Source organism: Aegilops tauschii, chromosome 6 (genome assembly GCF_002575655.3).
Source record: "Aegilops tauschii subsp. strangulata cultivar AL8/78 chromosome 6, Aet v6.0, whole genome shotgun sequence".
NCBI classification, from domain to species: domain Eukaryota; kingdom Viridiplantae; phylum Streptophyta; class Magnoliopsida; order Poales; family Poaceae; genus Aegilops; species Aegilops tauschii.
Window position 1 is genome coordinate 80,887,163 of NC_053040.3, and position 72,089 is coordinate 80,959,251.

General features: G+C 45.5%; 2 protein-coding genes and 1 long non-coding RNA gene across 11 annotated transcripts; 1 reads left to right on the forward strand and 2 right to left on the reverse strand.

Moving 5' to 3' along the window:
* Positions 1-22,267: 22,267 nt before the first annotated feature.
* On the reverse strand, positions 22,268-26,311 carry LOC109750122 (protein FAR1-RELATED SEQUENCE 5). Its single transcript, XM_020309079.1, has 5 exons — positions 26,284-26,311; positions 24,623-25,242; positions 24,308-24,523; positions 23,531-24,171; positions 22,268-22,997 (listed from the first exon to the last, which is right to left on the reverse strand). Exons 1-5 carry the CDS (start codon positions 26,309-26,311, stop codon positions 22,268-22,270), a joined length of 2,235 nt encoding a protein of 744 aa, XP_020164668.1.
* A 4,341-nt stretch (positions 26,312-30,652) lies between these two features.
* On the reverse strand, positions 30,653-36,278 carry LOC109750118 (putative leucine-rich repeat receptor-like protein kinase At2g19210). 3 transcript variants are annotated; one of them, XM_073501061.1, is made up of 9 exons: positions 35,874-36,251; positions 35,509-35,796; positions 34,130-34,480; positions 33,733-34,031; positions 33,398-33,573; positions 32,597-33,158; positions 31,691-32,274; positions 31,035-31,169; positions 30,653-30,964 (listed from the first exon to the last, which is right to left on the reverse strand). In XM_073501061.1, coding segments are annotated over exons 4-9 (1,470 nt in total). In that variant the 5' UTR covers positions 33,735-34,031; positions 34,130-34,480; positions 35,509-35,796; positions 35,874-36,251; the 3' UTR covers positions 30,653-30,953. The 3 variants fall into 3 exon arrangements, with proteins under 3 accessions (XP_073357162.1, XP_040247905.1, XP_040247904.1); XM_040391971.3 differs by having other exon boundaries at positions 34,130-35,796; positions 36,021-36,278; XM_040391970.3 differs by lacking the exons at positions 33,733-34,031; positions 34,130-34,480 and having other exon boundaries at positions 36,021-36,278.
* An 875-nt stretch (positions 36,279-37,153) lies between these two features.
* On the forward strand, positions 37,154-43,308 carry LOC109750128 (uncharacterized). 7 transcript variants are annotated; one of them, XR_012187230.1, is made up of 10 exons: positions 37,154-37,716; positions 38,020-38,104; positions 38,265-38,326; positions 38,405-38,564; positions 39,669-39,753; positions 39,914-39,975; positions 40,144-41,695; positions 42,305-42,367; positions 42,457-42,524; positions 42,931-43,308. It is a non-coding gene; the product is annotated as an uncharacterized lncRNA (long non-coding RNA). The 7 variants fall into 7 exon arrangements; XR_012187231.1 differs by lacking the exon at positions 38,405-38,564 and having other exon boundaries at positions 37,156-37,716; XR_012187229.1 differs by lacking the exons at positions 37,154-37,716; positions 38,020-38,104; positions 38,265-38,326; positions 38,405-38,564 and adding an exon at positions 38,693-39,367.
* The last annotated feature ends 28,781 nt before the right edge of the window (positions 43,309-72,089 follow it).

Here is a 72,089-nt window from a genome sequence, read left to right on the forward strand (position 1 = left end):
CATCCGGAATGACCAGCTTGCTCGGGTAGTTGGTTGAGGGTTGGACGTCCCTTAATGGCTCTGATAGCGACGCGGTTGCGAGGCAGTTCACTCCTTTTGTTGCAGAACGGACACATCGGCCAACTGGTTGCCGTGGTCGGTACGACTACAATAGCTCGTAGGAGCTTCCGGACACACAAGATGAACTAGATGGAGATGCTGCGCTCGACAAGGACGATGATGATGACATGGAGAACGTGCATCATGACACCGACGATGATGAACATGTTGAAGTTCGTGCAGGTGGTAAGAAGGGCAAGGGTGCACCAGATGTCCCCTCACCGGAGAAAGTCAAAGAACATACAGCTGCGAGAGGCAAGGGGGTGTCACCCTCAAAGAGGGGGAGGGATCCAGAGGATGTTGGGCAGGGCTCTCCTGTCAAGAGACCTAGGACCAATCCCTTAGCTGCTAGGAGGAGGTTTGACTTCTATTTTAGTGTTTTGTTTTGTCTCTCCTTTCGAACAGACTGACCCCCTTTTTTCAATTTGTTTTTGCTAAGCGTGGCAACGATTTTCGTGTCTGACACTTGGCAACTTTTTTTGCCTGTTTCTTATATGTGCAGTGAGGCGACAGCTGGTGGACGAGCAGTTACGAAGAAACAAGCACCAACACCCACCCGTGTTTCTGCTCGATTGAACAAGGGTGCCCCTATTGCTGGTGACACGCCTTCCACTAGGTCATCTCCTCGTACGTCGACGTCCAACACTGGTGATCCTGTCGTGTTGCCAGATTTGAGGAAGACAGTCAAGAAGTAGGTTATCCCTGTTCTTTTTCATCGCCATATTGCTATATTTTTGCTTTTCAATGCAGTTGTTCAGCTTGCCACATGGGCTTCTGGCATGAGTCCCACATTTGCAACTGTTGTTTCTCCCATGCTCTATTTCTTTTTACTACATGGCAACTCCTGCTTGTTTTGCATGGCAACTGCTAACTAGTCAAGATGGCAACTCTTATTCCACCTACATGGCAACTACCAGCTTTTCCATTTTGTTTGTGCACTCATCCACACCTAGTTTTGAAATGGCAGTCCTGGCACATCACACATTTCTTACATTTTTTAAGATGTGTACCATGGCAACTCCTGCTTGTTCTACATGGCAACTGCTAACTAGGCCACATGGCAACTCTTATTCCACCTACATTTGCAATTATCAGCTGTTCATCTAACAATGTTCGTGTGTGTGTTTTTTTCAGGGTGAAGAAGACTACCACATGCGTGACCAAGCAGAACCCAGAGACCCACTCGAACGCATACACTCAAAGCTGTCGACAGGTGGCAACTCAGAAATTCATGAGGCGCCAGTGGACAAACCTGTTGCTTCAGCGTCCACTGTTCCCACTAGCTCTGATGCAAGCGGCCGAGCATCTCCGCCAGTTGCAGATGTGCAGGCTACGACAGCAGGCATCCGTACATCTGGGAGTGACGAGTCGGTATCTGCCAGGACTGCTGAAATATTGCCCACTCTGCTGGCAATGAAGGATGCTGCTGTGAGCCATGCCACCCGATCAACAAGTGTTGAAGTGGACGCCCCCGAGATCAACCTAAGCAAGGAAGATTCTGTTGGAAATATGCCCTAGAGGCAATAATAAATGGTTATTATTATATTTCTATATTCATGGTAATTGTCTATTATTCATGCTATAATTGTATTGTCCGGAAATCGTAATACATGTGTGAATACATAGACCACAACGTGTCCCTAGTAAGCCTCTAGTTGACTAGCTCGTTGATCAACAGATAGTCATGGTTTCCTGACTATGGACATTGGATGTCATTGATAACGGGATCACATCATTAGGAGAATGATGTGATGGACAAGACCCAATCCTAAGCATAGCATAAAAGATCGTGTAGTTTCGTTTGCTAGAGCTTTTCCAATGTCAAGTATCTTTTCCTTAGACCATGAGATCGTGCAACTCCCGGATACCGTAGGAGTGCTTTGGGTGTGCCAAACGTCACAACGTAACTGGGTGACTATAAAGGTGCACTACGGGTATCTCCGAAAGTGTCTGTTGGGTTGGCACTGATCGAGACTGGGATTTGTCACTCCGTGTGACGGAGAGGTATCTCTGGGCCCACTCGGTAATGCATCATCATAATGAGCTCAATGTGACTAAGGCGTTAGTCACGGGATCATGCATTGCGGTACGAGTAAAGAGACTTGCCGGTAACAAGATTGAACAAGGTATTGGGATACCGACGATCGAATCTCGGGCAAGTAACATACCGATTGACAAAGGGAATTGCATACGGATTGATTGAATCCTCGACACCGTGGTTCATCCGATGATATCATCGTGGAACATGTGGGAGCCAACATGGGTATCCAGATCCCGCTGTTGGTTATTGACCGGAGAGGCGTCTCGGTCATGTCTGCATGTCTCCCGAACCCGTAGGGTCTACACACTTAAGGTTCGGTGACGCTAGGGTTGTAGAGATATATGTATGCGGAAACCCGAAAGTTGTTCGGAGTCCCGGATGAGATCCCGGACGTCACGAGAGGTTCCGGAATGGTCCGGAGGTGAAGAATTATATATAGGAAGTCCAGTTTCGGCCACCGGGAAAGTTTCGGGGGTTACCGGTATTGTACCGGGACCACCGGAAGGGTCCCGGGGGTCCACCGGGTGGGGCCACCTATCCCGGAGGGCCCCGTGGGCTGAAAGTGGAAGGGAACCAGCCCTTAGTGGGCTGGGGCGCCCCCTTGGGCCTCCCCCCATGCGCCTAGGGTTGGGAACCCTAAGGGGGGGGGAGCTTCCCCCTTGCCTTGGGGGGCAAGGCACCCCTTCCCCCCCACTTGGCCGCCGCCCCCCTTGGAGATCTGATCTCCCAAGGGCTGGAGCCCCCCAGGGGTCCTATAAATAGTGGGGGGAGGGAGGGCAGCACACTACAGCCTTGGGCGCCTCCCTCCCCCCCTGCAACACCTCTCTCTCTCTCGCAGAAGCTCGGCGAAGCCCTGCCGGAGAACCGCTACATCCACCACCACGCCGTCGTGCTGTTGGATCTCCATCAACGTCTCCTTTCCCCTTGCTGGATCAAGAAGGAGGAGACGTCGCTGCACCGTACTTGTGTTGAACGCGGAGGTGCCGTCCGTTCGGCACTCGGTCATCGGTGATTTGGATCACGGCGAGTACGACTCCGTCATCCACGTTCATTGGAACGCTTCCGCTCGTGATCTACAAGGGTATGTAGATGCACTCCTTTCCCCTCGTTGCTAGTAGACTCCATAGATGCATCTTGGTGAGCGTAGGAAAATTTTAAATTATGCTACGATTCCCAACAGTGGCATCATGAGCGAGGCCTATGTGTAGTTACTATGCACGAGTAGAACACAAAGCAGTTGTGGGCGTTGAGTTTGCCAATTCTTCTTGCCGCTACTAGTTTTTTCTTGTTTCGGCGGCATTGTAGGATGAAGCGGCCCAGACCGACCTTACACGTACACTTACGTGAGACAGGTTCCACCAACTGACATGCACTAGATGCATAAGGTGGCTAGCGGGTGTCTGTCTCTCCTACTTTAGTCGGAACAGATTCAATGAAAAGGGTCCTTATGAAGGGTAAATAGAAATTGGCAAATCACGTTGTGGTCATACGTAGGTAAGAAACGTTCTTGATAGAAACCTACAAACCACGTAAAAAAACTTGCAACAACAATTAGAGGACGTCTAACTTGTTTTTGCAGCAAGTGCTATGTGATGTGATATGGCCGGAAGATGTGATGAATGATATATGTGATGTATGAGATTGATCATATTCTTGTAGTAGGAATCACGACTTGCATGTCGATTAGTATGACAACCGGCAGGAGCCATAGGAGTTGTCTTTATTATTTTGTATGACCTGCGTGTCATTGAATAACGCCATGTAAATTACTTTACTTTGTTGCTAAACGCGTTAGCCATAGAAGTAGAAGTAATCGTTGGCGTGACGACTTCATGAAGACACAATGATGGAGATCATGATGATGGAGATCATGGTGTCATGCCGGTGACGAAGATGATCATGGTGCCCCGAAGATGGAGATCAAAGGAGCATGATGATATTGGCCATATCATGTCACTATATGATTGCATGTGATGTTTATCATGTTTTTGCATCTTATTTGCTTAGAACGACGGTAGCAAGTAGGATGATCCCTTATAATAATTTCAAGAAAGTGTTCACCCTAACTGTGCACCGTTGCGAAGGTTCGTTGTTTCGAAGCACCACGTGATGATCGCGTGTGATAGATTCTAACGTTCGAATACAACGGGTGTTGACGAGCCTAGCATGTACAGACATGGCCTCGGAACACACGCAATACACTTAGGTTGACTTGACGAGCCTAGCATGTACAGACATGGCCTCGGAACACGGAGGACCGAAAGGTCGAGCATGAGTCGTATAGAAGATACGATCAACATGAAGATGTTCACCGATCTTGACTAGTCCGTCTCACGTGATGATCGGACACGGCCTAGTTAAACTCGGATCATGTTTCACTTAGATGACTAGAGGGATGTCTATCTGAGTGGGAGTTCATTAAATAATTTGATTAGATGAACTCAATTATCATGAACTTAGTCTAAAATCTTTACACTATGTCTTGTAGATCAAATGGCCAATGTTGTCCTCAATTTCAACGCGTTCCTAGAGAAAACCAAGCTGAAAGATGATGGCAGCAACTACACGGACTGGGTCCGGAACCTGAGGCTCATCCTCATAGTAGCCAAGAAAGATTATGTCTTAAGAAGCACCGCTAGGTGATGCACCAATCCCACAGAACCAAGACGTTATGAACGCTTGGCAATCACGTGCTGATGATTACTCCCTCGTTCAGTGCGGCATGCTTTACAGCTTAGAACCGGGTCTCCAAAAGCGTTTTGAGAAACATGGAGCATATGAGATGTTCGAGGAGCTGAAACTGGTTTTTCAAGCTCATGCCCGGGTCGAGAGATATGATGTCTCCGACAAGTTCTTCAGCTGTAAAATGGAGGAGAACAGTTCTGTTAGTGAGCACATACTCAGAATGTCTGGGTTGCACAACCGCTTGTCTCAGCTGGGAGTTAATCTCCCGGATGACGCGGTCATTGACAGAATCCTCCAGTCGCTTCCACCAAGCTACAAGAGCTTTGTGATGAACTACAATATGCAGGGGATGGAAAAGACCATTCCCGAGGTATATTCAATGCTGAAATCAGCGGAAGGGGAGATCAGAAAAGAACATCAAGTGTTGATGGTGGATAAAACCACCAAGTTCAAGAAGGGCAAGGGTAAGAAGAACTTCAAGAAGGACGGCAAGGGAGTTGCCGCGCCCGGTAAACCAGTTACTGGGAAGAAGTCAAAGAATGGACCCAAACCCGAGACTGAGTGCTTTTATTGCAAGGGAAGTGGTCACTGGAAGCGGAACTGCCCCAAATACTTAGCGGACAAGAAGAAGGCCGGCAACACCAAAGGTATATGTGATATACATGTAATTGATGTGTACCTTACCAGTACTTGTAGTAGCTCCTGGGTATTTGATACCGGTGCGGTTGCTCATATTTGTAACTCAAAATAGGAGCTGCAGGATAAGCGGAGACTGGCGAAGGACGAGGTGACGATGCGCGTCGGGAATGGTTCCAAGGTCGATGTGATCGCCGTCGGCACGCTACCTCTACATCTCCCTACGGAATTAGTTTTAAACCTCAATAATTGTTATTTAGTGCCAGCTTTGAGCATGAACATTGTATCAGGATCTCGTTTAATTCGAGATGGCTACTCATTTAAATCCGAGAATAATGGTTGTTCTATTTATTTGAGAGATATGTTTTATGGTCATGCCCCGCTGGTCAATGGTTTATTTTTGATGAATCTCGAACGTGATGTTACACATGTTCATAGTGTGAATACCAAAAGATGTAAAGTTGATAACGATAGTCCCACATACTTGTGGCACTGCCGCCTTGGTCACATTGGTGTCAAGCGCATGAAGAAGCTCCATGCAGATGGACTTTTGGAGTCTCTTGATTACGAATCATTTGACACGTGCGAACCATGCCTCATGGGTAAGATGACCAAGACTCCGTTCTCCGGAACAATGGAGCGAGCAACCAACTTATTGGAAATCATACATACCGATGTGTGTGGTCCAATGAGTGTTGAGGCTCGCGGAGGATATCGTTATGTTCTCACTCTCACTGATGATTTAAGTAGATATGGATATGTCTACCTGATGAAACACAAGTCTGAAACCTTTGAAAAGTTCAAAGAATTTCAGAGTGAGGTTGAGAATCAACGTGATAGGAGAATAAAATTCCTACGATCAGATCGTGGTGGAGAATATTTAAGTCACGAGTTTGGTGCACACTTAAGGAAATGTGGAATAGTTTCACAACTCACGCCGCCTGGAACACCTCAGCAAAATGGTGTGTCCGAACGTCGTAATCGCACTCTATTGGATATGGATGACTCGAAGTCACAAACCGGATACGTGTATATTTTGAATGGAGGAGCAGTAAGCTGGTGCAGTTGCAAGCAAAGCGTCGTGGCGGGATCTACATGTGAAGCGGAATACATGGCAGCCTCGGAGGCAGCAGAGGAAGCAATCTGGATGAAGGAGTTCATTACCGACCTAGGGGTGATTCCCAATGCGTCGGGCCCGATGACTCTCTTCTGTGACAACACTGGAGCTATTGCCCTTGCGAAGGAGCCCAGGTTTCACAGGAAGACCAGGCATATCAAGCGTCGCTTCAACTCCATTCGTGAAAGTGTTCAAAATGGAGACATAGATATTTGTAAAGTACATACGGACCTGAATGTAGCAGATCCGTTGACTAAACCTCTCCCTAGGGAAAAACATGATCAACACCAGGACGCAATGGGTGTTCGATACATCACAATGTAACTAGATTATTGACTCTAGTGCAAGTGGGAGACTGTTGGAAACATGCCCTAGAGGCAATAATAAATGGTTATTATTATATTTCTTTGTTCATGGTAATTGTCTATTATTCATGCTATAATTGTATTGTCCGGAAATCGTAATACATGTGTGAATACATAGACCACAACGTGTCCCTAGTAAGCCTCTAGTTGACTAGCTCGTTGATCAACAAATAGTCATGGTTTCCTGACTATGGACATTGGATTTCATTGATAACGGGATCACATCATTAGGAGAATGATGTGATGGACAAGACCCAATCCTAAGCATAGCATAAAAGATCGTGTAGTTTCGTTTGCTAGAGCTTTTCCAATGTCAAGTATCTTTTCCTTAGACCATGAGATCATGCAACTCCCGGATACCGTAGGAGTGCTTTGGGTGTGCCAAACGTCACAACGTAACTGGGTGACTATAAAGGTGCACTACGGGTATCTCCGAAAGTGTCTGTTGGGTTGGCACGGATCGAGACTGGGATTTGTCACTCCGTGTGACGGAGAGGTATCTCTGGGCCCACTCGGTAATGCATCATCATAATGAGGTCAATGTGACTAAGGCGTTAGTCACGGGATCATGCATTGCGGTACGAGTAAAGAGACTTGCCGATAACAAGATTGAACAAGGTATTGGGATACCGACGATCGAATCTCGGGCAAGTAACATACCGATTGACAAAGGGAATTGCATACGGATTGATTGAATCCTTGACACCGTGGTTCATCCGATGATATCATCGTGTAACATGTGGGAGCCAACATGGGTATCCAGATCCCGCTGTTGGTTATTGACCGGAGAGGCGTCTCGGTCATGTCTGCATGTCTCCCGAACCCGTAGGGTCTACACACTTAAGGTTCGGTGACGCTAGGGTTGTAGAGATATATGTATGCGGAAACCCAAAAGTTGTTCGGAGTCCCGGATGAGATCCCGGACGTCACGAGAGGTTCCGGAATGGTCCGGAGGTGAAGAATTATATATAGGAAGTCCAGTTTCGGCCACCGGGAAAGTTTTGGGGGTTACCGGTATTGTACCGGGACCACCGGAAGGGTCCCGGGGGTCCACCGGGTGGGGCCACCTATCCCAGAGGGCCCCGTGGGCTGAAAGTGGAAGGGAACCAGCCCTTAGTGGGCTGGGGCGCCCCCCTTGGGCCTCCCCCCATGCGCCTAGGGTTGGGAACCCTAAGGGGGGGAGCTTCCCCCTTGCCTTGGCGGGCAAGGCACCCCTTCCCCCCCACTTGGCCGCCGCCCCCCTTGGAGATCTGATCTCCCAAGGGCTGGCGCCCCCCAGGGGTCCTATAAATAGTGGGGGGGAGGGAGGGCAGCACACTACAGCCTTGGGCGCCTCCCTCCCCCCCTGCAACACCTCTCTCTCTCTCTCGCAGAAGCTCGGCGAAGCCCTGCCGGAGAACCGCTACATCCACCACCACGCCGTCGTGCTGTTGGATCTCCATCAACCTCTCCTTTCCCCTTGCTGGATCAAGAAGGAGGAGACGTCGCTGCACCGTACGTGTGTTGAACGCGGAGGTGCCGTCCGTTCGGCACTCGGTCATCGGTGATTTGGATCACGGCGAGTACGACTCCGTCATCCACGTTCATTGGAACGCTTCCGCTCGCGATCTACAAGGGTATGTAGATGCACTCCTTTCCCCTCGTTGCTAGTAGACTCCATAGATGCATCTTGGTGAGCGTAGGAAAATTTTAAATTATGCTACGATTCCCAACAGATTCCCGCTCATCTGACACGGATTCCAAGCGCGTGGGTGGTGGCACTTCTTCGTCCACGAAAGAAGGGGTTGAGGCGACAGTTCATCCACAGGTGAGACTCTTGGCACAACAGCTCCAGCTTCTGGTGCTCCAGAGGTTGCTAAGGTGACCGTTACGCGAGCTGGTCTTCCACCTAGGCGTCATAGCCCCCGCAAGCAATCTGCAAATGTACCCAACGCGCCGGCTGTAGCTAGGAGCAGCAGAGATGACTCTGGTTATGTGCCTACGTCCACACTGTTCCCACCATCTGCCAGAAGCAATGTTATGGAGAGAACGGAAGACCGGAGTACAACCGACCCAGGTGGCAAGGCGGGCACGACTGACGGAGGTGAACGTGCGGAGCAGACTCGTCTTTACCCGCAGTGGATAACCCCAGCTTAAATCTGCGCACTTCTAAGCTCCCAGTCAACATCGGTGTCCCCTACAGCCCAAACAAGAAGATTGTCAAGAAAGCTGTGACTAATACCGCTGACAGCACGCCCCGCCCTACGAATAAGCCCGATGATTCTGCAGCGGCTGATGCAGAAATGTTTGTTGATCTTACACCCTTGGATTCTGCCCAGCAAGTTGTTCGCGGTCCGGCCAGTAGGCAGGAGAGGCACCCAATGGCCTTCACCCCACCGAGCTGTAGCCTTGGCATCGATCGCAGTCAAGATGAACCAGTGGTGCAAGATCCTTCACCAGTTGCCTTGGCTTTCCCGGCAGGCATGGCCCCAATGATGGCGCAACCAACGGTCGAGGGCAAGAAGGCTGTAAAGTTCGCAGAGCCGATTGTGCAAGGTACATTTCTTATGCGTTTATCATTTTCGTGTATACATCTTTTTAGTCTGACTTTTGTCCCAAGCATTGTTTTTTGGTTCTCACTTGTGATGGAAATTGTTATCTGATGGACATGGCAACTGGATTTGCTTGCACGCTGTCACCTACATTTTCTGTTGCCATGCTGCATTTTCCATTCTGCAAGCACATGGAAACTGGAGTTAATACAACATGACAACTGTAGTTGTTGTTACATGGCAACTACAATGCATTGCACATATCAACTGGAATTGCCTGCACATGGCAACTCCCTACTTTCTGTGCCTATATTTCATATTCTATAACTTTTCTTTCAAACTAGATTTGTTTTGTTTTCCAAGGATTCCTAACCCACTTGTTTGACCGTTGCAGCCACCCCTGAGGAGATTACGCCGTCACTTGATGAAGCTTACCGCAGGATTGAGGAGGTAGCATTGCAGAGGAGGTCCTCACGAGGTCAGGGGCAATCAAGTTCCAACATGCCTGCTGAGTCGGTATCTAAGGATACCGTTAGAAGTGCCACCCCTGGTTCTGTGAGGCAGCACAGGGTAGTTCACGCACCACCCGCGGATGATTATGAGCCGGAAGTCAAGGCCACAAAGGATCAGAACCAGCTGTACAAAATTGTCAAGCGCTTTGGAAATGCGAGGTCCAACAGCAAGCACATGAAGGAGCTGAAAGCGTAATGACCACACCCACATAAACCTCTCATTTGCTTTGGTCTTTTTACGATTCATCCTTTTGCTATTTCTAAATATGCTCCGTTTACGTTTTATTTCTTTTTTTACTTAGTAGACATGATTCTTTCATGTTATATCATTTTCATACAACTCATGTTTGGACAGAACCAAGATCATACAATGTGATGCGACGTACGTTGACCTGGGTGATCTTGCCGAGTCTGTGAGGCCACTCGGTAAAATGTCGAAGAATGTAGTTGCATGTGGGATTGACTTCATCAACAGGCATATGGATATGTCTCCCGACAAAACAATCATGCAGTACAGCATGACCTGCAAAATATGGGATGGTGACTTCCACCACAAAATCCTGAGGAAGCATTTTGCTACGCATGGTGATTTCAAGCTCACAATGAAGAAATGTGTGAGTACTCCTTCCTTTTTTGCACATTTTTTCCTCCCATGGTATTTTTTTGCCAGTAGCTATGCTTTCCATGTGGGCTAGACCCTGTTTTGTGACAGTTGTTTCATGTGGCAACAGCTGCCATGTAAAATGACTTTTTGATTTGCTTTTCTTAATACAACCTATGTGGTAACTTCAAACTAAAATACATGGCAGGTTTGCTCATACATGGATGGCAACTTCTTTTAATTACCTATTGTAACTAAACATTATATGTTGGTCTACTTTTCTTGGACCCCTTGCTGCTTTTATGTCACTCATGTGCCTGTTAGTGTAACCGGTGATATCTTTACACGTCATTTCCCCAACTACATCATTTCTGTTCTTAATGTGAGCTCTGCTTCTTCTTTTCCTTCATTTTTTGCTTGCAGGTCTTGTTCCCCATGTTCCAGGAGCTTGCACCACAGGACCCACATGACAAGTGTGGTCACCACTACGCGATTTGCCTTGACCTGAAGAACCAACGTTTTGAGGTGCTTGATTCAATGCGTTCAGAAGCTGATGCAGACCTTACTACGCATGCTGAATACTTCATCAACAACCTCAAACAGACATGGAACCGTCACTATGAAAACTCAAAGGTCCAGATCAGACATTTTCCAATTGAGTACGTGGCGACTACGAAGCAAGGAAACCGGTATTTTCTCATCTTTTCTTCATGTGTCCTCTAAACCAATGCTTACCCTTTTTTGTCACCTCTGAATTGAAGTTTACGATTTTTCTCTCCGTTCTTGTGAGTTAACCTGACTCTTTTCTTGTTTAGGCACGACTGCGGCTTCCACATGTTGGAATACCTTGCAAAGTGGGAAGGTCGACGGGTTCCTGTCGTCACAGCTGCAATGGTCGTCGAGCTCCGCAAAATTTACACATGGAACTGGTTGATGAATGAAGATTTCAACACGCGGTCCAACGCACGTGAGTTCATAGAGGAAGCTGTGAAGAAAGCCGCCAAGAAGTACAAGTGATCACGTGGTGCTCCAAACCGAACGCCTACCTTACATTCTGTTGCCGAGGAATGTAAGGCATTACCTTGTTTTTTCAAAACTATGTCCGTGTAATATGCTATCGTTATGTTCTCACCCTCACCGATGACTTGAGTAGATATGGGTATGTCTACTTAATGAAACACAAGTCTGAGACCTTTGAAAAGTTCAAGGAATTTCAGAGTGAGGTTGAGAATCAACGTGACAGGAAAATAAAGTTCTTATGATCAGATCGTGGGGGGGAATATTTAAGTCACGAATTTGGTACGCACTTAAGGAAATGTGGAATTGTTTCACAACTCACGCCGCCTGGAACACCTCAGCAAAATGGTGTATCCGAACGTCGTAATCGCACTCTATTGGATATGGTGCGATCTATGATGTCTCTTACCGATCTACCGCTCTCATTTTGGGGCTATGCTTTAGAGACTGCCGCATTCACTTTAAATAGGGCACCGTCTAAATCCTTTGAGACGACACCGTATGAATTATGGTTTGGGAAGAAACCTAAGCTGTCGTTTCTAAAAGTTTGGGGATGCGATGCTTATGTCAAGAAACTTCAACCTGAAAAGCTCGAACCCAAGTCAGAGAAATGCGTCTTCATAGGATACCCTAAGGAAACCATTGGGTATACCTTCTACCTCAGATCCGAAGGCAAGATCTTTGTTGCCACGAACGGGTCCTTTCTGGAGAAAGAGTTTCTCTCGGAAGAAATAAGTGGGAGGAAAGTGGAACTTGATGAAGTACTACCTCTTGAAGCGGAAAGTAGCGCAGCTCAGGAAAATGTTCCTGTGGTGCATGCACCGACTAGAGAGGAAGTTAATGATGATGATGATCAAGGTACTTAGGATCAAGCTCCTACTGAACTTCGTAGGTCCACAAGGACACGTTCCGCGCCAGAGTGGTACGGCAACCCTGTCTTGGAAATCATGTTGTTAGACAACGGTGAACCTTCGAAATATGAAGAAGCAATGGCGGGCCCAGATTTCGACAAATGGCTAGAAGCCATGAAATCCGAGATAGGATCCATGTATGAAAACGAAGTATGGACTTTGACTGACTTGCCCGATGATCGGCGAGCCATAGAAAATAAATGGATCTTTAAGAAGAAGACAGACGCGAACGCCTACCTTACATTCTGTTGGGGAACGTAGCAATAATTCAAAATTTTCTACGCATCACCAAGATCAATCTATGGAGTCATCTAGCAACGAGAGAGAGGAGTGCATCTACATACCCTTGTAGATCGCGAGTGGAAGCGTTCAAGTGAACGGGGTTGATGGAGTCGTACTCGTTGTGATCCAAATCACCGATGATCCTAGCGCCGAACGGACGGCACCTCCGCGTTCAACACACGTACGGAGCAGCGACGTCTCCTCCTTCTTGATCCAGCAAGGGGGGAGGAGAGGTTGATGGAGATCCAGCAGCACGACGGCGTGGTGGTGGAAGTAGCGGGATACCAACAGGGCTTCGCCAAGCGCTGCGGGAGGAGGGAGATGTGTCACGGGAGGGAGAGGGAGGCGCCAGGGCTTAGGGTATGGCTGCCCTCCCCCCACATATATATAGGGGCAAGGGAGAGGGGGGCGCAGCCTTGGCCCTTCCTCCAAGGAAGGGTGCGGCCAGGGAGGAGTCCATCCTCCCCAAGGCACCTAGGAGGTGCCTTCCCCTTTTAGGACTCTCCCTTTCCCTTATCTCTTGGCGCATGGGCCTCTTGGGGCTGGTGCCCTTGGCCCATATAGGCCAAGGCGCACACCCCTACAGCCCATGTGCCCCCCCCCGGGGCAGGTGGACCCCCTTGGTGGACCCCCGGACCCCTTTCGGCACTCCCGGTACAATAGCGATAATGCGCGATACTTTTCCGGCGACCAAAATAAGACTTCCCATATATAAATCTTTACCTCCGGACCATTCCGGAACTCCTCGTGACGTCCGGGATCTCATCCGGGACTCCGAACAACTTTCGGGTTACCGCATACTAATATCTCTACAACCTTAGCGTCACCGAACCTTAAGTGTGTAGACCCTACGGGTTCGGGAGACACACAGACATGACCGAGACGACTCTCCGGTCAATAACCAACAGCGGGATCTAGATACCCATGTTGGCTCCCACATGCTCCTCGATGATCTTATCGGATGAACCACGATGTCGAGGATTCAATCAATCTCGTATACAATTCCCTTTGTCTATCGGTATGTTACTTGCCCGAGATTCGATTTTCGGTATCCCAATACCTCGTTCAATCTCGTTACCGACAAGTCACTTTACTCATACCGTAATGCATGATCCCGTGACTAACTCCTTAGTCACATTGAGCTCATTATGATGTTGCATTACCGAGTGGGCCCAGAGATACCTCTCCGGCATACGGAGTGACAAATCCCAGTCTCGATTCGTGCCAACCCAACAGACACTTTCGGAGATACCTGTAGTGCACCTTTATAGCCACCCAGTTACGTTGTGACGTTTGGTACACCCAAAGCATTCCTACGGTATCCGGGAGTTGCACAATCTCATGGTCTAAGGAAATGATACTTGACATTAGAAAAGCTCTAGCAAACGAACTACACGATCTTGTGCTATGCTTAGGATTGGGTCTTGTCCATCACATCATTCTCCTAATGATGTGATCCCGTTATCAATGACATCCAATGTCCATGGTCAGGAAACCATAACCATCTATTGATCAACGAGCTAGTCAACTAGAGGCTTACTAGGGACATGTTGTGGTCTATGTATTCACACATGTATTACGGTTTCCAGTTAATACAATTATAGCATGAACAATAGACAATTATCATGAACAAGGGAATATAATAATAACCATTTTATTATTGCCTCTAGGGCATATTTCCAACAGTCTCCCACTTGCACTAGAGTCAATAATCTAGTTCACATCACCACGTGATTAACACTCAAAGTTCACATCGCCATGTGACTAATACCCAAGAGTTTACTAGAGTCAATAATCTAGTTCACATCACCATGTGATTAACACTCAATGAGTTCTAGGGTTTGATCATGTCATGCTTACGAGAGAGGTTTTAGTCAACGAGTCTGCAACATTCTGATCCGTGTGTTCTTTACAAATCTCTATGTCATCTTGTAGATGCAGCTACCACGCGCTACTAGGAGCTATTCCAAATAACTGCTCTACTATACGAATCCGGTTTACTACTCAGAGTCATCCGGATTAGTGTCAAAGTTTGCATCGACGTAACCCTTTACGACGAACTCTTTTACCACCTCCATAATCGAGAAAATTCCTTAGTCCACTAGATACTACAGACAAGTTCGACCGCTGTCATGTGATCCATTCCCGGATCACTATTGTACCCCTTGACTAACTCATGGCAAGGCACACTTCAGGTGCGGTACACAGCATAGCATATTGTAGAGCCTACATCTAAAGCATAGGGGATGACCTTCGTCCTTTCTCTCTCTTCTGCCGTGGTCAGGTCTTGAGTCTTACTCAATACTCACACCTTGTAACACAGCCAAGAACTCCTTCTTTGCTGATCTATTTTGAACTCCTTCAAAATCTTGTCACGGTATGTATTCATTTGAAAGTACTATTGAGCGTTTTTGATCTATCCTTATAGATCTTGATGCTCAATGTTCAAGTAGCTTAATCCAGGTTTTCCATTGAAAAACACTTTTCAAATAACCCTGGATGCTTTCCAGAAATTCTACATCATTTCTGATCAACAATATGTTAACAACATATACTCATCAAAAATTCTATAGTGCTCCCACTCACTTCTTTGGAAATACAAGTTTCTCATAAACTTTGTAAAAAACCCAAAATCTTTGATCATCTCATCAAAGCGTACATTCCAACTCCGAGATGCTTACTCCAATCCTTAGAAGGATTGCTGGAGCTTTGCATACTTGTTAGCATCTTTCAGGATTGACAAAACCTTCTGGTTGTATCACATACAACCTTTCCTCAAGAAAAATCGTCGAGGAAACAATGTTTTGACATCCTATCTGCAAGATTTCATAAATAATGCAGTAACTGCTAATATAATTCCAACAGACTCTTAGCATCGCTACGAGCGAGAAAGTCTCATCGCAGTCAACTCCTTGAACTTGCCGGAAAACATCTTAACGACAAGTCGAGCTTTCTTAATGGTGATTCTTACCATCATTATCTGTCTTCCCTTTTAAAATCCATCTGTACCCAACAGCCTTATGACTATCAAGTAGTTCTTTCAAAGTCTATACTTTGTTTTTATACATGGATCCTCTCTTGGATTTTATGGCCTCGAGCCATTCGTCGGAATCCAGGCCCACCATCGCTTCTCCATAGCTCGTAGGTTCATTGTTGTCTAGCAACATGACTTCCAAGACAGGATTACGTACCACTCTGAAGTAGTACGCATCCTTGTCGACCTACGAGGTTTGGTAGTGACTTGATCCGAAGTTTCATGATCACTATCATAAGCTTCCACTTCAATTGGTGTAGGTGCCACAGGAACAACTTCCTGTGCCCTGCTACACACTAGTTGAAGTCATGGTTCAATAACCTCATCAAGTCTCCACCATCCTCCCACTCAATTCTTTTGAGAGAAACTTTTCCTCGAGAAAGGACCCGTTTCTAGAAACAATCACTTTTGCTTCCAGATCTGAAATAGGAGGTATACCCAACTGTTTTGGGTATTCTATGAAGATGCATTTATCCGCTTTGGGTTCGAGCTTATCAACCTGAAACTTTTTCACATAAGCGTCGCAGCCCCAAACTTTTAAGAAACGACAGCTTAGGTTTCTCTAAACCATAGTTCATACGGTGTCGTCTCAACGGAATTGCGTGGTGCCCTATTTAAAGTGAATGCGGTTGTCTCTAATGCCTAACCCATAAACGATAGTGGTAATTCGATAAGAGACATCATGGTATGCACTATATCCAATAGGGTGCAGTTATGATGTTCGGACACACCATCACACTATGGTGTTCCAGGCGGTATTAGTCATGAAACAATTTCCACAATTTCTTAATTGTGTGCCAAACTCGTAACTCAGATATTCATCTCTATGATCATATCATAGACATTTTTATCCTCTTGTCACGACAATCTTCAACTTCACTCTGAAATTACTTGAACCTCTCAATAATTTAGACTTGTGTTTCATCAAGTAAACATACTTAGCATCTACTCAAATCATCTATGAAGTAAGAGCATAATGATATTCACTGCGTGCCTCAGCACTCATTGGATTGCACACATCAAAATGTATTACTTCCAACAAGTTGCTCTCTTGTTCCATCTCACTGAAAACGAGGCCTTTCAGTCATCTTGCCCATGTGGTATGATTTGCATGTCTCAAGTGATTCAAAATCAAGTAAGTCCAAATGATCCATCTGTATGGAGTTTCTTCATGCATATATACCAATAGACATGGTTCACATGTCTCAATCTTTTCAAAAACGAGTGAGTCCAAAGATCCATCAACATGGAGCTTCTTCATGTGTTTTATCCCAATATGACTCAAATAGCAGTGCCACAAGTATGTGGTACTATCATTACTATCTTATATCTTTTGGCATGAACATGTGTATCACTACGATCGACATTCAATAAACCATTTATTTTAGGTGCAAGACCATTGAAGGTATTATTCAAATAAAAAGAGTAACCATTATTCTTCTTAAATGAACAACATAATCCAATCATGTCTATGCTCAATGTAAACACCAAATAACAATTATTTAGGTTTAACACCAATCTCGATGGTAGAGGGAGCATGCGATGCTTGATCACATCAACCTTGGAAACACTTCCAACACATATCGTCATCTCACTTTTAGCTAGTCTCCATTTATTCCGCAGCTTTTATTTCGAGTTACTAACACTTAGCAACCGAACCGGTATCTAATACCCTGGTGCTACTAGGAGTACTAGTAAAGTACACATTAATATAATGTATATCCAATATACTTCTGTCGACCTTACCAGCCTTCTCATCTACGAAGTATCTAGGGTAGTTCTGCTTCAGTGACCGTTCCCCTCATCTCAGAAGCACTTAGTCTCGGGTTTGGGTTCAACCTTGGCTTTCTTCACTAGAGCTGCAACTGATTTGCCGTTTCATGAAGTATCCCTTGTTGCCCGTGCCCTTCTTGAAACTAGTGGTTTTACTAACCATCAACAATTGATGCTCCTACTTGATATCTACTTTCGCGGTGTCAAACATCGCGAATAGCTCGAGGATCATCATATGTATCCCTGATATGTTATAGTTCATCACGAAGCTCCAGTAGCTTGGAGGCAGTGACTTTGAAGAACCATCACTATCTCATCTGGAAGACAACTCCCACTCGATTCAAGCGATTGTAGTACTCAGACAATCCGAGCACATGCTCAACGATTGAGCTTTTCTCCCTTAGTTTGCAGGCTTAAGAAACTTGTCAGAGGTCTCATACCTCTTGACGTGGGCACTAGTCTGAAATCCCAATTTCAGCCTTTGGAACATCTCATATGTTCTACGACGTTTCAAAACCGTCTTTGGCGCCTCAATTCTAAACCGTTAGCATTACGCACTGAACTATCACGTAGTCATCAAAACGTGTATGTCAGATGTTCGCAATATCCACAGACGACGCTCGAGGTTCAGCACACCGAGCGGTGCATTAAGAACATAAGCCTTCTATGCAGCAATGAGGACAATCCTCAGTTTACGGACCCAGTCCGCATAATTGCTACTATCAACTTTCAACTAAATTTTTCTCTAGGAACATATCTTAAACAGTAGAACTAAAGCGTAAGCTATGACATAATTTGCAAAGACCTTTTGACTATGTTCATGATAATTAAGTTCGTCTAATTATTTAATGAACTCCCACTCAGATAGACATCCCTCTAGTCATCTAAGTGATACATGGTCCGAGTCAACTAGGCCGTGTCCGATCATCACGTGAGACGGACTAGTCATCATCGGTGAACATCTCCATGTTGATCGTATCTTCTATACGACTCATGTTCGACCTTTCGGTCTTCCGTGTTCCGAGGCCATGTCTGTACATGCTAGGCTCGTCAAGTCAACCTAAATGTATTGCGTGTGTAAATCTGGCTTACACCCGTTGTATGCGAACGTTAGAATCTATCACACCCGATCATCACGTGGTGCTTCGAAACAATGATCCTTCGCAACGGTGCACAGTTAGGGGGAACACATTCTTGAAATTTTAGAGAGGGATCATCTTATTTATGCTACCGTCGTTCTAAGCAAATAAGATGTAAACATGACAAACATCACATGCAAATCATAAAGTGACATGATATGGCCAATATCATCTTGCGCCTTTTGATCTCCATCTTCGAGGCGCGGCATGATCACCTTCATCACTGGCATGACACCATGATCTCCATCATCGTGTCTTCATGAAGTTGTCTCGCCAACTATTACTTCTACTACTATGGCTAACAGTTAGCAATAAAGTAAAGTAATTACATGGCGTTTTTCATTGACACGCAGGTCATACAATAAATTAAGACAACTCCTATGGCTCCTGCCGGTTGTCATACTCATCGACATGCAAGTCGTGATTCCTATTACAATAACATGATCAATCTCATACATCACATATATATAATTCATCACATTCTTTTGGCCATATCACATCACATAGCATACCCTGCAAAAACAAGTTAGACGTCCTCTAATTGTTGTTGCATGTTTTACGTGGCTGCTATGGGTTTCTAGCAAGAACGTTTCTTACCTACGCAAAAGCCACAACGGTGATATGCCAATTGCTATTTACCCTTCATAAGGACCCTCTTCATCGAATCCGATCCGACTAAAGTGGGAGAGACAGACACCCGCTAGCCACCTTATGCATCAAGTGCATGTCAGTCGGTGGAACCTGTCTCATGTAAGAGTACGTGTAAGGTCGGTCCGGGCCGCTTCATCCCACAATGCCGCCGAATCAAGATAAGACTAGTAACGGCAAGCAAATTGAACAAATCATCGCCCACAACTTCTTTGTGTTCTACTCGTGCATAGAATCTACGCATAGACCTAGCTCATGATGCCACTGTTGGGGAACGTAGCAATAATTCAAAATTTTCTACGCATCACCAAGATCAATCTATGGAGTCATCTAGCAACGAGAGAGAGGAGTGCATCTACATACCCTTGTAGATCGCGAGCGGAAGCGTTCAAGTGAACAGGGTTGATGGAGTCGTACTCGTCGTGATCCAAATCACCGATGATCCTAGCGCCGAACGGACGGCACCTCCGCGTTCAACACACGTACGGAGCAGCGACGTCTCCTCCTTCTTGATCCAGCAAGGGGGGAGGAGAGGTTGATGGAGATCCAGCAGCACGACGGCGTGGTGGTGGAAGTAGCGCGATACCAACAGGGCTTCGCCAAGCGCTGCGGGAGGAGGGAGATGTGTCACGGGAGGGAGAGGGAGGCGCCAGGGCTTAGCGTATGGCTGCCCTCCCCCCCACATATATATAGGGGCAAGGGAGAGGGGGGGCGCAGCCTTGGCCCTTCCTCCAAGGAAGGGTGCGGCCAGGGAGGAGTCCATCGTCCCCAAGGCACCTAGGAGGTGCCTTCCCCTTTTAGGACTCTCCCTTTCCCTTATCTCTTGGCGCATGGGCCTCTTGGGGCTGGTGCCCTTGGCCATATAGGCCAAGGCGCACACCCCTACAGCCCATGTGGCCCCCCGGGGCAGGTGGACCCCCGGACCCCTTTCGGCACTCCCGGTACAATACCAATAATGCGCGAAACTTTTCCGGCGACCAAAATAAGACTTCCCATATATAAATCTTTACCTCCGGACCATTCCGGAACTCCTCGTGACATCCGGGATCTCATCCGGGACTCCGAACAACTTTCGGGTTACCGCATACTAATATCTCTACAACCCTAGCGTCACCGAACCTTAAGTGTGTAGACCCTACGGGTTCGGGAGACACACAGACATGACCGAGACGACTCTCCGGTCAATAACCAACAGCGGGATCTGGATACCCATGTTGGCTCCCACATGCTCCTCGATGATCTCATCGGATGAACCACGATGTCGAGGATTCAATCAATCCCTTATACAATTCCCTTTGTCTATCGGTATGTTACTTGCCCGAGATTCGCTCGTCGGTATCCCAATACCTCGTTCAATCTCGTTACCGACAAGTCACTTTACTCGTACCGTAATGCATGATCCCGTGACTAACTCCTTAGTCACATTGAGCTCATTATGATGATGCATTACCGAGTGGGCCCAGAGATACCTCTCCGTCATACGGAGTGACAAATCCCAGTCTCGATTCGTGCCAACCCAACAGACACTTTCGGAGATACCTGTAGTGCACCTTTATAGCCACCCAGTTACGTTGTGACGTTTGGTACACCCAAAGCATTCCTACGGTATCCGGGAGTTGCACAATCGCATGGTCTAAGGAAATAATACTTGACATTAGAAAAGCTCTAGCAAACGAACTACATGATCTTGTGCTATGCTTAGGATTGGGTCTTGTCCATCACATCATTCTCCTAATGATGTGATCCCGTTATCAATGACATCCAATGTCCATGGTCAGGAAACCATAACCATCTATTTATCAACGAGCTAGTCAACTAGAGGCTTACTAGGGACATGTTGTGGTCTATGTATTCACACATGTATTACGGTTTCCAGTTAATACAATTATAGCATGAACAATAGACAATTATCATGAACAAGGAAATATAATAATAACCATTTTATTTTTGCCTCTAGGGCATATTTCCAAGAGATTTCAACACGCGGTCCAACGCACGTGAGTTCATAGAGGAAGTTGTGAAGAAAGCCGCCAAGAAGTACAAGTGATCACGTGGTGCTCCAAACCGAACGCCTACCTTACATTCTGTTGCCGAGGAATGTAAGGTATTACCTTGTTTTTTCAAAACTATGTCCGTGTAATATGCTATGACTGCATCTCCCCGTAGCCTAGTATACAGTGGTGGCGTGTGAGTGACATTTGAATAGTTTGTAATATATGTGTGGATGTGAACCTACTTAGGTGTGACAGCAGATACGTTTATGTGTTTTCAGTATTATTATGCGCTTGTGGGTTGGTAGTACCGGTATGGTGTTTTGAATGCGTCCTTGATGTCTGAAAACATGGCAAATGTAGTTGATCAGTCATGGTTAGTGAAAGTTATCGTTCTTTCTTGTTTGGCTTTTTGGGTTTTTTGCACTGCTAACTGTACCGGCTAGCATGGTAGTTTGATCACGCAGCCGTAACCTGTGTGGTTGCTGCACGAGACCGTTTCAGCTTGTTTCCCATAGTTTGCACCACAATACAATATGTGTGACTAAAATGCGCTGACTGAACATGGAAATCTATGCGACGAAGATCCAGTACAACTAACATGGCAGATTCAGTAAAAATAACATGGCAAATTCAGTAGAAATGGCATGGCAGATTTAGTAGAAATGGTATGGCAGATTCAGTAGAAATTGCATGGCAGATTCAGTTCAAGTAACATGGCAAATTCAGTGCCATACACGTGGCAACTGCAGCTATTCCTTCATGGCATTTTTACTTCAAATTCTGATGCCCCTAAAGAGTCATTCTCCAATTTTTACAAAATTTATAACATCTAGATTACAAAAAAATGTCACCATGGACCAAGTCACAGTGCTCCAATGTTGTTTACGGATTGCCCGTCCCTTTCTTTGGTTTCTTGTGTTTTGCTTGAATCTCCAATCCCGATTTGTATCTTATCTCTTTTGGATGCCCTTTTGTGATGGAACGGGGCAGGTTCCTAACCTGTGTTGGTGTGCTTGCTGTTCCAGATCCTACCTCCGAGTTTTCAGATGATGGCCCTATGGACGAAGGCACACTTGATGTGTGGGGAAACCTGTGTAAGGCTTCCTCAGCTTTCCTCTTCTTGATCTCATCAAGCTCTCCTTTGAGGGCCTTCCTGTGTTTTTCTGCGACCCTTGCTATCTCATCACTCTTGCACGCTTCATCAATTAGTTCAGCATAGTTCTTTGTCAACAAAACGTGCCTCGCGGCTTCCATGGTTGACTCTGGTCTCTCGTCATGCACGGCCAAAACTGCGTTTGATGTTTGCGGCGCCAATGCGTCGTCAGCGTCCCAAGTCCATCGCGGCCTTATGAAATGGCGGGGCATTCGTGTCACCGCGTTCATGTCCATTACTTTTAGAATGTGACAGCACACAATCCTGTCCCATTCGAATTTGCAGCATTGGCAGTAGTATTCGCCTTCGCTTATCGATGCCTTCACAAAGTAGTTCCTTCCCTTGTCCAGGTCTTCAGGTTCTGAATCCGACATGCCCAGGATAGAACACACCTTGAACGTATGTTCATCCACCTGGAAAGCCGTGTACATGCTGGCACGCTTTATTTCTTCCTGGAATCTGCAAGTTTTGTGTGGTTTTGTTAAACTCTTGTGTGAAGTTTTTTGTAGCACCTTTTGTTGTTGTGGCCAATGGAATTACAATTCGTTCAAACATGGCAACTACAGTTCATTAAACATGGCAACTGCAGTTGAGTAAAGATGGCAACTGCAGTTCATTAAACATGGCAACTGCAGTTCATTTAAACATGGCAACTACATAACAACTTCATTTTGGCATTTGCATTCCATACCATCATGGCCAGTGGAATTACAGTTCATTAAACATGGCAACTGCAGTTCATCAAACATGGCAAATGCAGTTGAGCAAACATGGTACTTCAGTTGAGTAAACATGGCAAACTGCAGTTCATTAAGCATGGCAAACTGTAGTTCATTAAGCATGGCAACTACATATCATGGTTACTCTATACCTAATGGCTACTTTTCAACAAAATCATCATTTTCAAATAAGCATTTCAACTAAATTGCATTCTACATGGCACCTAGTACCTTCATGATTGTGCAAATAAGATTGTAACACAACTGACTTACTTGTTAAAAATCTTGTTGGTGTATATCTTGATCATCTGCCTCTCCATTAGTAAATACGTTAGCAATTTTGGCTGCTTAAGCGCGGTGTTTGCTTCTTGCTGTAGCTCGGATCCTAGTATTTTTTGTTGCAAAGCGGTGTACTGCTTGGCAAACTGTAGCAATGAGTTGCCAGGGCTCACGTACCGCTTCAAAATAGCATTGAACCCCTCACTGCGCTGTGTAGTCTGCAGAAACGGGAAGAAGCACTGCATGAAGTAGGCCGACACCCAGTACATTCGCTTCTCCCACAAGCTAGCAAGCGTCTCGTGGTCTTGGACTTGATATGTTTCAATCATAGCCATCCAACTCCTTTCAAACTCCTCCACCGTCAAGCTGTGGTCCACGCATAGCTCGAATGCCTTGTGCAGCTCTGGACAGTCAGCAAAGAACGGTCCTAGCATCTCCTCAGCCTTCTTTATAATGTGCCACCTGCAGTGCCTGTGCACTGCCAACGGAAAGACCTCCTCTTTGCCTGCACGCATGCTAAAATCCTGGTCTATTATTATGTTCATCAGAGCAAGTCCACCCATGCACTCCAAGAAGGTCTTGAACAACCAAGTGTACCCATCTGTGTCTTCGTTCCGAATGAGCCCGCATCCGAACTGCAAATGACTGATTGTGGTTATTTATTCCTATGAATGGAGCGCATGGCATCTTGTACATATTAGTGAGATATGTCGCGTCGAATGAAATGCAGTCTCGGAAATGTTTGTAGGCTCTTCTTGCAGCACCATCCACCCAATACATGTTCCTGACACGGTCCTCATCGTCCAATCTTATCCTGTAGAAGAAATCTTGATCTTCTTTCGCTTTCTCATCGAAGTAGGCTATCGTGGCTTCTATGTCAGCCAACTTGCTTTCTCTACGGTACTTTGCCTTTAGGTTTGTAACGTCTGCTGGTATGTAGGGCATGCTACTCAGAGACCCCTTTTTGCTGTGGATGAGGGAGAGTATCTGCACCATTCTTGATGGACCGACGTTACAATCATGTAGCAGGTTTATGAATTTTTTCTCGAGGGGGGTGAATCCTCTGTGGGCGGTCAGAAATTTTACCAGGTCAAACTTCTTTATTAGCTCGTGGTTGTGCTCGTCAAAATATTCAGTGACCACCCACTGTGCTCCATCTACGTTCAGCTTACACCGGACAGGGCATTCCGTCTTGACAATGATACCTCTCTTTCGTTCCGGAACGACAGGCGCATCACCTTTGCCCTTCTTGTTTCTTCGTGCCTTGTAGCACCTCATCTCACCTCTGCTGTACTCGTTAGTTTTTTTAATTTTCCTATGGTATTCGGTGTTGACCGCAAACCCATGGAACTTTGCATATGTCTGGTAGAATTCCTTTGCATCTTCAAACGAATCAAATCTCTGCCCAAGATACGGTGGCTGGGGTACCATGATTTCTGATTGCCCACCATCTTCATCCCCTTGTGCTTCGTCATCGGTTTCATCATTCACTTCAGTATCGGCGGCTGTTTCATCTGCTTGAGTGTTGCTTGTGCTGGTGTGCACAGGTGTGCTTGTCGGTATTGCTGGCACGATTGCCATTTCCGACACTGACTCGGCATTGTTTGTGGCATGAGTGTTGGCTGGCTGGTGGAACGCGTCTTCCGTGCGCTCAGAGCTCCCCGCAGTAGATGTCCCCGCGTCGCTGTTAATTGTAGTTAAAGGTCCTGCAATAAAAAATCAGGTACGAGCGTAAGATTTTGCTTGAATGTCATGTTTATCGTAACGGAGTACAGCAACTGCATGTGATTTTGCATGACATCAATCACACAGCAAGCCGTGAATCTGCATATGGCCATGCATGGCAACTGTAATTCTCCAGTAATGGCAGCTACAGTCCAACCACATGGCAACTACCGTTGCCAACACATGGCAACCAGCGTCTTTTAGCATCAGAACTTGTAGCATATAGCAATGGCAGATATAGTCCAACACACATGGCAACTACTGTTGCCAACACATGGCAACCAGCGTCTTTCAGCATCAGAACTTGCAGCATATAGCAATGGCAGATACAGTCCAACATACATGGCAACTACTGTTGCCAACACATGGCAACCAGTATTCTAGGCTTGAGCTCAATACGCAAATGTGAACAATCATGAATGTTGCACACACTCTTATAGCAATTGGCAAATCCCGAAGACAATATACGACTCTTTGCACACGACCACTTGGTAGCATTTTTTGTTTGTTTTTCCACCACCACCGTTACAAATCTACTTTTCTTCACATGCTATTCCCCACAAAAGCAAATGCAGTACTATTTTTTGTTTTCACCTTTTTTACCTTGTTGTGCCGCATGTGCCGATCTTGTGTGGTTTGTCATTCCAATTTGATGTGCACTATCTGCAATAGCGCTTTCCTGCAACTGTGAAGCTTGCCATGAGACGTTTGCCGATGTGGTTCCACCGTAACAACCTGCGATCATGGTAGCAGTTGGTCATTGCATGGCAACTGTAGTTTGTTCAACATGGCACATGTAGTGGTCCAACCATGCCACACAGATTTGTTCACACTTGTCATCCACGATTGTTTAGACATTGCAGTCACATTTGATTATACATGGCAACTACAGTTGTCCAGGCATGACAACTGCAGTTTGTCCAACCATGGCAACTGAAGCTGTCCAGGCATGGCAACTGCAGCTGTCAGATATGTTCCTTTCTCCTAACTCACTGTCCACAACTTCACTTTCATGCACTCACCTATGTACGATGTTGATGGCAGGTACATGGTTGCCGCCTGATGCCACGTGCTACATGAAGGTCCTACATTTTTTCCGATATAACTCATGAGTCTTTTGCCATCCTTGCAAGTTTAATTTCATGTCCACAACAGTAAGTTTCTTTTTCGTATGCGTTACCTTGATTTGCCACATTAGCTAGCTGAAGTTGGTTGCCCGTACATTTGTCAGCGTTAGCGCCCTGTGACGAAACTTGTCATGCTACCCCCCTGATTATGGTTTGGTCATAAGAACCTGCTAAAAAATAGATTGTAGGAACTGTTTCTTCTTTGTTTATCATGCATCGTACCGATGCCCGCGTAGTGCTCTAGTAGTGGCAGCAATGGCCCTAAAGAAATGAGTTGATTGTACTCTGCTGCATCCCAAGGTGGCGTTTCCGGCCTTTGAGAAAGCCAAGGATCAGTGCCATCTTCGTGATTCATTCTTCTGCTTTTTCTTTTCTGCCACTGTGCTTTTAGTCACTGCATGAACAAGAACGCATCAACAATCCGCAAAAAGCGTTCTTGATGTTTGCACGTAGAAGATAACACGGCAATCTCATAACATTTCTTGCGTAGGCAACCAACACCTCATGGCAAGTAGGACATGCACATCCATTCTCTTTTCTGAATTCTGGATGCCATCTATCATTTTGAAGCGATGGCAACAGAAAATAAAATAGGATGGCAAGCAATAAGATAACATGGTGGCAACTACGGACAACGATAGATGGCAACTGACGTTAGATACAAGTGGCAATTATTTTTCCTCCCTCCCCATGCCAAATTCCTCCTTTCTCTCCCTATTTTATAGTGATTCCTACGCACGCTTCATTACCAACTACTCGCATCAAGCCAACCCAGAAGCTTGGCACAAGTCTAGCATAGTATATGGCAGATCTAGCGTATGTTGGTGGGAAAATGCAAAGACACACAAATTCGTGGGGTGTTTGCCCTGATAGCGTGGATCAAGTCGCCATCTTCGTGGGCAGATTTGCAATTTCAGATTTCTGGACAAAAGAAGGTCGAGAAACAGAAGGAGATCGGAGACCACCTGTTTTAGCTCGTCGTCTTGGGAGGGCGGGGTTGGGGTGGGAGGGGGTGGGGGTGGGGTGGGTGGTTAGCGGTGGGAAGGCGCTAGGGATCTTCTCTGGTTGCCATGGCAACCAGAGAAGGAAGGCGACGGAGGTAGGGGGTCGAGAGGTGCGAGACAATGGAAGCAGGGCGGACTGGGGATCGGAAGGAGCCCGGGACGGCTGGCGTGCTGGGTCGTGCGGGCAGCGCGGTCGTTTGGCCCGGACGTGTGGGCGGTTTTGCCACACACCGGACGTGCGGGCTGTGGCTGCGCGTGCCCGGACGTGGTCGTGCGGGCGGGTTCTTCTCCATGCCACACGAGGCGTGCGGCACAACCACCCGATACACCACACGTGTGGCAGTTATCGCTGTCTTTTTTTGCGGATACTCCAAAATGGGATTTCCTCAAAAAAGGTTTAAAAAATTGAATTTGGTTATTAATCCTAAATTATAACAAGTTAAACCAATCCTACTTATATATTATCGAGCTTCCATGGTTTTTCTACATCAATAGTTTGATTATCTAGTATAACAAGGATTACCCGTCTCTGATGAGGAAGGAGTGAATAACGGCGGCCTCGGCTCGCACTAGTGATGGTACTCATTACTAGGTGGTACACGAATCTGGATATAATTCATGTTACTTCTGGTATTATTTGTCCTGTTATAACAGTTTTTCTGAACACGGTACAAATATAGACACTCATACATACTTACATGCACTCATCTGTATGAATACACACATGCACACCCTGCCCCTATGAGTAGCTCTGAGAGACTGGACCGCCACATCATCTTGAGATTGACGAAGTCGCCACATACGCCTTCGTAGTCCACGAGAACATCTCCTCCCACTGAACACACATCGCTGAAAGCCCTTAAATAGATCCTGAAAAATGCGAGCATCGATGTCAAATCTAAGATTTGAACTCCGGTGGGCTAGGAATACCACTGCCTTCCTAACCATCCAACCATAGGTTGGTTCACTCTACTACTATACCAGTTGATAAATAGTTCGGAAGTATTTTCCGCATTAAAAAGAATATGCAAGACAAATGGTTTTAATAAGATTGCCCTCCGCCACATTTTGTTATTTGCATATCTATATCTTTATTATTAATGAATATAAAATCCAAAGTTAATAGAAACATGGTCGTTATTTGCTTCTTATCGACTTTTCTTCTTTATTTGGATCTTGCTGAATAATTACAACCATAATAGAACAACTGTTAGAAATGTGATAAAGAAGTCATCAAATTATCTTACTAACCATGACATGTGATCACCACTTCAAAAAAATTTATCACAATTTATTTTCGATGAAACCCATTTAAACCTGTTCTTCTACAAAAAAAATCCTAAAACCCCATATTTTGCTAGCTAGAATTGATAAAAAATGAAACAGTAAACTGAATAAAAAAATGCAGGTCTAATATTATGATATCTCTTCTCCTAGTTCAAAATTATATATGTATCCTTTTAAAACATTAGAAATAGTTATATTATTATCACATGTACATTAACCTGGAAATAGTTTTAAAAAATACTCATGATGTATTTTGGTATTTTCAGCCTACCCAGTTGAGAACCTCACTGAGCCATGTTCAAAAACTATAAACTAAATAGCAAATACAGATATGATCCAAGTCGATGCATGCCTTGTTCATCACTCAAACATCTCCCAATAATCCCAAGTTAATTCATAGACATGTAGTTGGCTCTCCTCTACATTTTTTTGTGTTAAGCTTTTTATGTGAAATACCCCATCCATTCACCTAGCTAGCACCGATAACTCCAATCCCATTCATAGACATGTATGTTTTAACCTGAAAATAGTTTTTTTTTGCCATGATTTCCTCTCCAATAGCTTCCCAACGCGCCTACCCTTTTCTCACACCCTGTGATTTGCAACATCATATGGACAATGTTGCGTGCATGTGTGGGTGCGTGTGTGGGGGGGGGGGGATCATATGATTGGGTGCTACTATGGCCATATCCTATTATTCATTGGCTTGGCTTGCCTTGGAACGTAGACCTTCATACTTTGGTCCTCTTTTAACTACAGAAATCTGACGTGTCATGTGGATCCGAGTGGTCTCAGAAGGCGCATAACAAGGTGTGTGGGTGTTCGGTTCATGTTCAGCGTGTCAAGGTTGTGAAATATGGTGTGCTAGCTCAGCATGTGGGCACGACAACACAAGATGACTCGGTTTGGTCATATTCATTGAGTACCACTCTTGAGCTCCATGGTGAAAACTCCAGTTTTGATCCCCACCAATGGCAATGGTTGTGCGATGTTCTATTGGTGATGGAATTTCATGGAGATTACACAAACTTGCTCTTCAGAGGGAAAACCCATGATCATGTCTTACTGGTTGGTTTTGATGACGATGACGCTCGTGCATTGTTCCCTTCATGGAAGCTTCGCTTTTGAAGAGCATTTCTCATAGTATGGGTGTTTTGAGTTTTTGTTGTTGCATGTCGTTAATAGTTTCATCGTGACTTTGGAGGTCATTTTTTTTCCTTTGTAATAATTTAACTATGTGCATCCTCAATATTTTGACCAACTCTTGACATTATGTTTGCATAGACCGGAGGTACATGATACCAACTTAATATTAATGTATATATTGTCCTTTTGAAAAAAGACCACCCAATAGTGTTGGGCCAAGGTCGTTTCCGTCGCAGATTACACAATAAAGCATTTTCGCGTAGTCCCCTGCAGGATTACCATTTTCTTAAGCAGCCAACACAATAATTGACTATCATTGGTTTCACAGAGCGCAACGCAATTGGAATGCCACTAAGAGCATGAGCTATGTGTGGCACCAACAAGGTGCCAAAGATTGACACTCCACATCATGTCTACTTTAGCAAAGATTAATATTGCAATGTGTAGTACCTCTCTCAAAATCCAAAGGAGACATTACAAATTGTTTTTGGGGACATTAATATAGCTAATAACAATGTGTAATGTCCCCCAAAACAGAATTTGCAAATAGACAAATACAGTGAGGAAATAATATTTTGCTTGTTTCTTTTCATGCTGTGAGACTCTTGGCTCGATGCTACCTGAGGCATCAATGCCAGAGAAAATCTAACTTGACCCCCCTCCTACTACAATGGCAAATCTAAGATAACATCAGCATACGAACACATGCTCAAGCTCTAAAAACTTAAGATCACAACACTATAAATACCAAAAAAAAAAACAACAAATGATGTACAATGAAGTCAATTTTTGACTAACGACATTGAACCGTGACAAATTTAGACAAGTAAAGAAAATAAAACATCTCAATATTTAAAAAACACATTAAAAGTCTGAATGACTGTACATTTGCACTTAAAATTCTTCAATAACCTGGTTGGAGGAGAGGTACGTATTTCCTTAGAAAACTTACAATACTTGAAATACTCAACAACACACATCAGTACAAAGGCGAAGAAATGACAGTATCACGTGGAACGAATAAGTGTTCGTCGTACAGTAGGACAAGCGGTCATTGTTGGAATCCTCTTGAAATCCTTCTCACCCCAACCGTAGTGCTGCTCATTTGACGTTGCAGTTTTACAGAGTTCATCTTGATCCTGCGCAGGCGATGAGCGGCATTAGCATTCACATAAGCAGAAATGGAACGAAACAGATTGTTGTGCTCACCTTGCTTCTTCCGTCTTAGCAAGCAAAAGATTAGTACTGCCGCCGATACTACCACCACAAACCCAGCTATAGGGACGGCTATGTAGAGGACTAGCTTATTGCTCTTCTTGCATGAACTGCCACCAATGCAAACGCCTGAAAACGATGGAAAATATGTTATAACCTATTACCCCTTTCCAAAAGTACATGACGCTTAATCAGATTTAACTCCTTTAAAATGATTTAGATTTATTAGATAGATATTTGTGTAACTATATTTTCTGTCACAAATAGTTTCAAAACATATGTCGTTCGTAAATGTTAACATACATGTTTGGTAGTAGAAAAATATCAATCAAAGTTGCATGTTGGATACCGTGTACAAGTCTGTTAAAATGTTGCTCCATAAGCGGATTGTTTTTTTAAAATCAACCTTCACAAACTTTGAGCAATTTTATAAAAAAAATTATCTTAGTATATACCATATAAAAACATATTTTATGATGATTTGCGGAGAATATTTTAAGATGTATCTAATGGTATTGACTTGGGCTTGTAGGTGTTGATAATTTTATAAAGTAGGTCAAAGCTCACAAAATTTGACTTCAAAAATATCTAATACACATTATATTTTGAGGCTGAAGGGGCATATATTTTAGATCGTGCAGTGAGCATACCCTGGGACTCGGAGCTGGAGTTAGTGACTGGAGTGGTTGCCCCATCCTTGGACCCGGCGTTAGTGATGGGAGTGGGCGAGGGTGTACCATCCTCGGACTCGGTGTCGACCTTAGTGGTGGGCATGATGGAGAAGATCTCGAAGGCATTGAGAATCGGCAGCAGCGTCGAGCCGGCGGTGGGTTCGAGGGAGATGCTAATGGTGCCTTGTTGGTCGGGAACAATGGGACCGTAGATGGCACCACTGGAGAGGTATTTCGGTGTGATAGCATCTGAGGACCATTGCTTGCCGTTGAGGTTGACGTAGAACTGGCGCACGGCGTTGCCTCTGAGAATGCGCAGCTCCGCGATGTGCAGGATAGCGATGTACCCGGGCGATGGATTGTTGGGCTCAGGCTGAGGGTGCATGATGATCTCTATGAGCGCGGAGGCGTTCCGGGCAGTAATCGCTGAGTCCATTACCTCCGTTGGCACCTGGAAAGGGTCATCGTTTGGGTTCTGCACCCTTCTAAACGTTGTGATGCTGGGGTATTCCGCTGTGGTATCCACTGGTCTCCATATTCGGTCATGTGGGTCATCAGGGTATCTGCACAATCCATATCAATTGTGTTATGTGGTTAGTGGTGCTCCATGAAGCAAAAATACAGAACAGTCTTGCTAAATCTTAGTTGATTGAGACTTGGTTGTGCCTCTATCGATGCTACATTTGTAAGATCTTACATTAAAATTTATGCATTTTTTTCTTTTTTCTTACTTACATGTTATAGCACTCGACCGAGACTTGGACAAAGTCTCAATCAACTGAGACATATCCACACCCAAAACAGAAACCAAACTAATTAGAGGAATAAAACTCTTACGGATTTTCTTTCTAAAAACATTAGACGTAGAGACGCGCATACACTCACCTTATCACACGTGTTTTGCTCCCTGTGCCGAGGTCAAACCTGCTGTGCAGGTTCAGGCCCTGCTTCGCGCTCGCATCTGGATAGAGCATGCTCTTAAGCGGCCTGAGCTCCAGCCCCGTGATGAACGGCGTCCCGGCGCCGGTGTTCACCAGGCAGACATGCACGTAGTCGTTCGGCACGACCACCATGGCCTCCGCGAATAAAAACTGGTCCGGTGCCGCCCGTGACATGTTCATGGTCGTCCAGAAGTTGGCGCCGATGTAGAGGTCAAAGATGGGTGTTGTGTTAAGGCCGTCGTAGTTGCCATACAAGAACCACGCGCGGATGAGGTACTTGAGCCCGGGCACCAGGGACCGGATCTTGTAGCAGTTACGCTTACCATCGGGGAAGCTGCGCACCGTCTTGAATAGCTTAAAGGCCACCGTGCTCATGTACTCGACGGAGATGTCGTGGTTGGAGCCAGCAGTGGTGAAGCCGACATCCGGGGCGAACTGCAGCTGTTGCCTAGTATCGCTTTCTATGTACATCTCCCCCGCATATCCGCAGTCTATGCTTATGAAACCTGCGGTGCGATGCAGAAGTACACATTAAAATCTTTCTAGCTAGCACTACCAGCGAAAAGACCATGACAAGAAAGAAACAGATCAATATTCACCAGAAATGTATAGGCCCACAAGAAAAGGTAAGAATAAAATGTTGCTGTAAAATACAGACCAGGCCCTGCAACAATGATCGAACAGGCAAACTACAAAAATGTATCTTGTGCGCGCATGCGAAACAGACCACAAGTATTGAGCATACCTTTGCTGTCAGCCTGGGCACGAGCTTGATGTAGCATGCTGCCAGCGGCAGCAACCGCGAGGCAGAGAAATGGCAACCACCGCATTGCCGCCATTGTTCTCGCCGTCGACGTGCAAGAAGCTAATGCATGGATTGAGCACGATGAGTATGTTTTAACGCCAGGTGCGGTTCCATGCCTATATGTAGGAGTACAACACACATCATTAGTACGCGTTGACATTGAACAAGTAATTAAACCTCTCGGCATGAGCGGTTAGCCATCTTAAATAAAACAAATTAACAATCAACATTGAACGAGTACTTAATTATGAAAGTGGTAATTCATTAGTTCTCACATTAGCTGGCTAATGAGCAGCACCACGTCGTCATACTTAATAAGTTTACAACTTGCACGGCGCCATGCGTCAACACCCGATCGAGCCGGGGCAAATGCAGTGATCAAGTCATTGACGAGTGGGCCCTGTTCTAGGCTTAACGCCTCTTTGTGGTTTCCACTTGACTTTGAACTTGTCAACGTGCTTGCTGGGGCGAAAGACTCTTCTTTTGAAGCTGTCTTCTTTACAGTAGCTGAACACCTCTTCTTTTGAAGTTGTCGCCTCTATCTAACCCTCAATCGTTTTTCCTGACTTTTTCTCTGTAGCAGGAGATGGAAAATGCTTGTTCGTGATTTGCGGAGGTAAACAATTGGTTGAAACGGTAATGTAACAGACCACGAGGTCGCAGTTAACTTACTGTATGTCATAAAATTCCCAAGATGGGATATCAAGGAGGTTAACTCTTATGAGGGAGACGCTAAACGTCGGTCAGGCAGGGGGTGTACCTGATCGGCTGCTCCCCACCCTCCAATTCAACTTAAAATGTTGCTTCTCGTGTGTGTACATTCATCGCTATGAGAGCAAATATCCATCCGCAATATTTTATTTCTACGTATGCAACAACATTGCAACATTCTTCTTGTGTACGAAAAAAGTTGCGACATCTCAGACACATCCATGCAGAAATATTATATGCAATAGATCTCCATTGGTTGCAACAAATAAGTAAGAGAAATCACCCCGACATTTTCCGCATAGAAGCCAAAATCTGCAACAATATGAAATCAAGCTAAAAAAAATGTGAAATCAAAATTTCAACATAAACACAAAAAATGCAGCAGATGCCCAAAATCATTGTGACATGTCACAGGTATCTTGCAATCAAACGTACACGAGCTCGCAACTTTTTAAACACAACATATGCAACATTGAAAAAAAAACATTACAACCAAAAGTGGGAGCACCTACATTGCCATCGCTGGCTCGTCGGAGCCCTGTCATTGCTATATTTTACGGGACCAAAGTCTCCCCAGCTCCACCAGTCTGCCGAGTTGTAACAATGTCGGATAAGTGTGACATGACTTTCATGTGCTGCATGGGCCACAACATAAACACCTACTCATCGACGTTGGTCTGGCGAAGAGGGACACAACTAGTGAGTTGATGGGGCGGTAAAGGGTATGGTTATGGGACAGCTATGGTTGTTGTTACTTTTGCACGCGATGGGGTAGAAGAAAGCAGGATGCCACACTCGGCCCAAGCTTTAGCGAGATGGTGCAGCAGACACCGTAGCGGCGGCGCCATTTAGCACGGCAGCAACACTCTTGGTGTAGTTCACCATCAGGCCAGAGGAAGGTCCAAATCTGTCTCTAAATTAGATGTTCGTTTATTGATAATCAGCGGGAAGCAGCAATCTATACACATCAAACTGAAGATAATATACACTGATATTTATCTTGATGTGATTTCCAACGAAAGAGAACCTAAACATCTCAAAATATCAACCTTCGCAATGACAACTTGTTTGTGATTACTCTCCCATACTGTCCTGCCAGACTAAAATATGTAGTGATCGTCCATATGGGTGTTTTTTCAGTCTTAATGGACAAAACAAAATCTACAACGTATATTGGATTCAAATCATAATGCGTCCAAATAATGGAATAAAAACTTAAAAGAATATGCAACCTCGTATGATTAAGTCAAGTGCAAGGCAAGATAGCAACTAATGTGAAGTGTGAACACACAAGAATATAAAACCTGGTACATACATGACTTAGATGAAATATACATTACCCGTCGACTTTGTTCATTTGCTGCTGCAGTCCACCATCGAGTATCTTCTCAGGAGAGTAGAGTAGGCCGCCAACAGTATCTCACTGGGGACACCACACCATCGCCAACATCCACCACCGCAGACCATCGCATAGAGAAACAGAGGCCGCGTGTGTACCTACGAGACGCCGCCTGTGTGCAGCACGAGGGCCGGCCTCGGTGGGGTGGAGACAGGAGGTTTATGGCATGGACTCGAACAAGAGGAGGCTGGCGGCAGCGAAGGCCACACGCGCGCGGCCATGTATGTTCCTGAGAGGAAATTGAAAATTGAGGAGAAAAGCATTTCAGCAAACACTTTGAAGGCAACATGATCAAGGTAGCCGTACGTGCCCGCCCGCCGGCCACCGTCACGTGCATGGCCGCCCCCCATGCATGGTCTGCGTGCACCTCCACGACAAACACAGGAAGGACGGAGTTGGCCGGGCGACCGGCGTCCTGCGCTTAGCAAGAAGGGGGTGGCGGAGCTTCCTCACCGGTCTGCCGAGGAGGCGCGCCTAGTTGAACGACACGAAGGGCACATCGGCAACCGCGTCAGTCCGTCTCGTCGTCCGCTGTGGCTCGGCCGCTGGGTGCCGATTTCAGAGGAGGGATGGGTGCTCGTGGACGGGATCACCTGCGAGGGCGGCGCCCGGCGGTACAGTGGCTCCCTCACATCCTCAGAACGGGGGCGCACCACATCCTCAGCCTCCACAACATCTTTCCTCAGCGGAAACAGACTGGCGAGTCGTTGGTATCCTTGACCAACCGCAGATCGGGAGGGGAGAGGCGGAGGAGTGGTGGAGGCGAGAGAAATCAGGTGGACTGAGCGGGGAGGAGAGGCGGCCACAACTCGGGAGAAGCAAAACGCTGGGAGAGGAGTGAGAGGAGCCTTTTGGAGATAAACTTATAAACATTTTACTCCTACTTAACTCTCCAAACTAATCCTCTTTTTCTCTGAATCTAACTAGGGTGGGCTCCTCCATTCCCTTATTAGTTACTACCAATCATAATTCTTCACATTAGCTTGTTTGAAAAAAAAAAGTAATCTTTTGTAGATGTAGCATTGCTCCGTTGGGGATAACATAATAACATTTTATTATTTCCACTAGGGGATATTTCCAAGACTGAGATTGCCATGATTACTTATCTGAGCGAAGTATAACATGAATAACAATTTATGTGGATTAATTGATGGTTTTTCATGAGGTAAAGGTGGATCCATGTAGTGGATGTGAATCACGGAATAGGTATTCAGGGAGCCACCCAGCCTCCTCACCGCTCGAGATTCCTGGCCGTCGATCAGTTTTTAGATCTGTTCTGGACCGTTCGATCTCGCCCTCAGATGATATCGGCCGTCGGATCAAGAAACGGCACTGACAATGAATAGTAGGTCTCATTCGATTTTTCTTACTGACTTTTCTTACTACGGAATTACGGTCTTGCCTCGCTGGCCTGTGGGGTTCATCCCTGGTGGGCCGCGGCTGTCAGCGACAGTGGAAGTTGGTCTGGCATGTGCTTGCGTAAATGAGCGCAGGGGTCGTGCCACCGCCTGAAATTTCGGTTCCCCGCTGAGGGCATTTATGGGATTTCATGTAGCCCCTTGCCACGCGGTTTCCCCCAATTCGTTGCTTCATCCCCAATCGCAAGAGACCTAGGTCATCTCTCTCTCCTCCCCCGTCTCTCTCTCCCTCGCATCTCTCTCGCGCCGCCGTCGACATGAGAGCGCAGCGCACTCCGGCGTTCTTCCTCCTTCGTCCCCCCTTTTTGCACCCCAAGCCACAACCTCTCTTGTGTGCCTCCTTTCTCCTCCCCATCGGGACCAGGCAGGGGAGGAGCAGCGCGGGCCACGGAGACGACGAGGTGGCCGAGCTGCCCGTGGCGCCGTCGCCGTACCTCACGACCCAACAGGAGGTGTGTCGGCCGCAAAGATGGTAGAGGTCTCCTCCACTCACTCTCTCGCCGCCGCAGGAGGAGTGCGCGCAGGGGGGTGGCGGGTCAAGGTCCGCTCGGCGGCGCCGCCCGCTGAACGGCGGATCCATGCGCACCCTCTCCGACGACCTCCCGGGCACGCACCCGCTGGAAACGGCGAGGACCACACACTCCGTCCACCGCCGGCCACCAGGAGTAGCAGGACCACCACTGTTTCCTGTCCTCTTTGATTCGAGATCCACGCTGCTCCACTTCGTCCAGGTTCACATCTCCCTCCCCCACCCCTCTCTCTCTCTCTCTCATGGCACTCGATTCCCTCTTATTTTGAGAATGGAAGTGGCCTGAAAGCCACTTGACTGAATTTGCCATCTCTTGCAAAGTGCCAGTGCCATGATAATTAGATGCCTGCAGGGGATCTTCTTTTCATTGAAACATTTACCTATGATATTGAGCATAGTTCATTTTTTCTTGAATTTTGCTGCCATGTATGTGTTACTTGGAAATTTAGCCATCGAGCATGTGCTTGGGCATGGTTTAACATTGCAGAATAATTGTTTGATGTAGGTGGGGTTCTCTGTTTTGTGCAAAGTGCAGACTGAGATGGTTTCTTGAAGCAACCAATCATTACAACATAATACTGCTGCTACCGGTAATTTCTACTTTTTGTTCTTTTCAGTCAGTACTTACTTATTTAGTGACATTATCGAAATCAACTTCAGTTTTGTTATTTGATTGCCTCCAGTTTTTTTCTTGCATGTAGGTCAACAATCCAATTTTGGTATTTGATTTCCTCCATTCTATTCTTACAGGTCATTAATATGAATTTGGTATCTAATTGATTTGTGGTGGCTGGCAATTATTTAGGCTTCAGGTCAGTAAGAATAACATGAATAACAATTTATGTGGATTAATTGATGGTTTTTCATGAGGTAAAGGTGGATCCATGTAGTGGATGTGAATCACGGAATAGGTATTCAGGGAGCCACCCAGCCTCCTCACCGCTCGAGATTCCTGGCCGTCGATCAGTTTTGAGCTCTGTTCTGGACCGTTCGATCTCGCCCTCAGATGATATCGGCCGTCGGATCAAGAAACAACACTGACAATGAATAGTAGGTCTCATTCGATTTTTCTTACCGACTTTTCTTACTTCGGAATTACGGTCTTGCCTCGCTGGCCTGTGGGGTTCATCCCTGGTGGGCCGCGGCTGTCAGCGACAGTGGAAGTTGGTCTGGCATGTGCTTGCGTAAATGGGCGCAGGGGTCGTGCCACCGCCTGAAATTTCGGTTCCCCGCTGAGGGCATTTATGGGATTTCATGTAGCCCCTTGCCACGCGGTTTCCCCCAATTCGTTGCTTCATCCCAATCGCAAGAGACCTAGGTCATCTCTCTCTCCTCCCCCGTCTCTCTCTCCCTCGCATCTCTCTCACGCCGCCGTCGACATGAGAGCGCAGCGCACTCCGGCGTTCTTCCTCCTTCGTCCCCCCTTTTTGCACCCCAAGCCACAACGTCTCTTGTGTGCCTCCTTTCTCCTCCCCATCGGGACCAGGCAGGGGAGGAGCAGCGCGGGCCACGGAGACGACGAGGTGGCCGAGCTGCCCGTGGCGCCGTCGCCGTACCTCACGACCCAACAGGAGGTGTGTCGGCCGCAAAGATGGTAGAGGTCTCCTCCACTCACTCTCTCGCCGCCGCAGGAGGAGTGCGCGCAGGGGGGTGGCGGGTCAAGGTCCGCTCGGCGGCGCCGCCCGCTGAACGGCGGATCCATGCGCACCCTCTCCGACGACCTCCCGGGCACGCACCCGCTGGAAACGGCGAGGACCACACACTCCGTCCACCACCGGCCACCAGGAGTAGCAGGACCACCACTGTTTCCTGTCCTCTTTGATTCGAGATCCACGCTGCTCCACTTCGTCCAGGTTCACATCTCCCTCCCCCACCCCTCTCTCTCTCTCTCATGGCACTCGATTCCCTCTTATTTTGAGAATGGAAGTGGCCTGAAAGCCACTTGACTGAATTTGCCATCTCTTGCAAAGTGCCAGTGCCATGATAATTAGATGCCTGCAGGGGATCTTCTTTTCATTGAAACATTTACCTATGATATTGAGCATAGTTCATTTTTTCTTGAATTTTGCTGCCATGTATGTGTTACTTGGAAATTTAGCCATCGAGCATGTGCTTGGGCATGGTTTAACATTGCAGAATAATTGTTTGATGTAGGTGGGGTTCTCTGTTTTGTGCAAAGTGCAGACTGAGATGGTTTCTTGAAGCAACCAATCATTACAACATAATACTGCTGCTACCGGTAATTTCTACTTTTTGTTCTTTTCAGTCAGTACTTACTTATTTAGTGACATTATCGAAATCAACTTCAGTTTTGTTATTTGATTGCCTCCAGTTTTTTTCTTGCATGTAGGTCAACAATCCAATTTTGGTATTTGATTTCCTCCATTCTATTCTTACAGGTCATTAATATGAATTTGGTATCTAATTGATTTGTGGTGGCTGGCAATTATTTAGGCTTCAGGTCAGTAAGAATCCCCCCCCTAATCAAATATATGCTATTTTCCTCCATTTTGTTCCCATCTGATATCCAGTAGATGTGAATCTTATTCCTTTTCCGTGAAAAGCTACAATTTTTTTACTGGCACTACTTTACTATCTTCCAAGGTGTGCTTCCATTTAAATTTTGCAGGTCCTTTCAATCATTCATATTGCCTCTTGATATGTTTTACCGGAAGGGAAATGCATCCTCTGCTTGAACTTATGAGCTTTCTGTGTTTATTTATTTATTTCTTGAGTTCATGCATTCCTTAGGTTACGCCATGTTAATAAAAGCCCATTATGTGATCAGGTATTCATACTTGGACCATATGACAATCCTGCCATAGCCACTGCAGCTTGATGACTGTGTAGTTGCTAGGTGCAGAGGGTGTTGCTAATAAATGGCCATTACTTGATTAGGTGTTAATGCTCTACTCAAATTGCACTGATATTGATCTTAAGATGTCAAGCTTTTTTATTAAGTGGTCTTCCTCGACTAAAATATCACGGTCTTTCTCTTCTGGTCACTCGCAACGGATGTTATGTTTCTTTTTTTGAAGTATATTTGGATGTCTGAAGTTTTTTTCTTGAATTATGGCTATCTTTTATAGTAGTAATGCTAATTTGAGTCAATATATCGGTGTTCCGTACCATCCTAAAAATGCGTCTCTGGTCACAGTCATAGTTCTTAATTTTCATTGGATTCCTATATGGTTTCTGAATATTTGATGTTCTGAATATTAAGGAATTACTTAATTTCTAAAATATGTGCATATCCTGTTATCATCATTGAGGGAATCAATTGGCACAAATTTAGTGTGTACGTATAGTTGATTAATATTCAAAATGTCATGCTATGTAACCATGGGGTTTAGTTTTGCATCATGCTTGCCTCTATAGTTTTGCTTGCTTAATGGTCCTACTCCATTGAGTGTTGCTCTTTTACCAAGAGTTAATTTTCCTTTGGAAGTATAAAGTTTTAAGCTTCAGATGTGGTTTATTATGTTCCGATTGGTCCTACTTTCATACGATAGAATGCTGATAATTAATTTTTCATGCTGATAGATGTTGCCCCACCATTCCAAACAAAATGTGTAACCAGGCCACCCCTAGGTATGTTCTTTTTTCAGGTTGGGTAAAAAAGCACTCGACACGAGTCTACCGAGGGCGTCGCCGGCATAGACACGGTAGACTCGAGGGCATCGCCAGAAGTCTGCAGGAGGTGGCGAAGCAGACTAGCCGATGATGAGAGATACTAACAGAAAAGGCTGAGACTGGAAAAAGGGAAAGGGATACGGTGCTCTGGCCATCGATTTTATTGCGAAAGGCAGGGGTTGTCGTGGCTGCGTGAAACGAAATGTGTAACCAGGCCACCGCTAGGTATGTTCTTTTTTCAGGTTGGGTAAAAAAGCACTCGACACGAGTCTACCGAGGGCGTCGCCGGCATAGACACGGTAGACTCGAGGGCATCGCGAGAAGTCTGCAGGAGGTGCAGCAAAGAGGTCCTAGCGACCATGGCAGCACATCCGCGGCTGGTCCACCTCTGGCTGCTTCTCCACCACCAAGCGCCTGCCCCACATGTGTTTCTTTTCTCCCAGGAGTGGACCGTAGCCAGGGAGAGCGGCCAGAGGAGCAAGGACGGTCAGCCCCTGCCTCCTCTCCTGCACGGCTGCACGTGATGGGGATTACGAGCAGCGTATGTGGTGAGCTACCCGCCTGCCCCTCCTACCCCCCAAATCTACATGTACATCCCCTGATTGACCGAAACTGGTTTGGATGTTTAGTTTCCTCTTTATGATTCATTAAATCACTTTTTGATTCAAGTAAACTCAAGTTAATCTACATGAAGCAGTGACTGATAAATTTCCAACAGAAAATACCACTTATATACTTACTACGTAGTTGAACATACCACATTACATGTCACTGGTGATGTGAAGTTAATCTCTCTTGAAGAGACCATCAGGAAAAGAATCTCTTGCAAGTGTTTGTGGATCCATCATTCATGGATTTTTCCAACTACTCAATAGCCTGATTCCTACATCTCAAGGATTTATTTTTGTTGGTATAAACTAGCTAGCTGTTGGGCTTCCTTGGCATGCATCTCGCGTTTTACACGGATGATGAAAAATGAATTGTAAAACTTGTTGCTTTTTCTTAGTATATATATGCCGTTCAAAGGATTTCCAAGGAATCGGACCAAGTTGATGATCAGTTTCATACTAATACTTTGATGCATGGTATGTGTGGTAGTCGTTCAAGATGCATGCCATATCTAGCTTCAATTAACTGAAAACATCCTTGTTTCGCAGATTTTGGCAAGTACAGATGATAAAGATTCATGATTTGGCTGCGCGCATGCTTGCTGGCTGGAGGTACTTGCAGCTATAAAGAATCATGATTTGGCACTTACTAAAATACCGCGTCTACATGTTTTATGATTGACGCTGCGCTATAACTGTAGGAGTTTGATTCATTACTTAATGGCCTCAAAATGGATACAGGATCTGTTGGAATCAAGAAGGCGTTAAGGTAGCCCACTTGATCTACTTTAGCTCCATGCTTTATTAATGGCCAGCTTACTTACTTTGATATACAACACTTATGTTGATTGACATCAACTCCACGATTCAACTAGCATAGTGATGTGAAATATTCATGCAGTGTGTCGAAACTGTTCCAAAAAATCAAATAAATGGACCTGCGTCGAAAGGGTAGCGCTGCTACTTGGTTAAGTCAAACATTAATGTCGATGCACATGTCAAAACTGTAGGATTGCAATTTATATTTTGTTGGAAGATGGCAGACTTTCTTTTTTCTACACAAGGGCTATCAAGGCTGCTGTGTACTATAGCACCTGTACTTTTCCTCATTCAAGGAGATTGAACCTGATGCATTTCTATGCAAGGGAATTTAAATTATGTCTGATCTGTACCAGGACGACGTCAAAAGCAAAAGGAACTAAGGAAGGGTTCTCGAGGTCTGCTCCTTCTCCACCGGTAGAGAGGAGCCTCCTTCTCATGATTCGCCTGTCTGCCCGGGCCCTCCCCGGCTAAAGCTGACGCCATGGAAGGCCCCTTACCCCTCTTCCTCCTCTCTTCTGTTCCCTCTTTGTTAGAGGCGCAGTCAATTTTTTTTGTTCTTTCTCTCTTTCCGATTTAAACATGAGCATGCCCGTGCTCTCTTTTTGGTTGTGGTAGCTGTCATATCATGTTGCAGTTTAGTTACATTTTTTGGTCCCATGTATATCCAAATCAAAAAACACTTGTGGTTTGGTACAGTTATATTGCAAGTCGAAACATATTATATGTGTTAACATCGGATGGTCCAAGTTGAAATTCAGTTTGTATTATTCAATATGCATTCTAACAAACATGTTCTGTTTGGCATCATACTATCATTCAACTTAAAAGATGCTTAACCGGTTAACCCAATTTAAAATCTTAGGGAGACGCTTATTTTGGGACGGAGGGAGTACTTTGTATTGAATCATATCTATATTGTGCTTGCCCCTAAATTGTTGCTTTACACTAAACCACTATTACTATATTATGCATTGATATGAGTTTTTGACGCTTCCGACTGAAAATCAAGTTTTTTATGGAGATTATGCCCTTATGTGAGTCTCCAGGCCTTGCTGAGTATTTTTATTGTTGTGAAGGCATCATCATAGATGATTGTAGTTACATTGCCTCCTTCACACTTACATCCACCATTAATCATGTAAGCACTCCTTTTTTACACATAAAATCAAGTGAATGTTGTACTTCCAAACCAATTAGCACGTTTCAGTTTGATAAATATTGTGCATTGATCCTGCACTTTTGACAAATTTATGTTCATGACATCTCCAGTTTTACTCCTGTTTTCATTCTTTGTGCTTCTCAGGTCTGGCGGCTCCATGGATACATGGAAGCCGCCATCATTTTGTCGGACTAAGTGTGGAGTTACTTGTGCAAGTTCCACCATCAACAAACACAAAGTTCTGCATGCTATCATCGCAAGTAAAGCAGTCAATTTGTTAGGGAGAAAACAAAGGCTTGTGTGCTCATTAGTTTTTTTTGTTCTATCATGTGTGCACCTTATCTATCTGTAACATGTGACCTGTGCAACTGCAAAAATGTTAGACAATAAAAATTCTGTGTAACACATGTTCTTATACACTTTGCCTATAGAAACTATGCATAGTTATTCCCTTTTTTGTTGCCTTGTGCAATATATATTGTAAAGAAATTGTCGTGACCTACTGAACCTTGAACTTTTGCTGTAACATACTGAATCGTTACACTATTGCCTTTCATCTTATAAACGTATGGAATAAAAAATGTCGCATACCAGGTTGGATGTGGCTGGGCGGGTGGGGTGCGGCAAGCCGCACTTCCTATCTAGTACATCTGTACTAAGGAACTGATCTTATCAGGACTTCAAATTTAATCATGCTTGGACGAGTCTAGCAGTAGGATTGTGACCTCCTGGTCCCCGTGTTGCATCCCTTATTTTACATTCAAAAGAGATGGATCCAAGTATTTGGATAAGACAAATTCATTGTACGTCACTAAACTTGAGCCGGGTGACAGTTTGGTGCCACTATATCAAAATACCTTAACTACGGTCCAAATACTTGTGCAAGGGGTTCATTTTAGTCCATTTGTACGATTTCGTGTACATATTTACTGACTTGGCCGAGTCAGCGGCTGCCAGCTGGCCTTGACCGACACCTGGTCGATTCTAGGGTGAATACTAGTCGATCCGGGGGGGGGGGGAGGGGTTTGCAAAAACGCCATGACCTGGTTGCACCTGGTCGGACCGACCGCGCACCTGGTCGGCCGCTCGCTTATCCCCTTGCTCTCCTCTTCTCCTCCTCCCAACCCTAGCCCAACTCCCGTCCCCGCCGCTGCAGCCATTGCCGATGTCGACGCCCTCCGCCGCCGCAGCCATTGCCGACGCCCTCCTCCGCCGCCTCCGTCCCCGCCGTCATGTCGTCTTCTAGCTCTGTCCGCAATGCATTGCGTGGCCGCTCCGTTGCTGTACCATTGATCGGGTGCCTGGATTGCGGCGAGCAGGTGAGGTTCTACCGGTCTAGCACCGATGAGCACGATGGATGGATCTTCCACTGGTGCGCGTCGGTCCTAAACAAACGGTTTTTAACCCCTTTCCGCGATGGCATTTGGAACCGTCGCCAAGTGAGTGTGTGCGATAGGGTGTCCTTCCCACACGACCCAGAAATCATCGGGGATAGGCCCTCCTGGGACCCAGGCTGGGGCCGTGTGCGATCGGGTGAGGCATCGAAACCCAATCATTTCCGTAGGTATGTATATCCCACACGGTAATCCAAGAAAATCATTTTCGTAGGTATGTACATCCCACACGGTAATCCAAGAAAATCATTTTCGTAGGTATGTACATCCCACACGGTGAATCCCAGAAAAACATTTCCGTTTGTATGCATATCACACACAGTCAATCCAAGGAATACGTTTCCGTTCTTATGTACATCTCACACAGTCAATCCAGGGAAAATGTTTCCGTTAGGATGTACATCCCACACGGTTTTATGTATACGCTCGTGTCTGAAAGGTGTAACTATCACACACTCTGCCTTGGTTAAATGTTTGCTTTCATTAACTACATCAGACCCGATTTGATGTAGAAAACTGTGTGGCATTGCGCTATCCATCACAAGCGCTTTTACTGCCAGAACCTTTTGCAAAGTTCCATGACCGTCTGTTCTATTTCTATTTTTGCCTGTAATTTATTATTCTACTTGGAAATTTTGAAATACGAAACGTGTAATTCAAATTCTCAGCACAATGGTTCAACAACGAATCCATAAATAAAATTGCCAGTACAATATGTTCAGTAATTACAGGATTAGACAGCAATTAATTATGATGAACCACAGTATTTAAAGGCGGTAAAGGTGAAGAGACAAGTGTAAATCATTTTGACTGCCGACGGTGTTGAAGAAGCGGAATGCCCATAATGTGCCTTCCTGGATGCCATAGGCACGAACCACTTTTGTCCAACCCCTTGTGACGATCGCCCGCCCATCCTTCACCGCCTTCAGGAAGACTTCTATAGCATTATCATAGTAGCATGAATTATATACTTTAACCTTAGTTGCCTCCACTCCGGTCATGTAGTTTACAAGGTAATCATCAGTAAATAGTTTCAGAAACCACTGAAAAGAGATAAATATCAGATACTGAGGTCTAATAGAGTAACTTGTTGTGGGCGGGGGGAAAAGGCAACACATTACTTACCATCCTAAAGTTCACTGTTGTCTTCGACAAAGTGTAAATAAAGAGCTTAATTCCAATCACCCGTTTCTTTCGCCTAACAATCTTTCTTAGTTTCCTCACTTGACGCTTGTTCATGAATATCTCATTGCCCCATACGCAAAAGGGATCGAAGCGTGGATCAGTACCCCTCATATATGTACCTACAAGCAATCAGGAAATGTTAGAAGCTAAACTGAGATTGCACAAATGATGTAAAATACAACTCCCTATGTTCCTAAGTACAAGTATTTTTTTTGAGATTTCAATATGAACTACATATGAATGTATATAGAATTATAGATATAGTTTAGATTAGAATCTAGATTCACTTATTTTGCTCCTTATGTAGTCTATATTGGAATCTCTAAAAATACTTATATTTAGGAATAGATGGTGTATAAGACATGGGATGCAGCTAACCTCGACGGCAAACAACAGCATCGCCCATTGTAGCCCCGTGTAAGTACATGGAAAGCCAATGTGAACTACAACAGGGTTAACATCCACCAAAAATAGCAAATGGTAATAAAACGACAGCATCTGTAGTGATATCTTCATTTCGAAAGAGTAGCACCGTAGCAAAGGGACGGATTAAAAAATGGATATAACTGTTAATTGCAACAGGCTTAACAACATCATAATTCATGTTTTGTAAGTTTGTAGCCATTGAAATACAACTCTTTAAAAATGGATACAACTGTTAATTGCAACATGCTTAATGGCCATTGAAACCAGTACTGATAAAAATGCAATTGGCAGAGTTAAACATCACAGGGCAGGTGCTGCCAGAGCAGATAATGGCCCAGTTGTCTATAAAAAGGTAGGGAAAATAGCTCAAACATGTTAGGCATGTTTACTACAATATGCTTAACACATCGACAGTACAAAACATAGCCCTTAATTGCAACTGGTATTGGTAAGATTGAACTGGTGGGTACATACTTGGTAAGTCTTGAGAGGTAGTTGCTGGGGTACTTCATCTTGGCCAGAGCCCGTCGAAATTCAGTGGCGACGGAAGCGAGCTGTTCCTTCGGGTCGAAGCGTGGATCAGTGCCACTGACATGTGTACCTACAGGCAACCAGTAAATGGTAGAAGTTAAACTGCAATTGCACAAATGATGTGAAATACTGTAAGACATGAGATGCAGCTAACCTTGACGGCAAACAACAGCATCGGCCGTTATGACCCTGGGTAAGTACATGGACAAGCATGTTAAGTACAACAGGGTTAGCATCCACCAAAAATAGCAAATGGGGCAGCATCTCTAGTATATCTTCATTGCGGAGAGTAGCATGGTAGCAAATGGACAGAATAAAAAATGAATACAACTGTTAATTGCAACAGGCTTAACAGCATCCTAAGTCATGTTTTGTAAGTTTGTAGCCATTGAAATACAACTGTTTAAAAATGGAATCAACTGTTAATTGCAACAGGCTTAATAGACATTGAAACTGGTATACTGATAAAAATGCAATTGGCATAGTTAAACATCACAAGGCAGGTGCTGCCAGAGCAGAGAATGGCCCAGATGTCTATAAAAAGGTAGGGAAAGTAGAAAAAACGTGTTAGGCATGTTTACTATAACATGCTTAATCGGCCGTACAGAACATAGCCATTAATTGCAACTGGTATTGGTAAGATTGAACTGGTGAGTACATACTTGGTAAGTCCTGAGAGGTAGTTGCTGGGGCACTTCATATTGGCCAGAGCTCGCCCCAAGTCAGCGACGACGGAGGCGAGCTGTTCCTCTGGGTCGAAGCATGGATCAGTGCCACTGACATGTGTACCTATAGGCAACCAGTAAATGGTAGAAATTAAACTACAATTGCATAAATTATGTGAAATACTGTAAGACATGGGATGCAACTCACCTCGACGGCAAACAAAAGCATCGGCCATTATGACCCTGCGTAAGTACATGGACAGGCATGTTAAGTCCTGGGGGGGTAATATTTGAACATCACACAGTGTGTATTGAAATAAACAAGGCACGAACATGCTTAATACATCAACCGTACAAATCATAGCCGTTGCAAGTGATATTTGTAAGATTTAGCTGGTCAGATCTTACCTGTTAAGTCCTGGGGGGTAGTCACTGGGGGGCTTCATCTGGGCCAGAGCCCGCACCATGTCGGCGGCGACGGCAGAGGCGGAGGCGAGGTGTTCCTCCGGGTCAACATGCACAGTGGCCATCGTGCCATGGACCGCCATCAGCTCCTGGCGGGGGGGATTTGGAGGCATGAGGATGTTTCGCAGGCGCCATTTAAACAATCAGGCCGGGGATGTGATAGAGATCGGTGGGTTACCTGACTGGATCCGAGCAGAACATAGATGTGGTTGAAGCGGCGGCGGTTTGAGATGCCGGTAGGGGGAGGAGGCGCGAGGGAGGGGGGATACTGAGGGGAAGGGGATGTGGTTGGAGGAATAAATTCTGAAATCGCGCGTCTAATGAAAATTTCGGTGCGAAACTTGAAACTCGGGCGGGGGAAACACACAATGCAGACGAAGAGCGTAAAATACTCGTGTGCGAGAAAAAAAGAAAGTTGGCAGATCCCGTCTCAGAAAAAATGTACACGTGTACTTGATTTTTTTCGGTCAATGGTATGCCTGGTTTATTAGGAAATATCGCACAGGTAACTGACTTATGGGTCATTAACGCAAAAAAACACAGACGGGTACGGCATAGAAACCATGTGTTTTGTGATCTTCTAATGATTAACGCAAAAAACGCACACGGGCACACATGCTAATCAACGCTCAAAGCCCTCAAAGGATGCTCTTACCGACATTGTACGTTAATACTACAAATTTAAAGTACTACTGGTAATTTGCTCTAATACTACAAACTTAAACTACTTCTCAGATGCTGCCATCAGGGCATGCTGGCCAGACGCCGGCGTTCTCCTTCCCGGCCTTGTAGGTGGCAGCCCCCATGCTTCGATCTCCGCCAAGCTCTCCTCACCACGGCGTGCGGCCTCTTTTTTCTTGCGGTGGCGGTCTCTCTTTTCTTGACTGCTTTCTGCCTTTTCCTCTCCTTCTGTGCATCTTTGGCTGCCTCTAGATCCACCACCCATTCGGCCATGGCAGCCTCAAAGTCCGCCCATGTAACTGTCTAGCCGCCGGCGGCGATGAACTCGGCGCGGTGATATGCCATCGCTTCCTTACCATGTGTGCGGTTGCGGGCGGCGAGGAGTGCGGCGTGACAGGATGCCATCGCTTCCTTACCATGTGTGCGGTTGCGGGCGGCGAGGAGTGCGGCGTGACAGGATGCCATCGCTTCCTTACCAGTTACTGTGCGCCGCGGTGCCATGGACGACGCCTGGAGAGAGATCTGGGATGTAGGGGCCGGGTAGCCGTACAGTGCGGTGGTATTCAAGAGCTCAACCACAAACGACAACAGAAATTTGGCTTCCCTTACAATTTTGCTCGTTCATTATCGCACACGGTTCATCTTCGTCGCTTCCGGAAACAGTGTGCGCTGAGCCTATTGTGTGTTGCGTTATGATTGGCCGGAACCCCAGCCACGCGGATCGTGCGTGTGCACCATTGGACGCGCCGTGATCAAATGGCAATCCACGTCCCTCACATCACACCCGTGCACCTGTAGCTGGATTGGATTTATATGCGCTAAATGCCTAGAAAATGCACATAATCCCCTAAATATGGTAAATGAGCCCGGAAAAGTGCCAAATTTGAACACGGTGATTTGTAGGGTGTATGTTCGTCGTAGAAAAAAACTCCAGGGCAAAGAACGAAGAAAATTTGGATTCCCCTTCAATCTTGAGGATTTCCCTCGAAAGCATGGAACTTCCTCAGTGATGGTTCGATTTATGAAGGGCGTGCATGACGACATAAGCCAAACCTTCTCAAATTTTTACCAGGGCATGGTGAGGTCATACCATGGCACCATGCCAGGCGTCATGTTTTTAAGCATTTATTTCATTTTTTCTATAGTTGAAAACCCAACAAACAAACATTTGTGGTTGACTATTGCCACACATTTCATCAAAATATCTGTCCATTCCTTGTAAAAGGCATGAGAATTTACTAAATGGAACGAGCATGGTTTTCTAGGCCGTTCTTGTGGACCCTTTCAAGCATCGATTGTTTGAACTTGAATTATGCGCATTAATGCCTAGGAAATGCACATAATCCCCTAAATATGGCAAATGAACCCAGAAAAGTGTCAAATTTGAACACGGTGATTTGTAGGTTGTATGTTCATCGTAGAAAAAAACTCGTGGACAAAGGACAAAGGAAATTTGGACCCCCTTCAATCTTGCTGATTTCCCCTTGAAAACATTAAACTTCCTCGGTGCTGGTTCGATTTATGAAAGGCGCGCATCACGACATAAGGAAAACATTCTCCAATTTTTACCAGGGCATGGTGAGACCATACCATGGCACCACGCCAGGCTTCATGTTTTCCAACTAGGTGTTTCATTTTTGTATAGTTGTTAACCGAGTAAACGACGCGTTTATGGTTGACTATTGGCACACATTTCCTTGAAATATCTGCCCATTCCTTGTAAAAGGCACGAGAATGTGCTAAATAACACGAGCATGGTTTTCCAGACCGTTCTTGTGCACCTTTTCATGCACCGATTGTTCGAATTTGAATTATGTCCATTAATGCCTAGAAAATGCACATAATCCCCTAAATATGATAAATGAGCCTGGAAAAATGTCAAATTTGAACATGTTGCATTTGAGGCGGTATGTTGATCGTTAAAAACTGAATGACAAACTAGGACGAAAATTTGGATTCCCCTTCAATCTTGGGGATTTTCCCTCTCGAAAGTATGGAACTTCCTCGGTGATGGTTCGATTTATGAAGGGCGTGCATGACGACATAAGCCAAACCTTCTCAAAATTTTACCAGGGCATGGTGAGGTCATACAATGGCACCATGCGAGGCATCATGTTTTTTAAGCATTTATTTCATTTTTTCTATAGTTGAAAACCCAACAAACAAACATTTGTGGTTGACTATTGCCACACATTTCGATGAAATATCTATCCATTATTGCTTGTAAAAGGCATGAGAATTTTACTAAATGGCACGAGCATGGTTTTCTAGGCCGTTCTTGTGGACCCTTTCATGCACCGATTGTCTGAACTTGAATTATGTGCATTAATGTCTAGGTAATGCACACAATCCCCTAAATATGGCAAATGAACCCGGAAAAGTGCCAAATTTAAACACGGTGATTTGCAGGTTGTATGCTCATCATAGAAAAAAACTCGTGGACAAAGGACAAAGGAAATTTGGATCCCCCTTCAAGCTTGGTGATTTCCCCCTCGAAACCATGAAACTTCCTCAGATGATGGTTCGTTTTATGAAAGGCGCGCATCACGACGTAAGGAAAACATTCTCCAATTTTTACCAGGGCATGGTGAGGCCATATCATGGCATCACTCCAGGCGTCATGTTTTCCAACCATGTGTTTCATTTTCTGTATAGTTGTTAACCGAGTAAACGACGCGTTTATGGTTGACTATTGGCACACATTTCCTTGAAATATCTGCCCATTCCTTGTAAAAGGCATGAGAATGTGCTAAATAACACGAGCATGGTTTTCCAGACCGTTCTTGTGCAACTTTTCATGCACCGATTGTTCGAATTTGAATTATGTCCATTAATGCCTAGAAAATGCACATAATCTCCTAAATATAGTAAATGAGCCCGGAAAAATGTCAAATTTGAACACGTTGCATTTGAGGCGGTATGTTGATCGTTGCAAAAAAACTGAATGACAAACTAGGACGGAAATTTGGATTCCCTTCAATCTTGGTGATTTCCCTCTCGAAAGCATTGAACTTCCTCGGTGATGGTTCGATTTATGAAGGGCGTGCATGATGACATAAGCCAAACCTTCTCACATTTTTACTAGGGCATGGTGAGGTCATACCATGGCACCATGCCAGACGTCATGTTTTTTACGCATTTATTTCATTTTTTCTATAGTTGAAAACCCAACAAACAAACATTTGTGGTTGACTATTGCCACACATTTCAACGAAATATCTATCCATTATTCCTTGGAAAAGGCATGAGAATTTACTAAATAGCACGAGCATGGTTTTCCAGACTGTTCTTGTGTACTTTTCATGCACCGATTGTTCGAATTTGAATTATGTGCATAATTAATGCCTAGAAAATGCACATAATCCCCTAAATATGGTAAATGAGTTCGGAAAAATGTCAAATTTGAACATGTTTCATTTGAGGCGGTATGTTGATCATTGGAAAAAAACTGAATGACAAACTAAGACGGAAATTTGGATTCCCCTTCAACCTTAGTGATTTCCCTCTCGAAAGCATTGAACTTCGTCGGTGATGGTTCGATTTAGGAAGGGCGTGCATGACGACATAAATCAAACCTTCTCAGCTTTTAACCAGGGCACGGTGAGGCCATACCATGGCGCCATGCCAGCGATCATGTTTTTCAAGCACATATTTCATTGTTCTATAGTTGATAACCAAGTAAATGACGCATTTGTGGTTGACTATTGCCACACATTCCATTGAAATCTCTGCCCATTCCTTGTAAAAGGCTTGAGAAATTACTAAATACCATGAGTATGGTTTTTCCAGAACGTTCTTGTGCACCCTTTCATGCACCGATTGTTTGAATTTGAATTACGTGCATTAATGCCTACAAAATGCACATAATCCCCTAAATATTGTAAATGAACGGGAAAAGTGTCAAATTTGAACACGGTGATTAGCAGGGTTTATGTTCATCGTAGAAAAAAAACTCATGGATGGAGGACAAAGGAAATTTGGATTCCCATTCTATCTCAGTGATTTATTATCGCACACGATTCATCTCCGTCGCCTCTGCGAACCGTGTGTGTTCACTCACACATGCAAAAGGAAAAGAAAACCCTCGCCCACTTCGTCCCCACTCACTCGCCGCGGACTCCTTCCAACTCTGCATCCTAAGCTCGCGGCTGTTGGTGGCGGACGTAGGTCGCGCTCAAAACGGCACCGGATTTCGCCTCCACCGCTTTCCGCCGCCTATCTGCACCGATATTCTAGACTCTGGTCGACTGGGGTTTTCTGCGGGATTGGGCCGGGGATTTTTCTCATGGAGAAGGTAATCAACTTAATTAGCAAAATATTCAATCATCTCTTATCGTAGTCCGTCCGTCACTGTTAATCAACCAGCGGAAATCGCCGTGGAATCATTTTTGTTCTGGCTGATTCGTGGGTGTTCATTCATGTGTCCACAGTGCGAGCACAAATCGGGCAACTGTGGTCGTTGCCAGTCGGAAACGAAGTTCTATCTCACCATTCTGGATGACTTCAGGGAGCGGTCGATATGTTCAATCTCAACCTACCACGGTCAGCATGGCCTAAATTTGTGAACATATACCGTCTGTTGCTACATTATCTATATTTGCATTAAATCTTTGTTACATTATCTATTTTTAGTTCTATATTTTTGTACTTTGCTTTCATCTATATATATATGGATATGTTCTATCAGTTACTCCCATATTTGCATCTTGCTCTGTTATTTCAATATATCTAATTTACGATCTTAATTTTCATTTCAAGCAGTACATCCCTTGCTTTGCAAGAACAGGAGTAGTACAAGGAAATCTTGGGCTTTACTTTGCTGATGACTCCCAGGATGTCATATGGACAACGCAACATAGATTTACAATGACAGTTAGCATAAAACTTGATAAAGATGGTCACTCCTATTTTAATGCGGACCTTTGGAGAAAAATGTCTAAGTGTTATGAACTGAAAGCTAGCAATAAAATTCTAGTGCATGCACCACAGCCTGGTCTAGTTAACATGGATGTTTACTTCCCCAACGTCATCAGCCGATCAAAGTCTGATCGAGGTTAGTGTCCTTTCAACATTCTCCTTGTTGTCATATTACTATTTAAGCAACCAATTGATCACTATTTAAGCAACCAATTGTGATATCATATTCTGACTCCGTTCCTAGGCAGTAACAAATTCTACTTACCAATTTATGCGCACAATATATTCTTCTGCCATGTTATGAATAAATAATACCTTTCCACCTTTTAAGCAGGATATGTTGGATGCATAGTGAACGATCTGTATGTTACTAAGCGTACCAAATTTCACTGGAAGGCTTGAAGCATGTCATAAACTTTGTTGATAATCTGACAGAGATAGCACAGCGTATGAATGCTGGATTTTGGATGGGATTAATTAGACCTATGGTGCACGCACTGAACAAGACCAATTGTGTGCACAAAGCGCTGGTAAAAAGTCTTATTTTAATGTTGATGCTCATAAACTATATATATCTTCAACGATATGTTACAATTGTTTTTTATTCTACATGTCAACAAAAATTGCCCATGTAGTAGTTCCTGGATCGATTTCCCGGCGTGGTCGAATTACACTTGTGCTTGCTAATAACGCCAAAGTGATTGCAAGGTACTGCATTTCCCGCAAAAATGGAACCATTCAAATTAACAAGTTCTCGCTTCTCGTGGCAATGCATCCATATTGGAAAATTGGAGACACTGTTCTACTCCTGCTCTACCAAGGCACAGGAGGGCTCTTCCTTTTCATTGACGAGATGCCGAGTCATCGTGATCAAGCTGCTTCCAGTGGATAATTGTGGTTGTTGGCCCTCAGCCTCTTAAAATGTGCTATCTGTTACTACATATGTTATGTATGTAGATATGGACCATATGGTTGTTGGCTCTTAGCCTCTTAAAATGAGATAGTTGTTACTATGTTAAGTATGTAGATATGGACCATATGGTTGTCAAAACCGTGCTACGAAGATCCTCCTTTTGTCGAATAGTGTAACCACTATATATATGTTACTCAAATGCTGTTGCCCAAGTTCCTAAATTTTCATGGAAAGGATTAGTATCGTACACAGTTCATTGAGTTTAAGCGTGTGCCCGATGTCCAGAAGGCATTTGCATATTAACTGTCCATATTGCAAATTCACACACATGTTAACATAAGGAAACGTATGTGTAACATACTAATCATCGCACTTGAGTACTCGCAAACGCATCGTTTGCGATACTCCTAGCCACCGCAAGAAACTAGCTTGCATTTTTCAAAGTTTTTTGTACACACAGAATCGCACACGAAGTAACTATATTGACCGCCTGTGTTGTAATTTCTCAGCGCAAACAGTTCATCCGAGTCGGCTGTTTGCCACGTATCACACACATCTTGTTTACACGACTCCTTTGTGTTCTTTTGGCTCATCGCAAACAGTTCATCCATCTGAACTGTATGACGCATATCACACACATCTTGTTAAGTTGAACCGTTTCTGTTGTGTTCCCTAATCAAAAACAGTTCGTCCGAGTTAACTGTATGCCATATATCGCACACACATTGATATGGCTGCCCGTTTCTGTTGTTCTACCTCATCGCAAACAGTTTGAATGGATTAACCATGTGTCCTGCATCGCACACACATTGTTATGGCTACCCGTTTCTGTTGTTCTGCCTCATCGCAGAAAGTTTGAATGGATTAATCGTGTGTCCTTCATCGCACACGCAACTAAAATCTTAACCATGTTTGATGGCTCCGCCATCGCAAACGTTTTGCACCTTTTTTGATGGTTTTTTACACCACCGTTTGCGATTATTGCATCGCACACAGTTTCGGCAAAGGGTCTCTGATCGTAGTGTCGCGTTAGCAGTATCCTTCAGTAGTGTTCTACAAGTGCGTCAACCACACTGTAACTGCCAGTTCCTAGCTACTTGTTGATTCATGCCGTGTCAATTCTTAGCAACAGTAGTATTGAAGCAGAGCACTGATTAAATTAGGCACATTAGTTGGTTAACTAGTCATTGCTGTGATTAATACAGTAGTTTAGACTGTCCTTGGTTGCAAAATTACTGACAGAACTAGTTGGTTAACTAGTTTTCCATTGATTCATGCACTCTAAACTTTACTGTCACTCTGTAGGTGAATAAAGATGTAATTTTTTTCTCAGGGCACTTGTGATTTCTGGCGCCGGGAGCTTGAATATGTGGAGCATCTGGTTGAAACAAGGCGTCTGGTTGGTGATGCTGCTGTAGATGCAATTGGTGCAGCTGAGGACAGGAGGGAAGAGCTTGAGAGGCAGAGGACTGAATCAATGGCAGGCAGAAGCACAGTTGGAAGGGGCATGGCTGGAAGAGGCATGGCTGAAAGAGGCACTATAGGCAGAGCTAATTATGCCAGCTCCAGTGAGAATAAGTATGCTACCAAGCAGCAAGTTGCTATGCTGTTAGGATTAGGCAGAGAGATTTTGCTGCTGCTAAAGCTGGTGATGGCTTTTGTTATAGTGCTTTGTGTGATGTGTTTCACCTTAATTATGAAGTGAAGTGTTGTTAAATGAGTAGGTGTAGGTGTTCTAAGAGATCTCTTGTTCTAAATTGAGCATACTAAAAGCCATTGTAGTGGCACGGTTGTTTGCTTAGTATGAAGTCTTGGTTGTAATGCTTGTTGTAATGGATAATATATCAGTTATATGAAGACTTTGTCCTATTGTTTGAACTGTATTGCAATTACCTACAGAAATATGACATATGTCATATATCAGTAATATGAAGTCTGCTTAACCTAATTACTTTGAAATTACTGACAGATGTATTTGATGTCAGAAGTGTAGTTAAACTAATTCTGTCAGAAGTGTACTTTCTCCTAATTGTGTTAGAATTGTACTTAACCTCATTGCTTTGAAATTACTGACAGAACTGCTGTCATAACTAATTGCTGACAGAAATGCACTTAACCTAATTGCTGTCATAACTGAACTAACTTATGTTAACTAATTGCTGTCATAACTGTAACTCATGTCAGCCCAGGTCCCCTTTCTCAACACAACTGAACTCAAAAGCAAGCATGTACTTGCACCTGCTGCAAACAGCCACCCAGCAACTTGCACTCTACATGCAGCTTTGGTCCACCACCAGTCCACCACCACCACCACCACCAGATACCCTTCTTCTTCCTCATCCTTCATCTTCAATTTCGTGCACCACCAGATCCCCTTCTCTCCTCTGTCCAATAGCACCACCAGATCCCCTTCTCATCTTGATCCAGCAGTAACCATGGTGTCCAGGGATGATCTTCCCAGTTCTTATGAAGATGACTCTGTGACCAGCAAGGTTAGTGTGCTCCCCACCCAGTCTAGGGATTCTCAGCTAGGGTTTCTCTATCAATTGATTCGAAATGTCCCTTTTTAGCCACCTGCCACAATTTCCTGTGAGGAATGGAGTGGCTTGGCTACATATCTGCCTAGCTTTAGATGTGGGCATGGATCTTTGTGTGAGAAGCATGTGGCATTTGAATCTGTTGATAGTGGTAGAAGGTTTCTAGCTTGTGCACAGAAGGTTAGTAATTTTTTTTGCATTTGGCACTGTTAAACAGGAAGTCATTTGAAGTATGGTTTAAGTTACATCATCATGCACAGAACTGAATACTGGTAGTTAACTAAATTTTTTGTTTGGTCTAAATTGTTAGGAAGTACCTAAATGCAGATATGTTGAGTGGGTTGACCCTGAGTGGCCCGATGCTCTGAAGATGAGCCTAGATAGTTTATGGACCATGTATGTTGGGGATATTACTACTGGGTATAAACCGGCCATGAGAGGCCGGGTTATCCCCATAACAAGTTATCTATATTTGAAGCCCATGAAGACGAAGACGGTGGCGCTTTATGAAGGCCCAGGGCCCAAAGGCGGATTAAGGCCTGTAGACATAAACCGACAGTGATATGTAACTTGTATTGTAAGATAGGAAGAGTAGAGACCGGGCCGGACACGTTTATGAGCCGGCCTCGGGATCCTGTGAACCGACGGGCGTCAACCCATGTATATAAGGGGACGACCCGGCGGCGGTTTAGGGACAAAAAACAACAACTCGAGAGCCAGGCATAGCAAATTCGCTCCCTGGTCATCGAAACCCTAGCAATTCCACAACAACTGGATTAGGCCTTTACCTTCACCGCAAGGGGCCGAACCAGTATAAACTCTCCGAGTCCTTTGCCCGCTTTAACCCCTTTAAGCTAACCTGTCGTGATGGCTCCACGACTAAGTCCTTTCACTAGGACATCTGCCGTGACAAAACCACGACAGTTGGCGCCCACCGTGGAGCTATCGCACGATGGTTTTGAGTTCTTAGAGGGCAGCTTCGAAGGGCTCAAGGGATACGCTGTGGGCCGGATGACTAAGAGTCGTCGCGGAAAGCTCTACATCGACGACGCAGGCTGGGGCCCTGAGGCTGGCTCAATCGAGTACGGGTACCGGGGCCCCTTCGGTGGCATTCACGTTTTCATTGGCAAGATCGGCGAACCGGGCCCTGAGCCGGACACCTGCACCAACATCGTCGAAACGGCTCAGCGTGCGAGAACCGCCCGGATTCGGCCTGCCATGAAGCGTGCCTTCGTGGGAGTCATCCATGGAGCGTAATCTGAGGATAGATCGGCATCTGGGGATGAGACCGTCATTTATTCTGGTGACGAGTCATCGACCGGAGAGACCGAGTCATTGTACCAGTTACAAGATTGCCGGATTGGGGGCTGTTCCGATGGCGACAGTATTCCGGACCCCTTTGATCTGCTGAGCCGGGTTGTGATCTTCATGGCCGGTACACAGCCTGCGCTGCACTCTTCGACAGCAGCAGTGATGATTTCCGGATCAGTAGCGGCGATAGCAGCCGGGGCAGGAGGCCCTGTGCGACCACCGGCTCAGATTTTGTCCGGCTTGTTTGATGCTTTGGCGACATTGCTAGCAAAAGTTAATCCGGCGAATCAGGAGGAGCATAATGCGGAAATCGCAAAGGTGAAGGATCAGATAACTCAGGCCAAGGCAGATCTGGCATCCGAGGATACCAGGATGGCCGCAGAGCGGGCCGAGTTGGAGGCACAGGCTTACTGGCTTATGTTGGATCAGAGCGCGTCAAACGATGTCATGAGGAGAAGGTACCGGTATCACCTGCCTCCGGTTTATGAGGCCAGGAACCTCTTTAATACCCGAGGAGCAGGAACCAGTAATCTGCCAGTGGTAAACCGGGCGGAGGCACCGGGAATGGGAGCACCGGTTCAGCCACGCCCGACGGACCCACCCCGTCAGGACAATATCTTGTCACAGCACGTCTCGACACCATCGGGTCATTACTCTAACCCGTTGGATAACATCGTTGCCGCCGCTTCACGATTGGTGGCTCTCCCGATTGAAGGTGAGTCTCCAGTAGTAGTTGAGACACGACAGGCTAGGGAGCTCCTTCAGACGGCCTTGACTCAGCAGCAGGCTTATTCATACAGCCGTGAGAGGATTCATTCTACTCCCCGCCCAAGCCAGAGTTACAACAGGCGCCTTGATGAACCGACTGTATCAAGCAGTGCGTGGGACCGTAATCCGCCCCATGGCCATAACCCGGCGGCTGGTGGCGCTGATGCTCAGAACATGGTGAACCAAGGAAGAGCGTGTCGAGAAGCCTAGTTAGCGGCTCAGTACGTGGCCCTCCAGCTCACCCCGGTTCGTCCGACAACTTCGGTGGAGCCAGGTGTTACCTCCAGCTCTTTGGGAGTGCAGTGTCTTGTTCCGGCTCGACGCAATGTACGTCTGCCCAAGGACTTCAAGGGTCCACATAAAGTGCCCAATTACACTGCCGATTTATCCCCCGAGTCATGGGTCGAAAGCTATGAGATGGCAATGGAGATGCTATATGTGGATGATGCAGCGTGCGCTAAATACTTCACCATGATGTTGGAAGGAACGGCTCGCACCTGGTTGAAAAACTTACCAGCTAACTCCATTGGTTCATGGGCCGAGTTAAGGGCCCGGTTTATTCAGAATTTCAAAGACACGTGCAAGCATCCCATGTCAATTGTGGACTTAGCTGCCTGTGTCCAGGAGGAAGGAGAATCAACAACCCATTGGGTGTGCTGGGTTTCAGAAATTTTGCATTCATCAGACCACATCAATGCTGATACAGCAGTTTTAACGTTGGAAGGCAACTGCCGGTTTAGACCTCTGAAGTTGAAGTTGGGACGGTTCAAACGCCACTGCAATGACATGGGGACTCTTATGGCAACCTTGGTGAAGTATGCCGATTCTGATAGTACCAAGGACCCTGAATCTGATGATGACAAGACAGGAAAGGGAAAGAAGAGCGGCAGCACCAAAGGGCAGCAACATAACCCGGCGGGTCATGGAAACAGCAGTAAACGTAAAGCGGATAACAGTTTAGATTTTGTGGCTATACCAACGCGCAGGACAAAGGCCAGCGTCGTAAGGGTAAATCACCCCCGCGTGGTGGAGTACGAAGTCCCAATTCGGAGCGCCTGTCTCACCTGTTAAACCAGCCTTGCCCGAAGCACGGGTCGCGGGATAAGCCGGCCACGCACCTCTAGAAGGATTGTTATATTATGCAGGAATTCAAAAATTCAGATTTTTTCCGGTATGATCATGGACCGGGCGGAGGTTCAGGCCCCGGATCTCATGGGCCGGGTTACGGTGGAGGCAGTTCCGGTTCAGGTTTTCACGGTAATCAGAGCGGACATGGCAATCAAGGCAATCAGGGCAACCAAGGTGGTTATAATCATCAGGGCAATCAGCAGCAACAGCAGCAGTCGGGTTACCAGAGCAACCCGAAGCAGTTGAATAGTGGACAGTACCATGTCTTCACCACGAGCCTGTGCAAACGCGACCAGAAGCTGCACAAAAGGCAGTAAACTCCATTGAACCGGCGGTGCCCCATTACCTACACTGGTATGAACAGCTTATCGTGTGGAGCCGATAGGATCATCTACCTCGGGTTGATAATCCGGGTCATCTGGCATTGGTGGTGGCACCTCAGGTTGGAGGTTATAAGTTCACCAAGGTACTCATGGATGGGGGGAGTAGTATCAATATCCTTTATTATGAAACCTTCCGTCGCATGGGGTTAACAGATAAAAATCTTAAACCGTCCAACACGGTCTTCCAAGGTGTGGTGCCTGGTAAATCGGCGTATCCGGTAGGTAAGATAGCTCTGGAGGTTGCTTTTGGAGATGAACATGATTCAAGATCAGAGACATTGACTTTCGAAGTGGTGAAAATCAAGAGCCCGTATCATGCCCTGTTTGGATGGCCGGCTTATGCTAAGTTCATGGCAAGGCCCTGTTATGTCTATCTGCAGCTCAAGATGCCGGGCCATAAGGGGACCATCACGGTGCATGGGAGCCGCAAGATCGCTTTAGAATGTGAAGAAGGTGATGCGGCATATGCCGAGTCGGTTTGTGCAACAGAGGAGTTGAAGTTCTACAAGGACAATGTTGATCCGGCGGATATGACTTCTTTGAAAAAGCCAACTACAGAGCATGAACCGGCCTTGAAGTTTAAATCGGCTGATGAGACTAAGCTTGTTGATTTTTTCCCTGGTGATTCATTCAAGCAGTTTAGCATCAGCGCTAACTTGGATCCGAAATAGGAAAGCGCGCTCACCGAGTTCATCCGTGAGAAATGGGACATCTTTGCGTGGAAGCCTTCTGACATGCCAGGTGTACCGAGGGAACTCGCTGAGCACACACTTAATGTTGATCCCAAGTTTAAACCGGTCAAGCAGTTTCTTCGCCGGTTCAATGAAGAAAGACGCAAGGCTATTGGTGAGGAGGTTGCCAGGCTTTTGGCAGCTGGGTTTATCATTGAAGTGTTTCATCCTGAGTGGTTGGCTAATCCGGTGCTGGTACTCAAGAAGAACGGCACTTGGCATATGTGTGTGGACTACACAGATTTGAACAAAGCTTGTCCAGCAGATCCTTTTGCCCTCCCTCGTATTGATCAGATCATTGATGCTACGGCGAGTTGCGAGCGTTTGAGTTTTCCGGATGCTTATTCTGGTTACCATCAGATCAAAATGGTAGTTAAGGACTAGGAGAACTCCCTTTGGAGCCTTCTGCTATGTATCTATGCCTTTTGGACTCAAAAGTGCCCAGGCGACTTATCAGTGCTGTGTGCAGAATTGTCTTCATGATCAGATCGGTCGCAATGTTCATGCCTATGTGGATGATATTGTGGTGAAATCCAGAAAGGAGGAGACATTCATAGATGACTTGAAGGAGACCTTTGATAACCTCCGGGTTTATAAGATGATGCTTAATCCGGCAAAATGTGTCTTTGGTGTACCGGCATGCAAGCTTTTGGGCTTTCTGGTGTCTAACAGGGGCATTGAAGCTAATCTGGAGAAGATCAAGGCTATAACTTCTTTGGCTAAACCGAGGTGTGTCAATGACGTTCAACGCCTGGCAGGCCGGATTGCCGCCTTGAGCCGGTTTATCAGTCGCCTCGGGGAGAAGGCTATCCCTTTATATCAAATGCTGAAAAAGATAGATAACTTTGTCTGGAGTGACGCTGCCAATGAAGCGTTTGAGGACTTAAAGCAGCAGCTAGCCGAGCCACCTATCCTTGCTGCTCCTGTTGATAAAGAGCCCTTGTTGTTATATGTGGCTGCTAATGCCCGGGCTGTTAGTGTGGCTATTGTGGTGGAGCGCAAGGAGGCTGGAAAGGAGTATCCGGTTCAACGGTCGGTTTATTATATCAGTGAGGTACTTACTGAGTCCAAGCAAAGATACCCGCATTGGCAGAAGCTGGTGTATGGAGTTTTTATGGCGAGCCGGAAGCTTAAGCAATATTTCCAGGGTCATCCAATCACGGTGGTCAGCTCTGCTCGTTTGGGGGATATAATCCAGAACAGGGAAGCGACTGGCCGGATTGCCAAGTGGGCTATTGAGCTTGGGCCTCACGGGTTAAAATATGTGCCCCGGACGGCGGTCAAATCTCAGGCACTTGTGGACTTCATCAATGACTGGACAGAGTTACAGGCGCTAGAAGAGAAGCCGGATCATACTTATTGGACTATTCATTTTGATGGGTCCAGGCAATTGGAGGGCTCGGGGGCTGGAGTCGTATTAACTTCCTCACGAGGTGATAAGTTTTGTTATGTTCTCCGTTTAATGTTCCCTTGCACTAACAATGCACCTGAGTATGAGGCTTTACTCCACGGTCTTCGGATGGCTAAGGAGATGAATTTAAGCCGGGTTAAGTGCTTCAGTGACTCGGACCTGGTGGCTCAACAAGTGTCTGGTACTTGGGATTCCAAGGACCTACTCATGGCAGCATATCGTCGAGAGGTGGACATTGTTGCAGGTCATTTCAAAGGTTATCAGGTTGATCATGTGGACCGGCGGAAGAACGAAGCGGCGGACGCTTTAAGCCGTTTGGGTTCCCAACATAAACCGGTTCCGCCCAATGTCTTCCTGGATGTACTGCATAATCCGTCAATCAAACTCCCTACGGAGGAGTATTTGGCTGTTCCTGATCCGGAGGCTTAGTTGGTGGCGGCTCTTCATGTTATCCCAGATTGGACGGTCCCATATTTGGCGTATATGAACCGGGGCAAGTTACCAGAGGATGAAACTTCGGCCAGACAGATAATCCGGCGGTCCAAGTCCATGACTATTATCAATGGAGAGTTACATCATTGCAGTGTGACAGGGGCGTTTCAGTGTTGTGTATCTCCTGAAGAAGGCTGTGAAATTTTGCGTGAGATCCATGAAGGAGATTGTGGTCACCACGCCGGTTCAAAATCCCTAGTAGCTAAAGCTTTTCGTCATGGCTTCTATTGGCTGACGGCTCATGCTGATGCGGAAGACCTGGTGAAAAAGTGCGACGGTTGTCAGGAAATTTCACGCCGAGCCCATGTTCCGGCCCAGGAATTGAGGATGATTCCAATCACTTGGCCGTTTGCAACTTGGGGGCTGGATATGGTTGGGCCCTTTAAGAGATCCAAGGACAAGAAGACCCATCTTTTGGTGGCGGTTGATAAGTTCACTAAGTGGGTGGAGGCAGAGCCAGTCAGTAAGTGTGATGCAGCTACGGCGGTTCAATTCCTCAAGAAGGTGATTTTCCGGTTTGGCTTTCCACACAACATTATAACTGATAATGGTACCAATCTGTCCAAAGGTGTTATGAGGGAATTCTGTCAACGTGAGCACATCCGGCTTGACGTATCATCAATGGTCAAGCGGAGCGAGCCAATCAAGAGATCTTGAGAGGCATCAAACCCCGGCTTATGGTTCCTTTGCAACGGACGCCGGGTTGTTGGGTGGAAGAGTTACCTTCTGTGTTGTGGAGCATCAATACCACGCCCAACAGATCCATGGGTTACACGCCCTTTTTCATGGTTTATGGAGCGGAGGCGGTTCTCCCTAGTGACATCTGTCATGACTCGCCTCGTGTGGCGGCGTATGTCGAAGCTGACAATGAGAAGGCACGATAGGAAGCACTTGACCTGTTAGATGAGGAGCGTGATATTGCAGCAGCCCGTTCGGTGATTTATCAGCAAGATCTGCGTCGTTATCACAGCCGCCGGGTTAGAACCAGAACTTTTCAAGAAGGCGATTTGGTGCTCCGACTCATCCAGGATCAGACTGATATGCACAAGTTATCCCCGCCTTGGGAAGGACCCTTTGTAGTTAGCAAGAATCTGCATAACGGGTCATACTACCTTATAGATGTTCGAGAGCACAAAGACTCACGTAAATCGGAGGAGGAGACCCACCGGCCGTGGAATATCGCTCATCTTCGGCCTTACTATACTTGAGCCACAGGCTCTGCTCATGTACATAGTTATGACAATGTATATATTATAATAAACTGGAGCCTCAGCTAAAGCGGGGTATCTGTTGTTTTTCTTACATCATGTGTGGTTACATGGGGGCTTCTGTTTATAAAGTGGCTTCCGGTTTACCCCTTGATTCAGCTTATAAAGCCTTATATAAAAATCACTTGGGGGCTTGGTCGTACTCGAACCATAGCTACACCTCTTGATCGGCGCAAGGCCACCAGAAAAATCACTTGGGGGCTTGGTCGTCTCCGAACCATAGCTACACCAAAAAACTACTTAGGGGCCAAAGAGAGTGTTGCAAAAGAACAACTCAAACATAGGCACCCACTGAGCACAGCTCAAAATATTGCTTGGGGATTCTTTGCTATCGCAATGAACAAAGAATCTACACTTGTAATAGGCTATGAAGCCACGGCTTGGAAGCCTGGTGTATACACCTAAAACCCCAGGTTAGCCTGCCTTTTTTAAGTAAGTCACTCCGTCCAGGTAAACCTGGTATGACCCGCCGAACTTTGACAAGTCAATCTCATAAGACCCTGAACTTGTCAAAGTTAAAATGACGATTGGTTAAAGATTGAGGTCCATCCTAAAAGGCTTTGTAAAATGGTTTAACTCAGCGGCCTGGCAGCCCATGAAAAGCCTCGAATTTGGGGCCTCGCAGCCCGTGAAAAGCCTCGACTACAAGTTTTCATATGCTTTTATTTGCCAAGTTTTTTCTCCTTTGATGAGATTTATGATGTTTTTGATAAACCGGCGTTTGTTAACCCGGTTGACTTTCAACTACAAAGTTGTCAGTACATGATCAGTTATAATTTTGAGTTTATTAACCCGGTCTGGTTTCGCTATAAGTCGCCAGTATTGAATATGGATAATCCGGTGTTTATCATAACCCGGTACGGTTTTATTATAAACCGGCACAATATGGAAGGAGTTATCAGCACTCACGATTGGGCTTATCGCCCTTACTACAAAAGTTGGTCAACCAACGATGTGATTCAATATCATAGGTATCATTTATTTTCATATTTGATTATCTTTTTACAGCCTTGGTTATAAACCAGGGCTAGGTGTTTGGGCATCATGACCCGTCTGACGGTAAACCGCCAGGACACTTTCAATTTCTTGTATGCAGGAGCAACTACGGATTTTGAACGTCATATATCTTAAGCATGGCGGATTAACAAGTATCAGGCAAAATAAATATGCACGAAGGCATAACAGACCAAGTGTTTGAACTAGCCTATTACAAGGCGTTTCAGTGCCCAAAAGAATAATTGTTTTTCGGCAAGTGTTGTGGTTCGCAGAAGGCTAATCCGACCTCCGGATCATGATTCGTCAGCAGGTTGACTTGATGGTTGCGTATCATCTCGCACCTGTTCATCCTCCTCATCTCTACCCAGCGGCTGGAAGTCAATAGTTGCCCAGTCGATCCCAGTTAGGGCTTGGAACACAACTTCATCGCTTATAAGGGTGGACGGTTCAATGTCAGGGGCATAGGTGTGCTTACGAATTGGCGGGATGAGATTTTCAACCTTAGGAGTCGGTGCAGAATCTGTTTGTTGTTGACGTCATAACTCGCCTGATAATGGGAAAGATCAGCTTCTTCAGCTAATTGGCAAGCCAGTGGACGTACTTCCCAGTTTATGGCTCGGAGGTCGTCATTGCCAAATTCCGATCCGTCTTCTTTCAAACTTGGATAGCCTTTGCCCACATCTACAGGATCAAGATCAGGCACCCATGCTTTTGGCCGGGTTAGTTCAGTCAGTGCACCAGCCCTTGCAGCAGATCGCTTTAGCTCTTCTACCCGAGCAGGCAGCATTGACAACCTTTCTAAGGTCTCCTTGATAAGAGTGGGGGGCGGCTTGTTGTGAGAAGCAGTGCAGATGATCCGTTGTGCGCCGGTGTATAATTGCTCTATCAGAGTATAGGCAGCCTTCAGCTTCTTCTGCATGTCAGAACCCAGATGGGTAATGCGAGTCCCTGCATCATTACAAAATATCAGTAAACCGGCAATATATGGGATGTGATGTTGAAAACTTAAAGTGAGGAGACTTACCAAATACAGCAGTGGTCATAGCATTGAACTGCCGCTTTAGACCAGTCAGTTCTTCTGCCACCGGTTTAAGGGCTGCCTCAGCGTCCTCGGCTCTTTTCTGTAATGCGGATTTTTCTATGGCCCAATCCGCCCGTTCCTTGTTGAAACCCTCCTTCAGCTTTTCCATGACGGCTAAGGCACTGGTCAGCTCATCTTTTGCTTTGGAGGTTTTTGCTTGCTGGGACTTGATGTTTTCTTGCAAATCAGCGTTTTGAGCTTCCTTTTTGCTCAGCCCAGCCTATAAGAGACAGACATATCATGAGTTGGCAGTACATATTTGAAGTACCAAGCAGATAACAAGTTATGCACCTGATACTTGGGGGCTAATGCCTATTTGCTCGTTATCAGAAATTTCTACAAGTCCCAAGCACAATACAAGTATTATTCTTGGCACTTGGGGGCTAATGTATGATTGTTCAAAGTAACATTATGGGTTTTCTTCTAAGAGTCCCAGTTCAGCTTCATAAGTTAAACCAGCCCTTGGGGACTATACCGGCAAAAGATATAATATTACCGATTTATCTTCCTAAGTTAAACCGGCCCTTGGAGGCTAAAGCATGCAAAGTTGGGATATTGCAAAATCCCGGTGTAGATTGATATCATAAACCGTCAGTTGGGGGCTACTGGAGTTGACATTTCGAATTGGATATAAGAGAGAAACAGTTATGCAGAGTTAAGAAATAGTTACCTCATATCACTCTTTCATCAAGTTTACTAAACCGGCTTCATAGTCGCGGCTTGTGTACAAACGGTTCAAGAAGCCAGAGTGAATGTCTTGCGCGTTGAGATGGGCATAGCTTGACAAGTCTGTGTTCCATTTGCCTTTGCCCATAGCAAAAAGTTCATCTTTGGCACTATGCTTGGATAAAGCGACAAGATTGCCAGGAGCAGTGTGGCCAAAGCCAGTAATCATGATGTCATCTTCCTTGTCATCAACAGCCTTCACTGGAGTTGACGGTTTATCAGTAGCCTTAACTGGACTTGTCGGTTTATCGTCAGTTCAAATCGGGCTTGTTGGTTTATTAGCATGGCCCATTGTATCAACTTCTGTTTGTTCAACAAAGAAGTCATGATCTTGTGGTGGCGGATCATCGAGCATGGCATCAACATTTCTGGATCGGGAGTTTTTTCCGGTTCAACAACTGCATTATTGTCAGCCGCTTTATTTAACCGGGCCTTCTTGCTGGGTCTAGGCTTGGCACTGAAGAACAAATATAAAGGTCAGTACATCAGGTAAACATAAGGTGTTAAGGGTAAATTTAAAGCATAACTCACCCAGGAATTGTCTTGAGTGGTGGAAGTTGTGTGGCCGATGACTCGCCAGAAGATGAGTGAGTTGTTCCCTGGTAATTTGAATTAGACGGGTTAAGAGGCTGTCGGAAACAACCCGCCTTGGGGCAAGAAGCATCAGTAATATAAGAGACCTCTGATCGACGTTTCCGGACTGGAGTGTTCGGTAAACCGGCGGAGGTAACTTCCTGGCCACTATGCCGGGTTGTGCGGCGGGCTTCGTGTTGCTGCTTCTTCAAAAGAAAGTTTGGGTCCAAGTAAGCAAGGGGGTGAGAAAATTTTACTTTCCGGTTTGCTTGACGGATTGTCTGTGTTGGTAGAGGATCTGAACTGGAGGAAAGAATAATTACCTCTGCATCCTCAGCTTGGCTGCCTTTAGCATCGTCCTGATAATAGTCATTGTCAATGAGGTGTATGAAAAATGAACCAAGAGAGTCAAGTTCTACCTCAGAGTCCGGATTAGCCTCGTCAGCATCAGCATTTGGTTCGGAAGACGCAGTGGTCCTCTTCTTGGCAGGTTTTTTTGGTAACCTTGGTCTTCGGGCGAAGTGTTTTTGCCAGTTTATCCTATGGTTTTTTCTTCCAGAACGGATCATCGCCCTGCCAAGAATGACAAAATTTTGAGACTATTTAAAAGGGAGCAAGCTAAAACGAAAAAGTTGTGATTCTTACAGTTGGCAGTTTATTGCAAATGCAGAAGGGGCTTAATCCGGTTTGGCTACAGACAGCTTCCGGTTCATTCAGTATTTTCTTGACGGCCTCAGTAACTTTAGCTTCTGTTAGCTGAATGTCGATATGTCGTTGAGGGTCTTTTAAGTCCCCTGTGTACTCACACATTAAACCGGGGCACCGGCTTATAGGCAGAACGCTCCAAGATATCCAACATCGAACAAAATCAACACCTATTAAACCGTTTGCCATAAAGGCTCTGAGTTTTGACAGCTGTGGTGCATAGTTGGACCGCTCCTTGGCAGTCAGCCTCTGAGGAAACAGATGAGTGTAGCTAAGCCGGTGAGGACGGTAACCTGGCAGAGGATTCTCAGCAGTTGGAGACGTGTCTCAGCAATAAAACCAAGTTTGATTCCAGTCCTTAGGGTGACTATGAAGCTTGGCGTGAGGGAAACTGACATCTTTCCTCTTCTGAATTGCCATTCCACCAAGTTCGGTATTGGGCCCATCTGTAAACTCAGTACGGCGGTTTAAGTAGAAAAAGTCTCTAAACAGTTCAACTGTGGGCTCCTCTTGAAGATAGACCTCACAAAATACTTGGAAATTGCAAATATTGGACACAAAATTTGGTCCAATATCTTGAGGGTGGAGTTGGAAGCTGGCAAGCACATCTCAGAAATTTTTTGAACCGGGAGGGCTAAAGCCTTGACCCAGATGGTTAGCAAACACGACTACTTCTCCGCCCTTGGGTTAAGGAGGATTTTCCGGACTAGGAGCCCTCCAGTGAATGACTTCTTTCTTGGCTAAAGTGCCAGTTGCGACACATCTGTCTAATTGTTCTTCAGTAACCCGGGAAGGAACCCAGTTGCACTCATAAACTTGTTTGGCCATTTCAATGGAAAGCTGAAACATGGTTATTGCCGGTTTAAGATTTATAATGAACAAGTATAAAGCGACGCAAGGTCAAAAGAAGACAGAGGTATATACACATTGTTAAACCGGAGTCAGACATTGGAGATGGTACAAAGATAAAGATGCTTGGCAGTTTAATAGGGGACTAATGGTACCTACCGGATCATCATTTTTCTATGAGATTAAACCGCCTACTCTGGTATAGAAGGTACATGTCTAAGATGCCTAAGTGAAAAAAACAAGTTTCACAGATTGACATGGTAATTTCAGATCTGCAGCGTGTTGGTAAATCAAAATATATTCAGACTTAAAGTGCAGGTGCTTAAGCAAGTTTAAACAGATCCAGATGAGTTTTTCTACACGAAGCAGATGATCTAAGGATGAAAAAGGGGATTGTAACTACAACTGTGTAAGAAAGTAGCAGATCTAAAGTCATCATATACGCTATGAAGAAGAACAGGGAAGAACAGTTTCAAACCTCGAGGAACACCGAAACCCTAATGATAGATCTAAAGCAAGGGAAAGGAAAACTTACTGACGTTGACAGAGCAGCGGAGGAGCGCCGCGTTTCTCTGGTGCGTTCAGGTTGATGCAGCGGCCGGAGTTGAGGTCGAGGGCGAAGCTTGACGACGGCGGCTGCGCGTGAGGGTTAGGTCGGCTCGAGGAGGAAGAAGAAAGCGAAGAGGCATGGGGGGAAAATGGAAAGGACCCCTTGGTCCTATTTATAAAGGCAAAGGGATAAGTGACAGGCACGAAAATCGAGGAGCCTAAAAATTGGATATGTGACGAAGCTATCGCCTTGATTGTCGGAGGCTCATTAATGAAGGTGAGCTATATGCAATCTTTAATAACAGGTGACGTCATGGCGGTTTATCATGATACTGGAAGATGACGTCATGGCGGTTTACAAGATTTCTATGAAGGTGATGAAGGAGGGATTTTTCTCAAGTGTTGAAGATTGACATGAACCAGTTCAAATCAATCTGGGGCCTAATGTTGGGGATATTACTACTGGGTATAAACCGGCCATGAGAGGCCGGGTTATCCCCATAACAAGTTATCTATATTTGAAGCCCATGAAGACGAAGACGGTGGCGCTTTATGAAGGCCTAGGGCCCAAAGGCGGATTAAGGCCTGTAGACATAAACCGACAGTGATATGTAACTTGTGTTGTAAGATAGGAAGAGTAGAGACCGGGCCAGACACGTTTATGAGCCGGCCTCGGGATCCTGTGAACCGACGGGCGTCAACCCATGTATATAAGGGGACGACCCGGCGGCGGTTTAGGGACAACAAACAACAACTCGAGAGCCAGGCATAGCAAATTCGCTCCCTGGTCATCGAAACCCTAGCAATTCCACAACAACTGGATTAGGCCTTTACCTTCATCGCAAGGGGCCGAACCAGTATAAACTCTCTGCGTCCTTTGTCCGCTTTAACCCCTTTAAGCTAACCCGTCGCGATGGCTCCATGACTAAGTCCTTTCACTAGGACATCTGCCGTGAAAAAACCACGACAATGTATGAAGAGGAGAGAAAACAGAGGCTCAGACAGAATGTTGTGAGTGCTGAAGAAAACTTGAAGGTTCTTGAAGAGAAGAAGAAGATGGAGAATGAGTTGAGGCATTTCAAGCTTGATTTTGCTAAGATGGTGGCTGAGAAGGAGCAGGCAATGAGCCAATTAGGCGGCACACAACTTGCTCTAACTGATCTAAAGAAAACCATGAGAAGAAGAAGATGACAGACAAGTCAGTAACCAACACTCATCAGGTCTTCAGGGTTAAAGCAGAGAAAGAGAGGGACCAAGCAGTGCAGGAGAGGGACCAAGTGATTCAAGAGAGGGATGATTTGAAGCATGAGAAAAGGAAGCTTGAGTACATGATTGGTGACCTATTCTGACGCCCGGATAATTAAGCTACAGTAATCCTCTGCTAATGATGCCATGTCACCATGATTACTGTTGATAAACTCACGTTGGTTCGAAACCGGTTCAATTTTCAAATTCAAATTAAAGTCCAAAACTCAAAGTTTTCAAACATGAAAGCTAAAATGTTCAAAGTGTGACAAATAATCTCTGGTTATTTGTCATGTTGGAACCAACCTCTTTTGGATTCCCAAAGTGCCCTTGTAAATTATTTAGTGGTCCAGCAGCATTTAAAATTGGCCTTTCCAATTTCTAAAATTGGTTAGGCAACTTCTTTTGGCCTCAAACTTTTGT

Coding starts and splice junctions, on each gene's coding strand:
- LOC109750122 (XM_020309079.1), bottom strand. CDS start 26,311: ATGTACCTGCCATCAACATCGTACATAG. Junction 25,243..26,283: donor GCCATCAACATCGTACATAG/GTGAGTGCATGA, acceptor TTTTTATTGCAG/GACCTTTAACTACAATTAAC. Junction 22,998..23,530: donor ACCAACAAGATTTTTAACAA/GTAAGTCAGTTG, acceptor CAAAACTTGCAG/ATTCCAGGAAGAAATAAAGC.
- LOC109750118 (XM_040391970.3), bottom strand. Junction 33,159..33,397: donor TGCCCAGGCTGACAGCAAAG/GTATGCTCAATA, acceptor ATCGCACCGCAG/GTTTCATAAGCATAGACTGC. Junction 32,275..32,596: donor AGCAAAACACGTGTGATAAG/GTGAGTGTATGC, acceptor TGGATTGTGCAG/ATACCCTGATGACCCACATG.